The following is a 56,217-nucleotide window of genomic DNA, read 5'->3' as shown; positions in this document are numbered from 1 at the left end:
GGGGTAAGTGCCTTTCACGCATTGTATTGACGCATCCATCTTGCGACGATCATTCTTGTTTGGTTGCGGTGATGGAATAAGATAAGTGTTGCTTTGCATACGTTCCCATAATCCAGCGCCTCGGTCGTTGTAAGAAGAGAGTGAGAGTGTGAATTTCAAACAAATAAAAAGGCATATATCTTTTTTTTTTATTATTTTTTTTTTTTTATCAATAGAACTAGGAAAAGTGAAAATAGCTGAAGAGATAGTTAAATTTTGGGTAAGTATTGAAGAGGAGTTGAAGACTTAGAGATTCCAAAATATACTTGCGTCCCTAATAAATATGCGAGAGTGTGTGATAGATGGCAGGGATCAACCTTACTTCCTTTCTTCATTCAAAGTTTCTTATTCCATGGAGTCGACTTGGTGATCCGCCAGTCTTCTCCCATTGTATGGGCCTTTACGCACTGCCCCATTGACTTTGAATATGTTGGTACCATTGTCATTTGACAATTCTACCGCGCCATGCGGAAGTACTTGTCGAATTATTGAATGGTCCCAAGACCAACGCAGACTTGTGAATGCCTTTGTCCCTGGAAGAGGTCGCATGACAGTGGAAATTGAAAGACAAAGACCTTTCTGCGGCCGACTGGGAGGTTGTTACGGGACCGCATTCGAATTAAATTCATGCAGTGCTTGGTACGACCTCCTTATAAGGATTATTTTCGCTTATTTTCTAATTTAAGTTTGTTCCTCCCTCCATTCGTTTACAAGGCTTTGACCAACTTTTGTCTATTATTTCCTCGACGCGTTTCATCTTTGTCTTTCTTTAATATCTTGACAATTCATTATTTCCTTGTATGCGCGCCCCAGGAATGCTTTTAATATTCTTATGATTCCTAAGGATATGTCAGCGGGACGACTTGTGGTTGAATACCAACCACGATGTAGAGAGGACATATTCTCGTATGAGAGGAAGGCATTTTTAAATGCGGTTCCGCTATTGGCGCCACATAATACCGATCGACTTCCAATGCTTTATTGCTCACGTTCAGATTCCTGTTTTTTTGCGAACCAGGTTGTGTAACGTGACCATCTTCTAACGTAATTATATTCATTTTATACTGTGTGTGCAGGTGGTAAACACTGCCTCCACACTATACGGCGATGTTGTCTTTTTAGTCCTTTGGTATGTGTATTGCTTTCATTCACGTGGCTACTCCACTTGTGTTGGAGGATGTTGTTACTACTGGCCGCACCAAATCCACTAGTCGTGTATTGCTTATATATTCTAGAATTGACAAAGTGTGTGGAGTCCGCTTCATTCACTTTTGTTGGACCAGGGCAGTGCAAAGCAACCTAGTGAACTAGATGTTTTTCGCACATCTCACGATGGCAATATCGAGAGAGTACACTAACTGCGTGAGAAAAGCAAGACCTTCTGCCCGACTTGGAGGTTCTTACCGCATATGCATTGATCATGCCAGTGCTTGGTACGCTCCTTATAAATTTTCGCATTTTCATTTGCGTTGTTCCTCCATTCTTCAAGCTCGACCAATTGCATTTTCTGCGCTTCCCCTGCTTTCTTTAAATCGAAATTCAATTTCTTGACCGCCCAGAATGCTTTATATTCTAGATCCAAGGATAAGTGACACGCTTTGTCGAATACCAACACATAAGAGGACATACCTATAGGCATTTTAAATGCGGTCCGGTACGCCCATAATACGTCATCAAGCTTCATTGCCCAATCCTTCTGCGAAGGTTTAACTACCTTCTCAAGTATCAATTTAATTTCACGATTGGACATCTCAGCTTGGCCATTTTTTTACGGATGGTATGCAGTGGCCACTTTGTGGAGGATGTTGTACTTGCGCAACAGCTCTTTTATATTGTAGTTGACAAAGTGGGATCCTTCATCACTTATGTTGGCAAGGGCAGTGCCAAAACGAGTGAAAATGTTTTTCTTCAGGAATTGAAAGACTACTGCTGCATCACTTGTGACGCATGCAATTGCCTCTACCCACTTGGAGACATAGTCAACGGCTAACAGGATATAATGCTTACTGTTTGAAGGAGGTAATGGTCCCATGAAATCAATCCCTCATACGTCAAATAGTTCCAGCTCCAAGATAGCATTCATCGGCATTGCGTTCTTCCATGAAATGTTGCCAGTGCGTTGACACCGATCACATTTCATTGTGTAATCAACAACATCCTTAAATAATGAAGGCCAAAAGAATCCACTTTGTAGGACTTTGGCTGCAGTACGTTGTCCTCCAAAGTGCCCTCCATAGGTGAATCGTGGCACTGTGATAATATGCATTGTTGAGCAGCATCTGGTACGGATAATCGAATGATTTGGTCTACATCTCTTTTATATAGATTCAACTCATCCCAGTAATAGTGTCTGCATTCATTCTTGAGCTTCTTTCGTTGATGGTAGGTGTTCAGGAAATTGTTCATAGACCAAATAATTAACGATGTCCACATACCATGGTAGTTATTCTATGCGGAACAACTGCTCATCCGAAAACACGGCACTCACTTCAGATTCATTGGGGTCAACCTCGGGATTTTCCAATCTGGACAAGTGATCCGCAACTTGATTCTCTGTCCTCTTCCGATCAATTATCTTGATATCAAAATCTTGAAGGAGGAGAACCTATCTGATCAACCTTGGCTTTGCGTCCTTCTTTGTCATCAAATATTTGATTACCGAGTGATTAGTATGAATGAGTACCTTAGTTCCCAACAAATATGCCCGAAATTTTTCCAACGTAAAAATCACGGCCAGGAGCTCTTTTTCTGTGGTGGTATAATTAAGTTGAGCAAAGTTCAGAGTTTTACTCCCATATGCGATGGGGTGCAAAATTATTTTCTTCTTTTGCGCTAATGCAGCTCTCATCGCATACCCGCTTGCGTCACACGTGAGTTCGAATGGGAGTGTCCAATCCGGCGCAATTAAGACGAGTGCGGTAATCAACGCATCTTTTAAAATTTTAAATGCGTGGAGGCAATTTTTGTCAAACTCAAACTTTCTGTCTGCTTCCAGTAACGCACTCAACGGTCTTGCTATTCTAGAAAAGTCTTTAACGAATCGTCTATAGAATCCAGCATGCCCCAAGAAGCTTCGCACTGCCTTCACGTTGGTTGGAGGTTGAAGCTTTTCAATTGCGTCAATCTTTTCCTTGTCCACCTCCAACCCTTCTCGGGAGACCTTGTGTCCCAACACTAAACCCTCTATCACCATGAAGTGACATTTTTCCCAATTAAGCACCAGGTTCGTCTCTTCACATCTTTTCAGAATTTTCTCCAGATTGGCCAGGCAGACTTCATAAGTGTTCCCATAAACGGAGAAGTCATCCATAAATATTTCTATTGATTCTTCGAGATAATCTGAAAAGATCGCCATCATGCACCTCTGGAATGTGCTTGGTGCATTGCAGAGGCCAAGCGACATGCGGTGAAAAGTGAATGTACTAAATGGGTAGGTGAATGTGGTCTTGTCTTAGTCTTAAGGAGCTATCATGATCTGGTTGCTGTCTCTTATACACATCTAGATGTGTATATTCAATTTGCGGTAGTCCATACAGATGCGCCATCCAGTGATGGTCCTTTGCGGTATTAATTCATTGTTCTCATTGGGGACTACCATCATTCCGCCCTTCTTCGGCACACATTGCACGAGGCTAACCCACATGCTATCTGCAATGGGATAGATAATGCCCGCATCCAGCCATTTGATAATCTCCTTCTTGACGACCTCCTTCATCGCAGGGTTAAGTCTGCGTTGATTTTCAATGGTTGCTTTATGGTCGTCCTCAAGACGGATGTGGTGCATGCGATACGTGGGGCTAATTCCTCTGATGTCAGCGAACGTCCAGCCAATTGGTCGCACATACTTCTTGAGAATGCTCATCCACGCATTCTCTTGTTCTGCGTTGAGCGCAGAGGAAATTATCACTGGTAGCTTCTCATTCTGCCCAGAAATGCATACTTCAGATGTGTTTGTAGTGTTTTTAGTTCAAGGGTTGGTGGTTCCACGAGAGAAGGTTGCGTTATTTTTCTTTCTTCCTTCAACTCTTCTTCTTGCATTGCGATCGATTCTTCTTCTTTGTTTGTCTTTGCTACGATCGCATTGCAGGCAGCTATGGATGCATTGGCATCCTCTTCTTCATACTCTTAATGAGACTTCTTTTCTTCAATCAAATTCAATTCGTCTTCCGAATCTGGAAGGTCTTCCTCATCAGGAAATTTCATGGCACGAATTATGTTAAATCTGAGCTTCTATCCGTTTATGCTCAAAGTGATCTCTCTCTTGTGCACATCAATTTAAGCACGACCCGTTGATAGGAAAGGTCGCCCCAAAATGATGGGCACATCTTTTTCAGCTTCATAATCCAAGATGATGAAGTCAGCTGGCAAAATAAATTTATCAATCGTGATCAGCATGTCTTTCACCTTACCTTCTGGATGCACCAGAGATCTGTCAGCCAACTGGAGAGTCACAAATGTGGGCAAAAGTTCCCCCACATTTAATTGTCGAAAGATTGATAACGGCATCAAATTTATGCTGGTCCCCAGGTCACACAGGGCTTGCCCAATATAGAGTCCTCCTATGGAGTAAGAAATGGTGAAGCTCCTAGGATCGCTCATCTTCGGTGAGATAATAGATTTGGAACTCTGCATTAGTGCCACCATGGCAAATCTTCCAGCGCCTCTTTTCTTGGTTACCATATCCTTCAGAAACTTAGCATAGGCAGGCATTTCCTCAATCGCTTCACTGAAAGGGATATTCACATGTAATTGTTTAAGCATAGCCAGGAAGCGTTGGTACTGTACCTCTTCGTTTTTCTTCTTCTTTAGCCTCTGAGGGAAAGGTGGTAACTGGACTCTCACGATTCCCATTTCATTTGAATTTGAGGTTGACGCAACCTCAGGTTCTACTGCTTCATTCTCTTTTTCTCCTTCTTGCGTTTTCGCAATCTCAGGTTCAGCTACGATAGAGGTTGATTGGTTCTGCTCCTTCTTTTTTCCTTCCACAGTCTTTCCACTACGCAATGTCACAACCTGACATTGTTTCTTACCTGAACCCTCTGGGTTGCGTGGAAGCTCGGTTGAACTTGGCAACGCCCCTTGTGGTCTACTTTTGAGCTCATTTGCAATCTAGCCCATTTGCAATTCAAGATTGTGGATGGACGTAGCCTGACTTTGAAGCACTGTCTCATTTTTCTCTATATATTGTTTCAATAGGCTTTCTAGGGAAGAAGATTGTGGTGGTTGTTGTGAACTACTTGCTTGGTTTCTCTGTTGACCGTTGCTGCGTTGAAAGAACCCTGGTGGCCCTTCTTTTTGTGCCACAGATTGAAAATTTTGTTGTTGATTCTTCTAAGCAAAATTTGGGTGGTTTTTCCACCTGGGGTTGGAAGTGTTTGAAAAAGGGTTATTCTTTACAAAATATACAGACTGTGGGTTTTGTGGACAATCCTCCATTGCATGCCCATCACCGCAAGTTGCACACCTTGTGGTTTTTTGACTTATTGTGTTGATTTGCCCACCTTGTGGTGTTGGACTGCTGATCGTCATTCCTTGAATCAAATTCATCATTGCGGTCATTTGGTTTTGCAATGAAACAATAGCACCGTTTTTTGTGTCCGAATCTTTGAGTCTTAATCTCTGGTCGCTCTCTCTAGTCTTTATGATTCTTGGAGATGCGATCCAGGATATTCTTCACCTCATCATAAGTCTTGTCAAGCAAACCACCAGCTGCTTCCACATTGGCAGCGGTCTGTGAAGCAAGATTCAAACCGTGGTAGAAAATTTCCATTTGCAGGCAATCTGGTAGCCCATTATGCAGACAGTCTCGGACCAACCTCTTAAACCTCGCCCAGGCATTGTTGAGCGATTTGTCCATATCTTGTTCAAAATTAATGATGAGCTTTCTTCGTCTGGCATTCTCTATAGGTGGGAAATACTTCTTCATAAACTTCTCCACCACTTGCTCCCAAGAAGTGATCTCTCCTGGTTCGAGCGAATAAGCCCATTTCCTCGCCTGATCACATAGAGAAAATGGAAACAATGTTAGTCGAACCTCCTCAGTAGAGATGCTTAGGAACACAAAAGTATTGCAGATTTCAATAAAACTTTGGAGGTGGGCGTGCGGATCTTCGCCACGCCTTCCTCCGAATTGACCTGCAGTCTGGATCATCTGCAACATCACCGGTTTCATTTCAAATCTACTTCCGTCTAAGGCAGGCCTCATAATTCCCAGAGAGAAATCATAGAGGTTTGGCGATGCATAGTCCCTAATGAGCCTATTGTGATCGTTTGCCAACAGAATTGGATTTGCCATGACGTTGTTGTTGTTTGGTGCTTCATTCCTAGGCTGCTCCGCCATTTCTTCTTTATCGGATTGTGGTTGTTGTTGGCGTTCTTTCAGTCTCCTTCGAAATGTTCTCTCAATCTTTGGGTTGTAGTTCGCCAGAGATTGAGAGTTCTACAAAGAATTCACAAAAATTGCCGTTAACAACTATTTTGCCGAAGTCTCTGGCAACAGTGCCAAAAACTTGATGCTTATTTTTATGAATGGGTGAAAATTATGGATGATATGTGTTGATGGGTAGCATTGTGCACTCAAGTTTCCCCAGTGGAATCCAAGTGTAAATTCCTCTGAGTTTCCTGGTAAGTCCAGGGTCGAACACAGGGACTTGTGAAAATAGTTGCGTTGGAGACTTTTATGAAAACTTGTGGTAACCAGTTAAAAATAAGTGTTGGGTTGTTGTTGCATTAATGAAAATAATAACAAATGCGACAGAGTTCGGAAAGAGATGGTAAATAGGAAATACGATGAATATGCAGTGAACGGGTTGAGAAGGGATTCGGCTAACACTCCCTAGGATGCGTTCATGCTTTGCGATCATGCAACATGCATACAATAGTAAACCACCTCTCGACATGAATGCCACAGCTTCTAAGGCTAGAACACATGCGATAAATATGCGATAAGTCTACAAGGTTTACACATAAACCTCTACCTCTATTTATGCGATGAGAACATGACCTCCACACATATATGCGACCACATAATATCACTCCTATTCCTAGGATGCATGCGATGCAAGTTGGCAAACAGAGCTTATCTCTGAGTCCCTATCTCTTGTTTATGCAAGCCTAATCTTGCTCTTTCAAGTCCAGATTTTAACCTAGCTCTCTCGAGACATTAGGTTCTTTCATTAGATTCTCTCTCGAGTAACACTAAAGGGGTATTTTGCACAACATAAAATAAGACAATCCTAGGCAATGAACTTCCTAGATCATGTTAGCTTAGTTCCTTTCGATCCATTCAGCTAGTTTAGCTACTCATGCGTATTAAAAGAGTGAGTAGATGTAGAAATAGAACTTCAATGGAATAGATATAAGATGAAGTACAAAATAACAATGCAAGTAAAGTAAAGAGCCTGAAGCAATATCTTGCCACCAGGCGTTACACTGTTTCTACTCGTGCTCTAAAGATATTCTCACTTTCGTGAGAGTCAACCCGCTCTCTGCTCTTACGCCCCAAGGTTCTCTCTCAAGCTGCCTTGGACGATCTCCGGTGTCACCACTCTTCTCTAGCTCCACCGTAAAATAGTAAAGAAACTATGCACAAAGGTGTGAACTTGTAAAGAGTTGAAGTAATTGACTGCTTAACCCTTCTCTAAAGAATGAACTTGATATTTAAAGGGCATCAAAAGTGAAAGGCGACTTCTCTCTCCTGGTTGTACAGATGGGATAGGTTTAATTCCTGACTGATGCATCGGATATTTGTCACCGATAAAGCTGGATGCACTTGTGAGTTATCGGTTGTCAACTTAATTTAGATTCGACTGTCGTCAGCTTTCTGTCCCATCGATCTTAATTGTCCTTTCGTCCGGATGCACCCACCATTTCCACCGACCAAGTTACGGTGATTCTTCTTAGGTGGATGTTTGCGAGCACGATCAACGCAAAGTCTGTTGTGCTCGACCGATGGATTCCTATGATCGCATTCTTTGCATTGCGTTATGCATTATTCTGCACAAAGATATAAAGATCAAATGTTCTAATGCATTGGACGCATGTGACCGCGATATTATAGATTTTATGCTTAATGGACGCAATTTAATATATTCTATTAGCGCAATCCAAAATTGTTTAATAACTTAGCGTTATGATAACGTACATTTCTGCCCGTTATCAATAGGGTATTATTAAAACTGTCTCTAGAATATCCCTTCTATAGTAAGATGCTAATCTCTCATACCAAGCCTTTAGGGCTTGCTTTAAACCATACAAGGCTTTTCGAAGTCTGTACACATATTAAGGACAAGACGGGTCTGTAAACCCTTCGATTGTTGAACATAAACCTCTTCATTCAACATACCATTCAGAAAGGCGATTCTAAAATCCATCTGGTATAATTTAAATTTGAGCAAACAGGATACTCCAAGAAATAGATGAATAGCCTCCAAACGAGCCACAAGGGTAAAGGTATCATCAAAGTTAACACCTTCCACCTGAGTATATCCCTGGGCAACAAGTCGAGCCTATTGGGAGTAACAGATCCATGTCCATCGGTTTTATTCTTGAAGATTCATTTTGTTCCAATAACATTTACAGATTGTGGATGAGAAACTAATTCCCATACCTCATTTTGTTAAAACTGACTTAACTCTTCATGCATAGCATTCTCTAGAATTCATCTTTCAGAGCCTCGTTAATGTTCTTTGGCTCGATAGGGGAGGTGAAACAAACATTCTCAATTAGTTTGAGATAGTCCACTTTCTCCTTTTTGCAAGTACAAACACCTAAATTTAACTCACCAATTATGTTACTGAGAGGATGATTCTTTTGAGTCTGACTGGATATAGGAAACACCTCATTCTCAACATCAATTGATTCATGCACCATGGAATGGGAGAACTGATGTCACTGGCAGCAGGAGCAACATAAGAAGTATCATTATCTTTACAGAGATGCTCAGTATCTTGCAAGTCATCAACTATGACATTGATGATCATAACATTTTGAATGCACTTGTTAAATATACGATAGGCACGACTGTTAGATAAGTACCCTAGAAAGATACCTTCATCAACTTTGGTATCCCATTTCTTTCTAGAATCTCGATCTGAGAGAATATAGCAGGTACACCCAAACACATGAAAATACTTAACATTTGGCTTCGACCTTTCCAAATTTCATAGTTTATGCTTAGAGTATCAGGTCGAATAGTCGGCTGTAAATATGACAAGTTATATTTCGGGCTTCAGCTCAAAAGTGCAGAGGCACACATTTTGCATGCAATATAGTCCTTGCCATTTCCTAAAGGGTGTGATTTTTCCTTTCAACAACACTATTTTGTTGAGGGTTAATAAAAAAAGATAACTCATGTTGAATAACTTCTAAGTTAAAAAATGTTTCAAACTGAGAGTTTTCGAACTCTTTACAATAAACAGTCCCGATCCTCACAATTTGTACTTCTTGTTCTTTCTGAGTTGGAGACATAACGTCTAACAAACTTGAAAAGTGTCTGATTTTTCTTTGATAAAGCGCACCCACGTGAACTGGGAGAAGTCATCAACACATACAAATGCATATAGATTCCGTCTTAAGCTTTCCACCTACATTGGACCCAATAAATTCATGTGAAGTAATTCCAACCCTCAGTTGGTAGTACAAGCAAGAACTTTCTTATGGGCAATTCTTACTCGTATTCTGGCTTGACAATTACCAAGGAAGATATCCCGAGAATAGCTTTTTCAAACAAGAAAGATATCCCAGGAATAGCTTTTTCATACATAGCCCTCTTGATAGGGTAGAGATTAACATGTTTTAACCACTTATGCCATAGAGCAGCATAATTGTTTTGAGTTGTGTAATAGACATCAGAACAAACATTAGGACTCCAGAGATAAAAGTTTTCAGATGAGCGTATACTGTCATGATAGTCACGTTGTCTGCATTAGTCACAAGACATTTTTCTTTAGAGAAATTTACTGATTGACCTTCATAACATAGTTGACTTATGTGATTAAATTTTCAGTCAATCCTTCAACAAGAAAAACATTTTCTAGAGGGGAAGACCTGGATACGATAGTTGACCTTTACCAAGAACCTTTCCCATTACTCCGTCTCCAAATGTAACATTACCAGAACTACATGGTTGAATATTTTTAATAAAAGATTCCACACCTGTCATGTGTCGCTAATGGCCACTGTCGAAGTACCAGTCGTCTTTTGATGAGGCACGAAGAGAGGTGAAAGTAACATGGTATCTATCATCAGTTTTAGGATGATCCTTTTTTACCCTTCACTCCATTTTGGATTTCTGAGCATATCTCCCTCGGGTAGGGAACTTGGGATAATTCCACCATCTCATGTCACTCATTGTTCTTGTTAACTAGTAACAGTAAGGTTGAATATAACCTTCCTTCCCACAGTGGTGACAAATCCACTTTCTTTTTACCGAAAAATTCTGGGAGATTGATGTTCGTTCACTTCCTTTAAACAATGACTCAGACATCACAGTATCTTTGGCAGGAAAAAACCCTTTAAAGAGGGAGGATTCTGCTTTGTAGAGACCATTCCCAGACTTGTTGAATCTAATGCCTTGTTTATCTAAGACCTTCTTTCCTAATGATAGAATTTTGTTGAGATCATTTGTCCCATAATTGAACATCCAAATAGATTTAGACATAGTCTCAAGGTCAACCTTGATAACATGTAACTCTTTCTTTAGGTCCAATATGGTGCTTAACAGATGACAATTGTCTTCAACCAGATTATTGATTCTCTCATTTTGAACTAAAACTTTAGAGTTTTCAAGCCACATCTGATAAACTTCCTCATAGGACAATTTGTCATGAGAAGCAATAGCTTTGTTAGGCTAGGATCTTGAAGCAGAATCATCAAGACAAGATGTCTTACAGTCTCCAGGATAGATAAGAGAAAGACTTCCCACTAATGAGTCACTGCCAGAGTATGTTTCCTCATCTGAGAAGGTAGTCGTGAAGCCCTTTTTCTACCTTTTAAGAATGTTAGGACATTCAGTCTGAAAATACCCAAAAACCTCTACATTCACGACATCAGAAGTTCCTTTCACGAGGACCTTGACCACCATTGCCTCCTTTGTTGCTTTCAGGCTTTTTGACAAATTGATTTTCCTGTTTTAAAATATTGTTATTGTTGTTGTTATTAATTCTTATGTAACAATGACATATTATATTGTGTTATTGCAACAAAAGGAATTTGAAGTTGAGGAACAAAAGGAAAAAACTGATCATATTCAGCAAAATGATAAGGTAAATATCTAAGTCGAAATCTAAATGGTAGACTTTTATCAGGAAGTGTCTATTACTGACAGACGCTGATAGAATTCTATCAGTGCCTATTAGTGATAACATTCCTAATAGAAGCCAATGAGGCCAATGAGGTTATGCCACCTATAGTCATTTTGGTGAAATGTAAGTATCTACTACAAACAGCGTTAATTATGAGACTAATCATTTCGTGGTCTGGTCTTATACAAACTCCTTTGTATAGGATACTCTCGCCCATATGTCTTCACATGAATGATCAAGATCATATCATTTATAGTACTTTATAACAATTGTAACATCTACAAAGCGGACTGTGCTCATAGTGTCACCAGGATAAGGTATCTAACCTTATCCATCTACTACAGACCAGTTAGGTTATCACTTAAATATGATCCACATGTATGTCTCTACATACATGTTTAAGCTACAGAAGATAACCTTGGATGTTAGTTGTTGGTTTGTGGGTTTAATACTACTAAAAGTCAAATAAATTATCTAATATTCTATTAAATAAATAAAATGTTTGTACAATACAATTACAAACTACATGACCTTACGAGATTAAGAGTACCAACCCCAATAACATTGTATTATTGCAACAAAAAGAATTTAAAGTTGAGGAACATATGGAAAAAGCTGATCATGTTCAGCAAAAGGATAAAGGTAAATATCTAGACAGTATGAAAGAAAATAAAGCGATAGGTTGTTTTCTTAAGTATTTTAGAATTCTAGATCTATTGCAAAAAGTTGAGCTTGAAGAAGAAGAAGAATTTGATCTATCTAACAAAGAAGAAAAAAGAGAGAGGGAGAAGATCAAAAACTAAAAAACGAGAAAAAGGTAAATATCATTAATTAATGATATTTATAAAATACTATCAATGTCTAACACTATACTACTACTTTATTTATTACAGCCTATTGATGAAGGAAAAAAAGTTGTTGAACAAGAAGAGCATGTTGAAGAACAAGTTTTTGAGGATCAAATTGAAGAAGAAAATTTGAATTAAAAGAAAAAAAAAGACTTAAAAATAAAAGAAAACAACCAAGGGAAAAGAAGGTAAATAGTTGTCTGTTCTATCACTAGATATTTGATATCATGATAAATAGAGTGATAGTGGTCTATCATTATCTATCATTAATGATAGAGAGTGATAAATGACTATCACTATCTATTAATGGTAGATACTGATATTTGTTTATAAATCAATGTGTATATTAATATTATGTTGGGTTATTTTTAAATATAGAAAAATTAACCAAAATATAGCAAAATTTTAGTAGGGGTATTCAACAAATCCGGTAACCTGACCAACCTGAACTACCCAACCCAAACCGCAAGGGTTTGGTTGGGTTAAAAATGTTAAAAAATATTAATGGGTTGGGTCTCGAGTTACTCCATTTCAGGGTCGGTTCAACCCGACCCGACCCGAATATATATATATAAATAAAGTTAAAAAAATATTCAAATTAAAAAAAAAAGACGAAACCGGTGACCTAACCCGAAAATTTTGGGTTGGGTTGGGTTGGATTGACCCTCCAAAAAAAAAACTAATAGGGTTCATTATTAGCCAACCCAAATTTTTGGGTTGGTCCACAAAAATCTTCCAACCCGGCCCAATCCAGATTATGTACACTCCTAAATTTTAGAACCATCAATGATAGACTTTAAACACTGATAGACTTCTATCAGTGTCTATCAGTGACATTGATAGTTCTTAAATTTTGCTAAATCTTGTAAATATTTTCAACAGTTTTACCATTTGAAATAATTTTTCTATTATGTTCATATATTTCTTGTTATATAGATCTAAATAGTTGTTGTTACCAGTTAAATCACTAAATATTTATACATATTAGTTAATATAATGATGGATAGAGTGATAGTCGTCTATCACTATCTATTATTAATAGATAGTGATAGACCACTATCACTGTCTATCAACAGTAGATAGTGAGAGATTTTATGATAAATCAATATGTATGAATCTTATGTTCATATATTTCTTGAAGATATAAATAGTTAATGATATCATGATATGTAATTTTCCCATTCTAACATTTAACTTTATTTCTTGTTACAATTATTTTAGGTTGTTGAAGGTGAAGGAAGTATTAGATGATGACATGAAAATTGTGAATGAGAGGCCTAAGAGAGAAAGGAAACAAACAACAAAAGCAAAGGAAATGAACAAAGCACCTCCTAAAAAGAAGCAAAAGAAGTAAGCAAATTTATCGATGGATTGTGCTCCAAACTTTGACTTATCTTCCAACCAAACTCTCAAAATTAATCTCAACCTTCTCAATCTGATTCTCATCCTTCTCAGACTTAATGTTAGAACTTGATTTTAGAATTTTATTGAAAAATACTACAATACTACTGACAATGAACTATGTTATTTTGTGAATGTTATAATACCAGTGACAATGAACATCTATAAGAATTCAAGTTTATACTAATGATGTTATCTACTGTGATTTTATCAGTTTTATAAACTTTTGTGTCTATCAGGTACATGATGAATAAACACTATTAAATATACATTGAATGTAATTGTATTAGGTATATTATGAATTCTATCATTGATAGACAATTATAGAAATCAATCAGTGTCTATTAGTGATAGTTATTGATGGAAGAGATTCCATAGTTAACTAATAGACATTGATAGACTTCTATCAGTGTCTATCAACTCTCAACTCGATTACTATAGTGCTATAATGCTTCTAGTTCCAGTGCCTGATCCCAAATCCGAATCAACCATGCATAATCCTAATATTGCAACAACTTTTATATAAAAAATGAAATCGATATATAAATTTTAATAACCAAAACTGATACACTGCATTATATGGTAAAGAAGAAACATTGACTTTCAAATTTACCATTAGACAAGTTCAATATCCATATGACAAGAGTATCTTCATATTTCATAATAGCCAAAAGGAAGAAAAGAAATTAATCTCTACTAGTGATATACACTGATAGGAAGATATCAATGTATATCAACACAATAATATATTAGTATGTATAAATGATAGACACTGATCGAAATCTATCGGTGTGTATGTTTGAAACCCTTTCCGTTTAATTCCCAAAATGGACAGTGAAACAAAAGAAAATTTATAACGAAATTGATATGATTCAACTAGTCTCTACAAAGGTCGACAACTAATTAAAACAAAATCAATCAAGCGTCCTAATTATCAATTAAGGTCAGAAAGCCAATACCCTAATTAAACTATATGGTCTTAATTCTATTTATTTCTCAGTGATCATATAGAATTAAAAACCATATGTATTAAGAATGAAGATTCAATTGTGTGATTAACTGATCGGATAGCATTATTCAATTAACCAACATATTTTTTGAATCTATATTAAATATGCATTACCAAGATTCAAGATTAGCCTATAAATCTAAGCATTCACGTTCAATCTTTTGCCACTAGGGTGATTTCAACCATAGACAAACACAAAAGAAATGCGCAGGCTCAAAATCAACTAGTTAAGAGATACGATTATGATATGTTCGTCACTCAACACATAAATGCAAATTGAAGTTACAACAAGTTTCAAAGAAAGCACAAAATTGAAGATCGTAAAATTTAATCAAAGAAATCTCAAGAAAATTGCATCGAAGCTCTTCTCAAAGAAATTAGATGGATTTACCTCTTAATCCATAGATAAATCAAGAACGATCATCCAATCCGATTACAACCCAAAATAAAATATAAAACTAACCTATTAATATTGGAAATAAAAAAGGGAAACAAGAAAGTTAGGCCTCTCCTTGGCCTCCATGAATTTTAGCCTTCCTTTTTACCTAAAAATTGAAGAGAGTATTTATAGAAAAATCCGCAGTGTTGCAACTCTATGAATGGCATTGCAACACTGCCATATGGATGGGCTGAAGAAAAGTGCGCGCAGATGTCTGGGAATCACGTCGAAGAATCCACAGCGTTGTAACGCTAGGGACAGCGTTGCATCGCTACACTGCATTTATAGCTACTGCCATTCAGCGTTGCATGAGCGCTAGGCTTAGGCATATAACGAGCGTTGCGACACTCTCCACAGGGGCATTTTGGTGATTTCTACTCCTTTGGAATCTTGATGCTAAAATCAACTCCAAATTGCTTCAAATTGATCCCGTTTAGCTCCAAACGCTCAATTCTACCTCTTGGTTTCTCGGTACCTACAAAATAATAGAATTAACACATAAAATCCATTAACGAGCCTATATTGATCTAGGAATAATAGCTCTTTTTTAGAGCTATCAAACACCCCCAACTTAACTCTTGCTCGTCCTGAGCAAGGTCAAAGAATACAATCAAACCAATATCATTCAAAAACATGCTTTCTCAAGTTGCAAAAGTTATTACTCTAGTCTCAGTAGTCAATTAGAATAAAATTTGCAATCAACAATGAAATTCAATTACAATCAATCAATGAAGCACATTTTTAAGAATGATTCTAAATCTATTCATGCATGAGTGAGCCTAGAATCTTGTTAGTTAAGCTTTCACGACTTGAAAAAGTTTTAAAAGGCCCTCAATTCGTTTTCCATCTATTCTAGCTCAGTTAACAACCTTGGACGTACCAAACTTGCAAAAAAGAGGGCAACACTAAGACAAAGGTGTCTAAACTCACACACATAAAACATAGAAGGCATTTATTTTACCTAAAGGGCTAGCTTTCACACTCAACTGCCGAGAACCTATCCACCCTTCTCTCGCGAGGCCCTAACTAGACATAACGGAAGTAACTCTTTTCACCCCTATCCATGCACACACACACTATTTTTTTTTAAAAAAAAAAAATTGTAGGAAAACTAGCTATTGCCTCATTTTTTTTTTCTTATGTATTTTTTTCAAGCAACTAATTTTTCTTTTTCTTTCTTTCTTTTTTTTCTTATTACTCACACTAGACCCTATTTTAACCACTTTGTCTAGTTTTTCTCTAAAACAAGTAGAGTTACTCCTAAGCCAAAGGTGGATCTTCGGAGTGACAACAGAAATACAAACCAGATAACCCAATTCTAAGCATGCAAGACTTTAATTTTGCAAGAACAATAACTTAAAGATGCATGAGAGACAAGAATTTTTTTTAAAAACTTGGCTAAAAATCATGATCATGCTCTCCTAACATTATTTCAAGCAAATTTATCATAGGAAGAGTGCGTCATAAACTACTCATCATAACAACCAAGCAACAGAGCAGACAAGACAATTAAGCACACAACATTGTCCGAGCATAGCGCTTAAAGACCCCAAGCTAAAATGTAAACACTACCCAATAGGTACCTCACCCTAAACTTAAAATGATACATTATCCCTAATGTATCCTAAGTAAAGTTCAAAAGTAAAAAGGAATAAGGGAACAGAAAACCTCCCTTGAAAACAATATCGCGCACGGGCTAGTGGTTAGGCTACCACTCTCTTAAATCAATTTTCTTTCTTTTTAGGACCAAGGAAAGACCTACAAAAAAGAAAAAGAAAAGAAAATCAAAGAAAAGGAAGAAAAGAAAGCAAATAAAATTAATTACCTGGTTGCCTCCAGGAAGCACAAATTTTTAACGTTGGTCGCGCGACGTGACTTGTCCCCTGTCAAGGCACAAAGAAATTCTCGTATTTCTCTGGTCCTTTCTTAGATGAGTCAATATAGCCCAATAAGACTATAAGGTTTTTCACCTTTTGAAGAGATCCAGACAGGTCAAGTTGTATTTTTTTGACAAAAAAGGTAAAAAGAAAGAATTAATTGACCCAAATGACCCTAAAGAGTGGAAATAAAGAAAAGACTCAACAGATTCAATTGACTCCGACTCGTAAGGAAAAGATGAGCAATAATTGAAAATATAAGAAATGTCAGGTGAAAAAATAGATCGAGGCTTGAAAGCCTCTAACTCTTTTACTTGAGACACCTCGAAGTGAGGTACGAGCTCATACTTAACCTTACTAACTCGTTCTAGACATGGCGGAGAATGAACATCGTCATCAACACTGAAATGATAAAATTCCTCCACGAACTTCGCCTCAGTGGTATGAACGATGGGAAGTTTTGGATGGTTCTCCAACATAAGCACGAGATGTATAAGTTGAGGAATAGGACCGACCTCAACAAGCAGGGGGCTTGAGTCTCTAGGTGAGACTCAATAGAATCCTGCACATATTGAGAAGAACTATCAGCAAGTTCACACATTATAAAATCCAAAGTCTTACCTTGACTGGCATTCTGAGGAACTAGCTGCTCAACGAAATGGTTGATGTCAGTCATGTCACTACTCAGCTCGGTACTTCCAGAAGATGGATGCATCAAGGATCCTTTAAGTTTCCGAAGTGATTTAGTAATCTGAGTAATGAGGTCACTCCGATTTTGGAATTCAGTTATGGTTTCGAATCTGGAATGGAAGCTATCCTGCTGGAAACTGGAGGATTCTTGATGACTATAGAGAAGTTCCTACTCAAACTCACCAGATCTGTTAGAAAGTTCCCTAACCAAATCTTTTAAAGACATACCTAAATTGGTAGAAGAAGCGCAAATCGATGTCCAGTTTGGGCTAGACATCTCCTAAAGGAAATAGTAATCACGCTTAGGACCACACAAAAGCTGAAGACATGCTTCGGATGGATGACATTGAAATGAACATATTCGACATGTCTCAAGCTCATACAATTTCCTAGTAGCCAAAACATAAACAAGAGAGGTTATTTCAGATATTTGATATTTAAGCTCATTAAATTCACTTACCTCTTGTTCTTTTCATTGGGATGCTTGTTTCGCACGAAACGCATAATAAATATTCAAATCATCTTCCATGATAAAACAAGAAGCCACAAGAAAAGAAAAATATTTTTCAGTTTTTAGAGTTACAAGTCAAATTCAACCAAAAGAGATTGATTGGCTTGCCTCTCCGACAACAGCTCCATTTTGTTCAAAACCCATTATGGTGTTGTTTAATTCCCGAAAAGGGTCGTAAAACAAAAGAAAATTTATAATACATCGAACAACTCTCATCACCACAAAAACATAGCAATAGTGGTAAGTGCAGGGTTGAACCACAGGAAAACCAAGAATTAATTCTCTCCTAAGCTAAATTTCACTGTGAAAAAGCAGTAAAAACTGGGGTCTTGATTTTTGGATAATTTGAAAACTTGTAGGAAATTAAAATGCAAAGGGTAAATGTAACTTAGGAATGAAGTCCATCTAATTTCTAGAGCAAGAGGGAGAATTCTATAAAATTTCTATCAAGACCTCGCTAATTAAACAAACATCCAATTCGTGCGTGCACAACTACAAAATTGATATGATTCAACTAGTCTCTACAAAGGCCAACAACTAATTAAAACAAAATCAATTAAGCGTCCTAATTATCAATTAAGGTCGGAAAGCCAATACCCTAATTGAACTATATGCTTTTAATTCTATTGGTTTCTCAATGATCATATAGAATTAAAAATCATATGCATTAAGAATGAGGATTCAATTGTGTGATTAACTAACTGGATAACCATATTCAATTAACAAACATATTCTTCGAATCTAGATTAAACATGCATTACCAAAATTCAAAAACAGCCTATAAATCTATGCAATCACATTCAATCTTTTGCCACTAGGGTAATTTCAGGCACAGATAAACACAAAGGAAACATGCAAGCTCGAAATCAACTAGCTAAGACATACGATTATGATGGGTTCTTCACTCTAACACATAAATTCAAATCTAAATTATAGCAAGATTCAAAAAAAGCACGGAATTGAAGAACGTAAAATTCAATCAAAGAAATCTCAAGAAAATTGTATCAAACCTCTTACTCAAAGAAATTAGACGGATTTATCTCTTAATCCATAGACAAATCAAGAACGATCATCCAATCCATCAATTACAACCCGAAATAAAACATAAAAATAAACTATTGATACTGAAAATACAAAGGAGAAATAAAGAAATTAGGCCTCTCCTCGGCCTCCATAAATTCTAGGCTTCTTTTTAACCTAAAAACCGAAGAGAGTATTTATAGAAAAAGTTGCAGTGTCGCAACCGTATGAATGGCGTTGCAATGCTGCCTTATGTATGGCCTGAAGAACTCGCGCAGATGGCTAGGAATCGTGTCAAAGACTCCATAACATTGCAACTCTACCTTGCATCTGCAACTACTGCCATTCAACATTGTGTGACCATTAGGCTTAGGCATATAACGAGCATTGCGATGCTCTCCACAGAGGCAGTTTAGTCATTTCCACTCATTTATAGCCCGGATGCTCAAATCAAATCCAAATTGCTTCAAATTGACCCCATTTAGCTCCAAACGCTCGATTCTACCTTTTGGTTGCTCGGTTCCTACAAAATAAGATAATTAATACATAAAATCCATTAATGAACCTAAACTAAGCTAGGAATAATAGCTCTTTTCTAAAGCTATCAATATGCATAAGTGTGTATATCACATGTTCCAATCCAGAAAAGGAATATAAACAAAGAAATTCAATAATTTTATTCATATAAAGATATTATTCCATTCATTTACAAACTCAATAGTAGAACCAATCAAGGGGAAATATAACTTTCATAAATTCTAATATCAATCCATTCTACAATACAAGGGAAAAAATGCAACTATAACAATTATATCATTGATTACTTTGGCGAAGTTTTCGAGTCCTGGAGTTGTGACCTTTACAATGACAACGACTACATCTTAATGAACTACTTTTAGCTTCACCTACGGACGGGATCTTTTGTATTTTAGGTCTTCCTGTTGAACATTTTTAAATAGGAGGTAATGCTATAATGCCATCATCTAAAACCCTCCAATTTGAATGGACTCTAACAGGTCAAACACAACCCATATATGTCGATGACAATGTGCTTGAATAATAATAATCAGATACATAGGAATAAGTATCCATGTTAAGCAGATGAAGAACAATAAGCGCATGAGAGCATGAAATTTCATCAAAATCCCATACTCGGTAACTCCAAAATCCCAAATTAAGCTTTGCTAGGAATTGTTTATCACCACCACTTGCTGAGAATTCAACGTTGTTAATAGGATGAAGCTATAAATAAAAATGAAAAAAGAAATCAGCATTATTAACATACCAAATATAAACAGTGATAGAAATCTATCACTGATAGATAATGATAGAAATGTATCGCTGACCATCATTCTCCTATCAATTTTATATATTTAAAACCAAACAAAAATAAAAAAAGAATAAAGAACTCTTACCATGAAACTTTTTGATTTTTCATATTAATTGCGTAATATATTTTCAGTCAAATGAGTCAAAATTGTTTTCATTGATAAACTAGCTTTCCTTTGATCATGAAACCATTTTTCAATAAATCTCTAACTGCATCAAGTAAACTTGAAACAGATAAGTTTCTATTCTCTTTCAAAACAGAATTTACACACTCTGAAGGATTTATTGTCATCATTTCATACCTACTTCTTCGAGAATATGCACGAGACCACTTTTCAAATCCTACATTAATAAGGTAACTTTCGAATATTTGGAGAAGTTAACTCCATAGATCTCATATTAAACTCGAATCATCAATAGTGTAATATTTAGCATAACTAAAGTAAAACTAGTCAATCAAAGGATCCTTGAATGACTTCTTCAAATTTCCCAGAACATGCTGAATGCACACATAGTACTGAACACTGCTAAACACACTTAAGACACCCTTTGGAATGCTCAAATGTCGATCAGAGCCAATGACTAAATGTTCTCTATCCCCTAAATTAGTTTGTATGTTTTGGATAAACCATTTCCATGATGCATCATTTTCAGAATCTACGATAGCAAATGCAGGGGAAAAGATATTATTGTTATCATCTAGTGCTGAAGCTAATAGTAGAGTACCACCAAATATAGACTTCAACAACGTGCCATCAACAAGTATGGTAGGTCTACAGTATCTCCACCTCTTAATAGATCACCAGTAGCCATGAAACAGAGTTTAAAATGTCAATTTTTATCAATCTTTAAAGTAGTGTATGTTCTTGAAAAAATACATGAAAACAATTCTATTAGTGACAATGGTAATAAATCTATCGTTGTCATTTTCATCAATCTTTAAAGCAATGCACGTTCCTGAAAAAATACATGAAAATAATTATATTAGTGACGATGGGAACAAATCTATCATTGTATGTCATTGGTAGATAGATAGTGATAGATATCTATCATAGTCTATCAGTGATAGATAGTGGTACATAACTATCACTAATAAAAAGTGATAGATGTCTATCATAATCTATTAGTGAGTGATGCACAACTATCACTAATATATAGTGATATATATCTATCACAATCTATCTACAATAGACAGTGATATAAATTTTATAAGAAGAATACTTCATTTATAATAATACTTGGATTCATTTCTTTCAACCTTTCAAAAAATTGTGGAATCAAGCTATATGATTCAGCTGCATCACCATTTAATGATTTTAATATGTGTTCTTTTGCCCTCCAAGCTTTTTGATAACTAATATTAATACCAAGCTTAGTACGAGCCTTATGAACAATATCTCTAGGAAGGAAGTGATCAGTAGAGGTAAACCTAAAATCCTCATTCAAGCAGTCCTCAATTATAGATGAAGAAACTTGTCTATGACAACTTTGAGTTGTATTCATTGAACAATTATGGTCGGAGATGTACTTTCTAAGCATCCACAACTCACTCTTCTTGTACTGAGATGCCCGAACATACCATTGGCAGCCTTCTTGCAAACACTTCAATTTACTTCCAAATATATGTTCAAATCACCATTAAAACCAACATCTAGTATAACTTGATCATTTGAAGAACTAGAAGAAGAACCTAAACATAGCAATCTATCACCACCTCCACCACTAATACCACTACAAGATCCTTCTACAGAATGATGACTAACATGAGCAATTAAAGGATGCCTAGTCCCTAAATCTTTAGCCAAAGACAAATACCAACTAACATCTTTATCTTGTTTTATATGGAATACATATTGAATATTAATTTGACCAAAATCCAATAGTATTGATAAATCTATAGAAACATCCAACTGAATTTTACCCAATATCAAACTAACTAAACCATCGAAGCCTATCAATCATCAACAAAAACTCTAACAACACTATAATTCTCATAAGAATTATAATGAGTCCACTATAAAAAAAAAAAAAAAACGACTACAGGAACATTAACCATAGTAATTTACGATAAAAAAAGGAAGAGAAGATTGTATAAGAAAATATTAATATGTATATAGCTCGATAGCTTTATATCAGTGATGACAATGATAGAGCTCAATCACAGTATATCACTAGCAATAGAGCTCAGTCACTGTTATAGAGAGTGATAGAGCTCTATAACTGTCTATCATTGATAGAGAATGATAGGACTCCATCACTTTCTATCAGTGATAGACAATGATAGAGCTCAATCATAGTCTATCACTGGTCATAGAGTTCAATCACTATTATCGAGAGTGATAAAGCTCTATTACTTTGTATCACTAATAGACAGTGATAGAGCTCTATCACTGTCTGTCAGTGTAGAGCTCCATCACTTTATATAACTGATAGACAGAGCTCTATCATTGTCTATCAGTGGTAGAGATATGTTCATATCAATACATATACACACCAAAAACTATCTGTCTACACAAAAAATAAAAAAAACAAAGAATAATAAAAATTAAGAAAAGATTGGAAAGAACACAAATACAATAACAAAATTGATAGAATTCTAAGATTCAATTATAGGAACATTAACCATGGTATCAAGTTACTACAAAAAAAGAAAAAAAAGATTCTGTACGAAAACATTAATATGTATATAGTTCTATAACCTTATATAAGTGATAGACAATGATAGAGCTCAATCATAGTCTATCACTGGTGATAGGGCTCTACTGTGTACCACTGATTCACAGTGATAGATTTCTATCACTGTCTATTAATGATAAAGAAATGTTCACATCCATACATATTCGCACCAAAAACTATCTATCTGCACAACAACAAATCAAAAACAAAAAATAATAAAAAGTAAAAAAAAAGTAAAAGAACACAAATATAACAACCAAATTGATAGAATTCTAAGATCCTGAAAACCTTAGACAAGAAGAAGAAGAAGAAGAAAGCCTACATCATACCGATGATTTAAAAACATAGAAGAGAGTGAGAAGGGATGAAGAAGAAGAAGAAGAAGAAAAGGAAAAGGAGAAGAAGAAAAGAGAAGAGAAGAAGAAGAAAAACAATGTAATGTGACGACGGCAAGCAAATAGAAGATTCTCAGTCCTGAAATCCACCAAAATAGCAAGAATGTTTCACTTATTAGCGATTGTTTTTAACGATGGAAGAATCTTAATTGCAGGTGGGAATCCCTAATGAAATTACACATTCAAGAACATACCTTACTCAGATTACAAACATATCATCCACACTACATTGAGTCAAAATACAATGATTAGAGGCCAAGAAATGTGATGATACATTATGCTTGCACTGATTACGACATCAAATACGGCAGCGAGTTCACTACTCGATTCAAATTCAAGAGGATGAGGGAAAATGTTGTAGAATTTAATGCTTACGCACCGTCATTTGCGACCCACTCGTTTTTTATGAATAAAAGGTTGCTGAAACTAAGGGGCAAGAGAATGGAAAGAGATGACAATAGCAGATGACTGACTACCGATTTGGAGGCACTACCGTGTGCGAGCAAAGAATCCCTTATCGACGATAGATGAAGGATAGCATGGTCGAGGAGCCATGACGTCGTGGACAAGGAAGAAGCCATAGACGGACGCATGCAGAAAATCAAAGAAGAAAATTGAGGAAGAATCATAGACCTACATGAGTAGAAAATCGAAGAAAAAAATCGAGGAAGAAATCGTACCGTGGTCGAGGAAGAACATCGTCGATGAGGAAGAAACCAAGGGAGAAGACATCATCGATGAGGAAAAGAACGTCGAGGAAGAAGCTGTCATTGATGAGGAAAAACACTAAGGAAGAAGATGAGGAAGAATGACGAGGAAGAAGCCGAAGATGAAGACGCGCGGAGTTCAAATTGCAAGGATATTTTAGGAAATTTGAAAAAAAGGAAACTTGACTTCCATTTGACAATATTTTTGCTATAGATTGTAAATATTTTGGTTTTTTTTTTTCTCTATTTATAAGAATTACTCTTTTGAATAATTGTAGAATCATTTTCTTTTCTTTTTCTTTTTAAAGAAAAATCAAAATCCACCAATTCCTAATTTAAGCTTCATGTGTCAGTCATTCTATAGCTTCAAGTGATACTCTCTAATTGGTCTAATTTGATGATTTGACCGCCATGTCACCACCTCGAGTAATATGCTTTCAAATATGTTTTGACTATAACTTTTTCATCTGAACTCCGATTGGGTGATTTAAAAGGCATCAGAATCGTTGTTCTGAGTTTTATGCTATGAACTATTCAAAATAATATAATTGTTAGTAAAAAAAAATCATGTTTGTTATCATCAAAATATCAATAAATAAATTAATTAAAATTAACTAATTTGAGATTAAGGTCCAAAAAGCCAACAGACTCATTGAGTGCAAGTGGTTACACATATTGAATTAGTGTATCCATTCCTATATGAATGTGGTCCATGTATAAAAATGTGACTATTCTAATTTAAATGTTTGTTGATACTCTTCAATCTTTGGGATAAGACTCTTCGAGTTTAGGTGTCTATTGATTGTTCCATATTAAAGGCAAATTATCGAGTTTAGGTATTTGTTGAGAGATGTTAGAGCAATAAAAGTTTTCCTTTGCATTTTCACTTTACAAAATAGATTTATTATATGTGAAAGTTAACTTTGAAGTCGAATATGTACATTTTATGTCAACAGAACACCACTATTTGGGTATAACTAATTTTATATTTCGAATCTCTACATCTATTACTTATTTTACAATTTTTTTTGTTTTTAGAAAGAGATTTTATTGTATCGTATATATTTATAAAGTATAAAGTAGTAGAAGCTATTTCACTTCATCAACATAATTTATAATTGATAAATATAAATGAATTTTCAATAGAAAACCTTTAAAACATAAAAAATAAACCAATAAACTTAAAATTAATAAACACGTGCATCACACGTGAACCATTACTAGATGATTCAAAATGGTTACTTACATAACAGATTGAACCATTATAAGTTGATTATAATGTAATAAAAAAAAAAATTCTATAACAAACGAATAAAGACTGAAATTAAGTCAAATGAATAATAGTAAAGCAAATACTTCTTTACTGATAAATATGATTTATGAATGATAATTTTAGAATATCCATTGTATAACTTATATACTTTATCTTTGATCTATTAGTCACATAATATACCAAATATCAAGTATATCAAATGATTGATATACCAGATATAAAATACATCAGATACACTACTAATATATATGTTGAAACATCAATAGGGTAAATTTAGAATAATAAAAAACAAAAACCTGCTTTTCTATTTTTTTTTTTACTATATTTACAAATTCTGAAAAACAATTGTTCAATTTGTAAATTTAATTTTTTTTTACTAAAATTGATATTTAAAAGTATAGGGACAAAAATTGAACCAATATTAAAAGTATTACACCCATATAAAAGGAAACTTTGAAACTTTGTGGAAAAGGAAAAAAAGGGAAAAAATCTTCGACTGTTTTGAAAAATGAAATAATAGAAAAGAATGTGTGGATATGGATGGAGGGAAGCCACAATTATGGAGAAGGAAAAGTAAATGGAGAGAGAGGAAAAGAGAAAGCCAGAAATAACAAAATACCATTTTAATTTCTATAATGAAGATGATTCAATTTATTTATAAATATAATAATATGTCATTATCTATTAGTGATAAATAGAAATAGTCTGATAGACATTTACAGACATCTGTCACTGTCTATTATTGATATTGATAGATATTTATTATTATCTCACTGATAGACAGTGACATTTTGTTATATTTGAAAATATTTACTACAGTTTTGTCATTTAAAACAATTATCTATTGTTTAATTTTAGTTTTTTTTTTTAAAAAATAATTTAATTTTAGTTAATGTACTCATTATTGTCTAATTTCAATTTATATATTTTAGCGGTAGAAACTAAAATTAACCTATTGTTTGAGTTGAGTTATGAATTCTAATGTTATTATGTTAAAGTTAGGAAGTAAGTATGTATTTGAGGTGTAGAGTTGTTAAATGAAATTTTTCAATAAATATGGAAACTTCAATAATAAATACTAATGAAGTTGGAATTTTCAACACTAATTTATGAAGTTGGTGCTACCAAAAGCGTAGCTCAATTGACATAGTATTTGTACTATCGATTTCGAGGTCTGAGATTCGATTTCCTCACCCTCCATTTTAATTATAATATATTTCAAAAAAAGAAATTTACGAAGTTGGTGGGCTAAAATTAAATAAATGAAGCAGGATTAAAATAGGAGGACTTTTCAAAAGAAAAAAAGAGAGAGAGAGGTACTCAAAAGAAAAATGAAAAAGAAAAAGAAAAAAAGAAGAAAGGGAAATGGAGAGAGAAATTGAGAAATAAATATCTCGAAAAAGGGATATGATTGCAAATTCGGCAGAGAAGAAAGAGAATAATGGAGAGTCGCTAAGAAAATATTCCAACCCGGTAAGCTATCTATTATTCTTTAAAGTTTAAATATAGAAGAATCAATAAAATTATAGAAAGATTTGGACGACACTTCTTAATGCAAGTCTTTGATTGTCTGTTGGTTAAAAGTTTCTATGGATTTTGTTGATAGCGTATTTGCTTAAAGATTGTTTTGAAAGAGACGAAAAAAAAAAAATTAAATTAAATGATAGTTTTCTGGATTTTCTTACCTTTTTCATAAATGTTTTGTTTGAATTTGTTTCCTATGAAATTGTGTGGATTCTTGTGGGGAATTCTTTTTGAGGTTGTCTAAAGTAATAGATAGAAAAGGAAATAGGAATTCCAAGCTTTTGTTTGGATGAATAATAGGAAAGAAGGAAAGAAGGAAATGATGCAGCAAGTGTGAATTTTGTGAAAGTGATCAAGAAAATGGGTTTATTTCATGGGATAGCAAGAAGATAAAGGAATGATTATTGTAAAAAGAATCAAAAGGAAATGTGTTGTACAACTACCAAGTAAGTGAAACTGAGGGAGAAATTTTACTGTGGGTTGTAAGGGAGTCACATGGATGAGTACAAAAATAAAGGGAATTTGAATAATATCATTTTCATGGTTTTAATTACATTACATTATAGATGTTGGTGTGTCGAAAACTCACATGTGGCCCTTGAGTGCTCTGTCGACTTGCTCCTCATGTCCGACCTTTTCGTTCAAGTTGACCTATATGAGAGTACTCACATCAATGTGGTGTTGAACTTAATACACTTGAGGGTCTAACTTTTTCCCTTTTGGTACTCACGGTCCTCCATGCCGCTTCCTAGTTCCTTTGGACGTGGGCCTGTTTACTAACAAGTAACAACCGTTTATGAATGTTTATGTTAATTCATAATTTTCTTTTAATTGTTTTCTTATAACCTCTCACCACTCATTTTCTTTTTACCCAAATCTTTTCTTTTAAATTTTTCTACCAGGTCTATTTGAGTGTCCAATGAGACTATCAAAGCCCAGATCATATGCCACCAATCGCATATAAATTCTACATTATTCTGTATGTATGTAGAACTGATGCTTATTTTTATAGTTAAGAGTGGCTAGCTAGCATCATTTCAATTATTTTATATTTTCTTTAGATTTATGATGGTTTGTAATGTTAGACATAAACATTTTTTCCTTATTAAAAACATTGTGTCGAGATTCTAGACTTTTGGACCAAAATTTGGATAGTGTGGAGTGAGCCACACACCTGGTGTGGTGATGCATATGAAATATTTTGGAAGTGTTTATATATTTTTTCTGAACTGTTTCAACAAGTTTTTGTTAGCCACCAACTATTTTTGAAAAAATGTTTTAATTTTTATAAGTTTGCAATGGATTCTATAGTTTAGTTAGGATATATTGTCAGCTCTCCAACATTCTAAGTTTTTGGTGGTGTAATATGGGGCAAGGTATGTTGAGATATATAACCAAATGAACCATTAAGTTTATTATTTTCCCTCTGAGTACGTATCATTTCTTTTCCTTACTCTCTCATTTTCAATCATCTATCACATTGATTCATACAAAATTCCTACCTTTTTATTATATGATGACTTTCATCGAGAAAAGATGAAAGAACCAAATCCCAACTTATAAGCTTGCTCTTTTAGATCTTCAAAAAACCCTGACAATTCACAGAAGAGAAAGAACCAAGGAAGAGAGGAAGATAAGTGGTTGTCGTTGCTGCCGTTGTCAGAGCAAGCCACTGTGGGTGTGCTGCCGTCGCTGTAGTTGTGTTGCCTCTGCTGTGGGTAAAAATGTGTTTTGTTCCTCTCTTTTTGTTTCCTATAATCTTTTATTGATTACTCTTTTCAAATGTTTCTCTCAAACCAACTTAATTCATAAACTCATTTTTTAAAAAATTATTTTGAGTTGTTGCCAAACACTCCAATTTTTTTCGAAATTATTATTTTTACCCCAAAGATAGATACTTCAAAAGTTAAACCAAACACATACTTGGTTAGTCAACATTGTTTTTCTTTCTATCTTCAGACCTTACAAAATGCAGAGTTCATCATCATCTTCTTTGGATTGTCCTAAGATGAACTACGACGTGTTCATAAGCTTTAGAGGTAGAGATGTTCGTCACACTTTTGCAGGATATTTGTATGATGCTTTGAATCGTTTGGGGATAAAAGCTTTCCTGGACGACAAGAGGTTTCTAATTGGAGATGATCTTCATGGCTTATTCCAAATAATCGATGAATCGAGATCTGCCATTGTCGTTCTTTCTGAAGATTATGCTTCTGCTAAATGGTGTTTGAGAGAGTTGACTAAGATAATGGATTCCATGGGAACTACGATGGATCGTGTTCTTCCTGTGTTTTATCATATTGATCCATCGGTTGTTAAGGATCAATCTGGAACTTTTAAGAAAAGTTTTGATGAACATGAAGCCAATGCTCTAAAGGAAATTGATGATCAAGAGAAGGAGAAGCGCTTGAAGGAACTCCAAAGTTGGAAAAGTGCAATGAAGAAAATTGGCAATCACACTGGAGTTGTCATCACTAAGAATAGGTAAACTTCAAACATCTATTATTTATTTCTTAAACAACTTTTATCGCCATCTCTTTTAATTGTTTCAATTTGATCTCTTATCAATTTTAATCTGGTTCCTACATTCTTATGTATATGGAAGATATGTTGAATATTTGTATTTGGTTAGCTTATCAGGATATAAATTAGATAAATATAGAAAGAAAAAAATGGGTTAAATTAGCTAGGCCAATTGCATATATGGATATCTAACCCAAAAGTAATTGCAAATCTAACACAATGTTAAACTATTTGCAAATATGACAAAATATTGACTATGTTCGAGGTCTATTAGTCACAGGTGTCTATCATTATTTTGTTTGCATACTTATATGCTATTATGCTGATTTTTATTCTTATTCCTTACCATATGATTATAATTAAATTGAAACTTTGACTATGAATGCTTGTCTAGTTGCTAAAAGTCCTTCTGTTGACTGCGAAGTAGCAAGAACTTGATCGTGCATGTGTATTTGTTGGTTGTTCCAAGAGATTCATATTAGCATGATCCTAAAAAGAGAGTTATAAAATTATGAGATGACTAAATGTTAAAGAAATTTCAGTTATCATTTGTATTAAAATCATAATATTATATATGCATTGATCAAATTTTTGAAAATTAAATATTACAATTTAATACACAGTAATCACTTAACATGAAGTATAATTATATCTTGCAGTTCTGAGGTAGACATAGTAAATAAAATTGCAAATCAAATATTTGATGTATGGCGTCCTAAGTTGGAAGCATTGAATAAGAATCTAGTTGGAATGACATCTCGATTGCTCCATATGAACATGCATCTTGGTTTAGGATTAGATGACGTACGCTTTGTTGCGATAGTAGGAATGGGTGGTATTGGTAAAACAACTATTGCTCAAGTTGTTTTTGATTGTATTCTTTCAAAGTTTGATGATTGCTGCTTTCTAACATTACCTGGAGGTGATTCAAAGCAAAGTTTAGTGTCATTACAAAGGGAAATGCTTTCTCAAATTTTTCATAAAGAAGATTTTAGAATATGGCATGAGAATCATGGAGTAGAGATGATAAAAAATCGACTGAGTGGTAGAAAGGTTCTTATTGTTCTTGATGGTGTTGAAGAGAGAAGGCAGTTAGAAATGTTGGCTGGAAGCGCCGAGTGGTTTGGTCCTGGAAGCAGAATCATCATTACAACTAGAAATAAAGGAATATTGAACCATCATAATTATGATGAAATGAAAGAATACAACGTTGAGGAACTAGATCATGATAGTGCTCTTCAGCTCTTTTTGAAGCATGCCTTTGGTAGTAATCATCAAAACAATGACAGTTTCATGGATCTCAGTAACGAGATGATTGAGAAGGCTAAAAGACTTCCATTGGCTTTAAGAGTGATTGGATCCTTTTTGTATGGTAAAGAGATTACAATATGGAGAGAAACATTGAAGAGGCTCATCAAAGTGGATGAAAGAAGTTTTTTTCATGTATTGAAAATAAGTTATGATGGATTGGGAGTAGAAAGCCAACAAGTTTTTCTTGACATTACATGTTTCTTCAATGGAAAAAATGAAGATAGAGTAATTGAAATATTGGAGAGTTTTGGTTATAGCCCTAAGAGTGAAATACAATTATTGATGCAAAGATGTTTAATTGAAGTTTCACATAAGAAAATATTGGTGCATGATTTAATTCTTGAAATGGGTCGAGAAATAGTGCGTAAGGAGTCTCTCACTCAACCAGAAAAACAGAGTAGGATTTGGCTTCATGAAGATCTCTACTGCAAGTTTGCTGAAAAACATGTAAGAAAATCAGTTTACTTTGTAATTTTTATGCCTAACATTCTCCTATTCCTTCAAAAGTTACTATTATTAATGTTCTTTTTTTATTTTTGTGTGTTAGGACTTGATGCATATTCAAGGGATAGTTTTAAGTTTGGAAAAAGAAATGGAAGAATCCATAGAATTGGATGCCGAATCCTTTTCCGAGATGACCAAACTAAGAATATTGGAAATCAATAATGTGGAGCTCTCTGAAGACATTGAATATCTCTCTCAATTGTTGCGGATAATTAATTGGCCTGGTTATCCTTCAAAGAGTTTGCCTCCAATGTTTCAATCGCGATATTTGTTTGAACTACTCTTGCCTCATAGTCACATTTTACGACTTTGGGATGGAAAAAAGGTTAGCTTTTTTCAGAAAAGTTTTAGTTTTTAGTGCTTTTTAGTTTGTGTTTGATTTCAATTTGGTTCCTATAGTTTTATTTATTATATACACTTTTTTCTTAACAGAGATTTCCAAAGCTGAAAGTAATTGATGTTAGTAACTCAGAACACTTGAGGGTGACACCTGATTTTTCTGGGGTTCCAAATCTTGAGAGATTGGTTCTAAGTAACTGTGTCAAATTGTGTGAGATTCATCCCTCCATCAATTCTCTCAGCAAACTCATTTTACTGGATTTAGAGGGTTGTGGTGATCTTAAACATTTTCCACCAAATATAAGATGCAAAAATCTCCAAACTTTGAAACTTTCTGGTACAGGTCTTGAAACTTCTCCAGAGATAGGGGGAAATATGGAACATTTGACTCATCTTCATCTTGATGAATCTAATATAACCCAACTTCATCCTTCAATTGGGCATCTAACTGGCTTAGTTTTGCTGGACCTATCCTCCTGTTTGGGCCTTTCTAGTCTTCCTTGTGAAATTGGTAACTTGAAGTCTTTGAAAACCCTCCTTTTGAAATATTGTGAAAAACTTGACCAAATCCCGAAAAGCTTAGCAAATGCAGAATCCTTGGAGACACTTTGTATTAGTGAAACTTCTATAACCCATTTACCATCAAGCATTATTCATTGTTTGAAGAATTTAGAAACATTAGAATGTGAAGGACTATCATGTGGAATTTGGAAGTCAATGCTCCCCCAATTCAACATTCATCAAACAGTATCTACTGGTTTGGGGTGCCTTAAAACTCTTAATTTGATGGGTTGCAAACTTATGGATGAGGACATTCCTGAAGATCTCCATTTCTTTTCCTCATTAGAAACACTAGATCTGAGCTATAATAACTTCACAACACTCCCTGTTAGTCTTAGCCACCTCAATAAGTTAAAAACATTGAACCTGAATTTTTGCACTGAGCTTAAAGACTTACCAAAGCTTCCAGACAGTTTGCAATATGTAGGAGGAATAGACTGCAGATCAATGTCAGAACAATATTATAACAAAATTTTGCTTATCCCTTCAAGTTCTGGACACCAACTTTACCTTAATTTTATCATTCGTTCCAAGGATGCAAATGTAGAATGTGCCATGAACGAGTTCCAACATTCGATATTTACTCGAAGATCGTTTGAGGTATGCATAAAATCTATCTAATATACCACCGCCTTTTGGATAAATAAAAAACTTTAATTTCTAATTATTCTTCTTTTTGCAGCTAAATATTATAGAAGAGAAACCATCCACTATCATCCATAAAGATGTCGACATGTTGGAGTGGTTTGGCCAGATAAATGAAGGGAATTGGATAAACATCCAGTATGAGCAAGAATTCTCAATCAGTAAACCACTCAATATCATGTATGAAGATGTTGATCTAAGCAATGTTTGTGGAGTTTTCCTCTCAACAAACATTGAATTTCCACAAAATTTAGATCATCTTGCACTTGGAAGATTCTCAGTTAGCTTTGAAATTGATGGGAAATGTTCTGGTGGGACAATGGGTTATGAGATGTCCCAATTTAAAGCTACAAGATTCTTTTGGGTAGCATACATACCGATTTGGATGTTTATACATCATAGTTTGATGGTTCAAAGATGTTGCTCTATCAAGGCTACAATTAGTTATTTTTGTGATCATATCGATGCAAGCAAGGTCAAAATCAAAGCATGTGGTGTTTCATCTTTACTCTCCTGGCCAAATGTATCAGAGTATTTGGCAAAGTTGTTCGCTAAACGTTATTGCTCTAAACGCAATTTCTGCACCATGATTCGACAACATAATGATCATAATAGTGAATGTAGGTGTGATGAACTTGAGGTTGCAAAGGATGACTTTTCATCCTATACATTTGAATCTGATGATTCAACATTTTTGCTAAGGATGAACCTCAGAGCAATACTGGGGATAATGTTCGAGGTTAGTCTCCTTTGAATAATATTAAGGTTAAATTATATAAAATACAACCAAACTTTTTCATTTGTTTTAAAAAAATACTCCTATACTTTTAAAAATGACAATATTACTTTTGAGCTTTTATAAACGTTTCAAAAACACCCTAGGAATAGAAATTCTTTAGAATTTTAGATGGAAATTGAGATATAAAATGGTGTGGTAGATGACCTAAGATGAAATTTTGGATCACCATATCGTTTTAAGTTATCACCACACAATTCTAGCTAAGTCTCGATTTTTGTTTGAACTTTTAAAGCACTTATATTTTAAGGGCAGTTTTGAAATATTTACGAAATGTTGAGGGGTAATATTGCAACTTTTGAAACTATAGGGGTATTTTTGAAACAAAAGGAAAAGTACAAAAGTATTTGTTATAAAGCCTAACATTAAAATCGTATTATTTGTTTAATAAGAAGTACATGTAAAATTTAAGAGGGTGTTTGGCTCAATGTGTTGGGAGAGTAGTTGTGAATTCCACTCTTTATTTGGTCTAAGGAGTTCATGGGCCCCACAACTAAAAACATTTATTAACTCTTTACACCATGGGTCCTAGGAGGTACAACTCCTGTACTTCACAACTCAACTTATTGCCCCAAACGGCCCCAAAAATATTCTTTTAACTCATTATATTCCTATCACCCTGTCAATTTTTGTATATCTTGCAGGAAAAAAAGCGTTACTACATGAAATACTTCTTCCCACAAACAAAATTTTTTGGATGGTTCAAAAATCAGAACAAGAAAGACAAAGTAGCAGTGAAGATTCCTGTAAATATAGACAAAGACAAGAAGTGGATGGGGTTGGCAATGTTCGTCGTCTTCTCGATTTCCAAGAAAGCTTCTTGTTATTGCTTTGAGTATGAAATACAAACAAAGGAAAAGATTATATCCACCCAAAGGCACTCTATCCCTAAGGAGGTTGCAGAGTATTCAAATCAAATACTGTTTATTGTGTTTGAACCACGGTATAATTGGTATCCTTATGATGAACTAAAGTCTTCTTCATCCAACCATGTTTACATTAATTTCAATACTAATAGTGAAAGAATGCGAGTTGAGTTATGTGGAGCTCGTTTAGTTTATCAGCAAAATGTTGAAGGACTTATTCACACAATCGTGAATTGCATAGTGAAGAGTGGGGATGAGCTTTATGAATATTACAACCAACAAATTGTGGAATATCATTTGAAAATGATTAATACACATTGGTATACAATCTCATTGCCTCGAAATAACCCTGTGAAGAATCAAAAACCAACTACTGCTTCAACTTGTATTGCTTCAAGTCTTTCAGTTGAGCACCTTTTACATGGAAGTTTCCCACACCCATTCTTCCATAAGTCCATCCAGGTTTATTTCTCTCTCTATATCTTTGTCTTTTATGTCTGTTGAGTTATGAACTTTAGTATATTTTTTATGTTATGTTCTCTAGACTCTCGAACAGTCTCCTATTTAAATTACAAATTTCATCCCTATAATTTGGAGATAAAGTTCGAATTTAGTTTTTATGGTTTGATAAAATTTCAAAAATAGTCTTCATGATTTGATAACTCTATCAAACTATAGAGACTTGTTAGGGACAACGAATCTCCAAATATCTCCACATTGGTATGATATTGTCCACTTTGAGCATAAACCTTATAACTTTGTTTTTGGTTTCACCCAAAAAAATTCATATATATCCAATGTAACTTTGATTGCATTCCCAACAATGTTAAATTTTAACTTATCAAATTTGTAATTTAACCAAAAAAATTCAGTCCTTGATTTATTGTCAACACAATATTTGTTTTAGAATATTATAATAGATGTAACGTGAAGATCTGAAATTAGGATCTCCTAAAGGAAGTTGAGATCCCCAGCTACATACTACATATATAAAGGTGAACTTCCTTGTAAAGTTTGTATCATCAAAAGTTTCTACATGAATATGAAGTTTATTCATCCATTTTACTCACTTTCCATTGTCCTCTCTTTTTCTAACAAACATTGAGAGTTTGATTATTGCTTCTACAATATTTATTTTTCTTATCGATTTCATTTTCTCAAATAGTTTGTCTTTTTTCTTCATAAAACATAGATATTATGTATTTACTGTTGCAATGCGTTGAATCTTTTATCTGGTGCTCCAAATGACCAAGCATGGAGGTGTCATATATAAACCCTCTAACTTTATTGGTACATTTGTAATTTGTATTATTTGATATTTCTCTCTAATTATAAATTGTTCTCTCCCTCTGTTCGTGGATATAGCTAACACACTGTTAGTGAATCACGTAAATCTCTATATTGATTTCTTTTGGTTTTTTATTTTCTGTTTTTCGAATTTCTTTCTGTCATAACATTTATTTCGTTGATTTCATATTATTACAGGAAAGATTTGGAAGTAAGTTTGATCTTCTTCTACGTGGTGATAAGATCCCAAAATTTTTCACCAGTCAAAGCAGAGGAAACATGACTGAAATAAAGTTACCACAATATTTGGAAAATTTTCGTGACAGTGTAGGTCTTGCTGTGTGTGCTCTTGTGGTTGTGGACAAGAAAAGAAGAAAACTAAATGACATTATTCCAGAACAAGAGAGGTATACAAAAGTTGTGGATCTCATATGCAAATTCAAAGTTGACTCATATCAAATTTTGCAAGAGCACTGTCACTTTGTATCTCAACAAAAACTCTTGAGTGAATATGCTTCACAGTTCATTTGGCTCTCTTACATTCCCCTTAATGGATTTGATATCAATTGGCATTATTGCACCCAGTTTCAAATTACACTTGAAACTAGTTGTTATGAGCTATTTGGAGTGAAGAATTGTAGTCTTCATCTGATACATAAACATGAAAGGATGATGATTGATAAGATGATAATGGAGTCAGCTGTTCCATCCTCCACTAGCCACAAAGGAAAGGGGCCTCAAATTCAATGATGACATTGGACAAAAGATGAACTGTGAACTTTATCTTTCAAGTGTTTGGTTTTGTATCAATAACCTTTTTTGTTTCTTTACTTAGTTGTGGTTTTGTGAGATGCTATCATCTTTAAAACAATTAATATTTATAAATGAAATATATCTATATCTATATCTATATCTATATATATATATATTGTTTTCTTCTATATATATATGTCTGTAAATTTGCCTTAATTTTCTTTTATATTCAAACACAAGTATGCATTAAGTTCTAAGACTAAACCATGATCATAGTAACTGTAATGTCAATTAACTAGTTGATAACTATGTGAGTCCAGAAACACTACAACGTCACACATCCATGAGATGACCCTTGCTACATTGATAGCAACACAACGATTACAATGTAAGTGGAATTTTCTAACAATTAGCATGCATAAATGATTTGGTGTGTCCCTTTTAATCATTCAAACAACGTAAAGAATACAAGCAAAAGATAGAGATGTTGAGGGATAGAAATATGCACTAAACTTGGAATTCTCACATAATTACAAGTGGGTTCATCCAAAATTCCTTACACTAAAAACATAACCAGCAAAGAATACAGACCGCAAGGAAGTAATCAAGACTCGTCAATATGAGCTGACATACAATCTAAAACTAAGGAAATACTGAAAAGAACGGACAATCTCCTTCAATTGTAGAATGAAAAATGAGGTATAAGCCCCATCGAGAGCATTGCGGCGATGTAGTTCTATGGGTTGGGTGAGTTTCTGCAGTGCGCACACATCTGTTGGGACTTCAGACAACGTTGTGGTGCCACAAGGCAGTATTCGCGATGTTGTCCTATTTTTTTTTTCTTTTTTTTCCTTCTGGGTTTCACGCTTCTCCTAGTGCCACACGATGCTAGGACCTTTGGAGGTATTTTCCTCATTTTGAGTCCCTTGAAGCCTCAGATGCTTTGTTAAACTCCTAATAGTTCCAAATCATCCCCGAATGGTCCATAATACTCCAAAATGTATGTAGTACTCGAATTCCTACAAATATAGACATTTAAACTCACTAATCATTTTAAACGAACGAGAATCGAGACCCTAAGATAGCTCATTCAGGGAGCTATCAGACACCATCATATATAGTTAGACTTCATTTACAAGAAAAAAGGACTAGGAATAAAATTTTAACTTTTTATAATGAATAAATTATGGTTAAATTACAAATATGGTCTCTATGGTTTGGAGAAAGTTAGAATTTTGTCCATATGGTTTTAAAAGTTAGAATTTAGCCATTATGGTTTGATAAAACCTCATAAATGGTCCCTATAGTATAATAAAAATCCTCAAAAATAAATTTAGTTTTAACAAACTATAGAGACTAAACTCTAGTTACAAACTATAAGATGGAAATCCTTATTATCTCCCAACTAAATCAGTGACATAAAATAGAACAGAGAAACATAATTTTTTTTTTTTTGGTTTTTTTTTATGAGAAACATTTAATTGATTAATGAAATAGGGGAAACCCTAAAAGCCAAAAGGCAATTATAAGAAACATGTCTAGTTGGAGACTAGGTAAGATAAATTGAAATGATTAAAAGGGTGCTTATCTTTGCACCAATAAAAAGCAATAGATAGAACTGTAACTAGAAAACTATCAAAATATGAGAAAGAATGCTTGAACAGACAACAATTGTGCTCATACCAAAGGATCCAAAAAAATGCACGAGTAATTGCCATCCAAATCAATCGTTTAGTACCACCAAATGGATGTCCCAACAGAAGGAATGCCAAAATATCAAAGATATTGTTAGTTCCGATCAGAGACCAGCCAAAAGCATCCAAAACAATGTGCCGAAAACGAGAAGCAAAAGGGCAATGCACAAACAGGTGAGTAGGAGATTCCCCATCTCACCGACACATGATACACCAAGAAGGAGAAAGGGACATGTATGGACATATAAACGATCCACAGTACTGATAGCGCCAAGACTAAGCTCCCAAAGGAAGAGCTTAATCTTCTTAGGATAAAAATCTTTCCAACTAAGTAGAGGTCCTGGACAGTTTCAACCACTTCGACAAAATCATTTAATAGAAATTTGACAGAGAAAGACGGAGAAGAGTCCAAAGACCAGGACCATGAATCAGGAATAGGACGCAACTTGATTGATGATAAAATATGAGGCAAAGAAGCCCACTCATTAGTCTCCAGATCATTAAGATTATGACGAAGATCTAATTTCCAAGCTTCAAATTCAATGACTCAGACATTAGCCACCTTAAAATCAGGTTGAAAACGCAAGACGAAATAATCGAGGAAAAATATTACAGAGAATACCACAATCTAGCCAGGGATCTTTCTAGAAAGAGATAGAGGTACCATCACCAAGACAATTTCGAGTTCGAGAGGAAATCAATCCAAGAGTCTGTGAATTAAACTTCTAAGGAGAACGTGTGGATCCGCCTCGAACAGTAGAAGGCCAGAGATACAAAAGGGGGAGTAATGTTTAGCCACAATAAAACCTTGCAACAAAGCATTAGGCTCATGAAGAAAACACTAAATCCACTTTGCTAACAAAGCAGAATTATGCAACCGAAATTTCCAACACCCAAACCACCCATCAATCTAAGCCTCTGAATAGCCTCCCATTTGACATTATGCATACCACCATCTCCCTGAGATCCTTTCCCACAATAAATCAAGAATAAATTTTCCAGAATATTGATGACATCATGCGGGACATGAAAGAGAGGTAGGTAGTATGTAAGAATGTTGGATATATCCAGGCGGCCTCCCTTAGAGATGTAAGCATATTTCCAACTATGCAATTTGTGTTGAATCCATTTAACAATCGGTTGCCAAAAGTGAATAGAATGCGAGTCCCCCCTCTGAAAGCAAACCAAGATACGTAGAAGGCCAAATACCAAGCTTATAGCCAAAGGTATTCAACAACCATGTCAAATCAGCATCATTGATATGTATCCCCAAAATTTCACTCTTTGAAAAATTAATAGCCAGACCGGAAGCCCTTTCAAAAATTCAAACCACATCAAAGAGATGTTATAAAGCAACACAATCAGCAGTGGAAAAAAGCAATGTATCATAAGCAAATTGCAATTGATTCAAAATAAAAGATGATCTACCAATAAAGTGAGTAGTAAGGAGGCCCAACGAAGAGCTATAATTCATAACGCGACTCAAACAATTAGCAACAAGAACAAATAAGAATGGTGAAAGAGGATCCCCTGTCGAATTCCACGGGATGGGATGATCTTACCCCTAAGTCGTCCATTGATGATAATCGAAAAATTTGCACTAGAAATACAACCATATATCCAAGATGGCCAAATAGGACCAAAACCTTTAATCTATAAAATAGCATCCAAAAAATACCAGTCAACAATGTCAAAAGCCTTTGCAAGATCTAGTTTAAGAACTACCCTAACTTTATCATTCTGAAACCAGTCATCAACCAACTCATTCGCCAAAAAAGATGTTGTCTATTAGCCACAAAAGCCAATTGATTAATAATAATGGTGGACGGAAGGATATTCTTCAAATGGTTTGATAAAACTCTGGCTAAGATCTTATATGCGCATGGAATAAGACTAATAGGTCGATAATCAGATACCAATTTTGAATCAATTTTCTTCGGAATAAGGTAAATGAAGGTCCCATTAAGCGAAGCATTAATAATACTAGAGTTAAAAATATCATTTGTCATATACATAATGTCACCTTTAAGAATAGGCCATAACGATTTAAAGAACTTCACAGTATATCCATCAAGATCAGGAGATTTACTAGAACCCAAAGAGGAGATAGCCCTGTGTACCTCTTTCTCAGTGAGCTAGACCACAAAAAATAAAAAGTGTCATAAGAAAATAATGTTAATCCTTGAGCATACCTTAGTCACCACGCCATCTTCATCAGAATCGTCAGCGTCTTCTAAAACAGTTGCTAAATGTTTAACCATTTCTTTTCCCGTGTTAGTACCTTATATTGTCACATATTTGTAATAAAAGAAAATATTTATTAATATATTAAATGCTAAAAAGAGGCAAAACAAAATAAAAAAACTAACCTGTTAAATCTTCGGTTGCAATCCAATTTTGAGCGCACATTAAAGCCTCTATCGTCTTTGGATGAAGTTTGTTATGATGTGGGCTTACAATCCTACCACAGGTACTCAGATAACGGAATGGCTAATATGTCTTTTGCAATTTCTTGTAAAATGGGATACTTGACACCATTCAATTTCTACAAACTCAAAATGTCAAAATCAGATGATCGAGGTAAGGCAGGTTCATCCAAATATGCATCAAATTGTTGCTTCTTATTCATATCATTAGAATTTGATACAAACAAGTCATAATCATTAAAATCATCAAATTCTATATTCTGTGATGTTCCATCTAAATTTTTAGAGCGATATTCATTACCTTCACCTTCATGCTTCAGCTGATATTCTGTTTCCAAATTTGAACAATTTTTTTTAATCCTTTCCACCTCAAGAAAAAAACTATCTCATAAATTCTAGAGAAGTAAAACTCAATCAACTTCAATTTGTAACGTGGATCTAAAACTGTAGCTATGACCATTACCTCATGAATTTTCTTTTAATACCTATCAAACTTTGAAATCATATTTGAAGTTATGTCTCTTATCTCTTGAATGCCAGAATTCGTCCATTCAGAAATAACCAATTTCAATTTACAGTAGGATATTTGGATCCAAAAAATATTTCAGTCACATGATGAAATATTTTCAGTTTCTTACATATCTCTTTTGCTAATACCCAATCTTGATCCAAAGGCAAACACTTATACTTTAGTTCTCGTTGTTTTAATTGATAAAAAACAGCCTTGTACTTCAATATAGTGGCTAACATAAAATATGTAGAATTCCACCTAGTACAACAATCAAGACTCAACATCTGACCATCCTAAACATTCAACTGACGAGCAGTTTCCTCAAATTTCTCATTCTTTTTTTTGTGTATGCACCCAAAAAGACACACTACTACGTACTCTTTCGATCCCATCTCCTACCACTGCCAACCTATCTTTCACAATTAAGTTCAGAATATGAGCACAATACCGCATATGAAATAAACTCCCATCCAATATTAAGTTTCCACACAAACTATCAACAAGCATATTAATCATGGAGTCATTTGTATTACAATTATCTACAGTTATAGATGACAATTTTCAATCAATATTCCAGTCTAACAGACATTCCATTACATCTTAATGAAGCATCTCAAAAGTGTGTGGAGAAGGGACATATATAAACCTGATTATTTTGTTTTGCAAAACTCAACTATCACCAACAAAATGTGACAGCCATATAATCTTCTGTTTGGTGGTTGGAAGTCTACATGTCCGTTGTAAGGGCAATTTTTCCTTTGATCTCATTCAACAATGTCATGATTTTCAACTTTTCAGTCTCATAAATTTTCAAAATCTCCTTCTTTATCGTGTTTCTTGATACCATCTTAAATAATGTTTGGATGACATTACAAAATTCCCTAAAATCTTCATGCTCAACTATTGAGAGAGGATATCTATGTTTTATTATCATCCTAGCTAATACTTTTTTTGCAGCTTCTTGATCGAAATTATATAAACTCTATGTATTGTTCTTCTCTCTGTTGGGATTCAATAGGGATTGTCGTATGTCCTTTTGTCCTTTATATGAGCATATCTTAATATGGTCATGCAAATGTTTGGTTCTATTTTTACTTTCACCTTCTAATTTTTGTTTGCAATAATTACAAACTGCCTTGTCACTCCATCTATTTTTTGTTTCTTAAAATGGTTCCAAACAACCGATGTCAATCTTCTCTTTAAAGATCCTTTCTCAATATCCTCACCAAGAATAATACAATTATCAACATTCAAATTATCATCATTCGAGGAGCATGGAGTTAAATTTGGGGTTGAATCTGGGGTTGGACTTGGAATTGGACTTGGAGAATCTTTATTTGAAGAAGGTGATGAAGACATTGTTTTCAACCTACCAAAGATTTAATTAAAAAAAACTCTCTTTAGACTTGGACTTAATTTTCAAAGCATACAACCTACCAAAGATTTTAACCTAAAATTAAAAAATTCAAACATACACAAAGACTCAAAGTATTTTCAAATGTATTCAACCACAAAATCAAAAGCATTCAAACATACTTTTCAAACATATTCAAGCCTAAAATTCAAAGTATTCAAACATACACAAACACTAATTTTTATAAAATTTTTACTGGCTTGAACGGCAACAGATCTCAGACGGCAGCAGCTTGAACAGACAGATTAAGACAGCAGCACAAGTCTCTATTTTTCAAATGAAAAACAAAACAACACAATCAAAATATTTTTCAAACTAATATCATGTATTAGCATTACCTTTCCAGATCTCCTCTCTCGGAAGTTGAATGGCGAGCTTGGCAGCGACTCCAACTCGAACGGACGCCTGAAAGGTCTTCATGAACTCAAACTCGAACTGAACGAATTTGGAATAACTCGAACTCGGAAGAACGAACTCGAAATCGAATGGACGAACGCTTGAATGAACTTGAAGTCGAACTCGAACGGACGCCTGAACTTCACGGTCACGAACGGACGCTTGAACTTCACACTCACGAACGGACTGAATGAAGTCGAATGCAGACAGACGAACTCGAAATCAAACGGACCAATGCTCACGACAGATGGCAGGCGCTGAGACGCACGCTCATCCAACGCACCGAACGACAAGTTGGCAACACAATGTTTGTGTTTTCAAAATTTAGGGTTTTTTTTTCTTTTAATTTTTTAAATTTGAACTTGATTTTTGGCTTAGATTTAGAATTTATATATTGAATATTGGACTCACAACACTATCTATAAATTATAAACATACATATAAATAAATTATTTTATATATTATAAATATATATTTATAAAATATTAAAAATATAAATATATCAAATGGGGTTGGGGATTAATTGAGGTCCGGGATACCATCTCCGTCCCCACCCCGTCCTCGGATGGGGCTCCGAAAAATTTTCCCGGTTTGACCCCATCCCTAGTGAAGAGCAATCAAGGAATTCAATCTCAATATCATTGGCCATTACAAGACTATGACCATCTCGGGAGAGAATTTTAGTGACCGAGCTCTTACGTTTATGAGCAACAACAATACGATGGAAAAAATGAGTATTTTCGTCACCTTCATGAAGCCATTTAAGCTTACACCTCTGCCACTGCCACCAATAAATATGTTCCTATTCAGTTAAACATTCAATTTGTTCTCAAAGAGGGCGATGAAAAGAGATCTATTCATTAGTAAGCGGTCTATCATCTTCCAATTTATCAAGTTGACTGAGTTGGGATATAAGAGATGGGAGCTTCATTGCAATGCTATCTTGGTTTTGTCTCTAGGTAATCTAGAGATGGGGTTTCTGTTCCACCAATCCTCAACCAAGGGCCGAAACTTGTCATGGTAAGTATCAATACTCAAAAGCCTGTGCAGTATAGAAAGATAAAAAGGACTGCCATAGCTTGACCGAGTAAAATTCCCATTTGTCAGAGGTAGATCATGTGACTGATAATTAGAGATCCAACTATTAAAAGCCCACATACTAGAAGATATGTAATGGTCATGAGGTTTTTCCCAAGACCATCGGGTCACATTAAAATCACCACCAACAATCCACCTGTCACCACCCAAGCCAGCAAGATAATCAAGCTCCTGCCAATAATTTGAATGATAAATATTATCCGAGGGTCCGTCAGTGAGAGAAATGTGAACAGACATGAAATAATTGCCCGTGATTAGCTCATCAATCGCATAATCAGGAGCACACCGAAGAATTAAAATACCTCCTGATGAGTCAGTGATATCAAGAGCAGCCCAACCAATGAAAAAAGAACTCCAGATGGACTTAATCATAAAAAAATCCACATCAGAACAATCTTAGGGTTTCAAGCCCCAAACATTCCATGATATAATTTTCGTTGATCAATATCTGTGCCCTCCATAATGGCCAAGGTGGTCGATTTGTCATAATGTATTGAGGAATGGAGATTTTGGAGCTCGCTTTGTAGTTTATTTCGTTTCTCAGCGGTAGATTTTGATGGTTGTTCAAGTCCTCCGACGGTGGGGGAAGACTGGATAATGGTCGTTGGTGGGACTGATCAGGATTGTCTCCGAAAACACCAGGGTCCAATGGGTAAGAATTGAAGTCTTTATTTGGTGAAAGTGGGCTGGTTAAATAGGCTTCGCGCTTCAGTTTCTGAACCCATATTGGGTAAGTTTAAGCTTTGTGGATTAGTAAATAATTTATTTCCATCTGTAAGGGTGGTGGGTCGATCTTGGAAAGTCACGGCTGTGATGATGGGGAATTGGTGGGCCCATTGATTAAAATTGGGAAAGTTAAAGGGGGAGGATGATGTGGCAGCCAAATTGTTTGAAATGAGGGGTTGGTGGGCCAACTGATTTGGTATACTTAATTTAGAGGAGAGATACTTCTAGTTATTTTGCTCCACCAATTTTGGAGTGATAGAAGATGGCTGCGAAGATGGAAATTGAGAGGAACCGACAATTACATTTATGGAAATGGCTGGAGATTTACATTTATTTGAAAATTGCGGCAATAATGATTCCTTGATTTTCAAAGATTCAGTGGGCAGATTTTCAGGCCGATGGCTATGGCGTCTTCCAGCGTCGGTACCCGTGATCTGAATTGTCCATGGAATTCCAGCAAGGTCGACAAGCAGGGTAAGACAATTAGGGATGAAACTTACCTCATTTGATTGGACCTTCACCTTTGCCACCAAAAAATTTATTCCCCTGTTCGTCTAGTACGAGTTTTGTCGCTCCAAGAATAGGAGGTAAGTTGAAAATCTCAATCCATCCACAATAGGAGGGAGTCGAGAAACTTTGGAAGGATGAAAAAATTTCAGTCCCCTGGAATTTAACTCTAAAAATCCCAAACGTTTGGCTATCAGTGAGTTCACAGAGTTTAGATGAGATTTGCTGGTCATAGACATGGCAAGGCCTTATCCGGTAAGAAGGGATTGATAAAGCAATGAATCGAGAGGCTTGTTTGTATGGAAGCACAAATTTCTGTCCATCAATCATGGTAATGTGACCTCTGTATCACCACCATCGCAGCCCAGTCAAGTTGAGGAAAACAGAGATCATTGATGGCATAAATAGGGCAGAACTTCAACTCGTTCGAGGCTTGAAGTATGAAGGGTTTTTCCAAGGGCTGTCCATGAATCACAGCACGATAAGAGGTTGTTAAATAGAGTAAGCTTCCAATGATGCTTTTGTATAGGCTTTCATCGACTTGAGCTCCACTTCAGTCTTTTGACATTTTTGCATTAGTTGGAGCTGGAGTTCTTTTGACACTAGCACTTTCCAAGCCGAACTTCTTCATTAAACTCTTGGCATATTTACTTTGGTAGAAGGATTCCCTCATTTAGTTGCTTTATTTGAAATCTCATAAAATAGGGTAGTTCTCCTACCATGCTCATATCGTATTCTTTCTACATTTGTCTCACAAAGAACTCGACCATCTTCTGTGGCATCCCTCTGAAAACAATATCGTCAACATAAATTTGAATAACCACAAAATTCTCATGAGATTTTTTTACAAAGAGAGTCTTATCATCTCTTCCACAACTGTACACGATGTTGATAAGAAACTCGGTTAACCGTTCATACCAGGCTCTGTGTGCCTGTTTAAGGCCATAAAGAACCTTGTTGAGTCTATATACATGGTCAGGATGTGTAGGATCCACAAATCCTTTGGGTTAAGCAATGTATGTGGGGATTGGTATCCTAAATCTCTTGTAATCTCGTAGTTTGTAAACTTTGTATAAACATATTGTTGTTAATAAAATAAGTGTTATTTTATAAGCATATACTCAATCCAATAAACTAAGATCTAGGGTTATTTCATGTAACTTAAACAAGTATGTAGAGACATACAAATGGATCTTGTTTAAATAATAACCTAAACGGTCAGTAGTAGATGGATAAGGCTGTGTATCTTATCCTAATGACACTACGAATATGACCTGCTTTGTAGGTGTTACAAATTTTGTAAATTGCTATAAATGATCTAATCCTGATCATTCATGTGGAGACGTGTGAGCGGGGGTATCATATACAAAGAGTTTGTATAAAATCGAACCATGAAATGATTAGTCTCTTTATATAACGCCATTAATAATAGAAACTTATTTTTCACTAGGATGACCATAGGTGACATGACCTAAATCTTGAATGAGTTGTGAACTCCTGCTCATGAAGGCAGTTCTTTGATTTGTATGGGTGAGAGTGACCAGATTGCCAACTCAATAAGTCTACCATTTTAGGGATTCGTCTGGCTGGGGAGCTGGGAACATAGCTACACGAGACAGAATTCCCTCCTTCCCCGATGTAGGGGCAAGTAGATAAATTGCTCCTTTAAGGGCTGATTCCGGGTCTTGAACACAGTGGCCACACCCTCTCCTGGCCCGAGAGGGACTTGATCATAGTTGGACTATGACTTATTGTTCATTAGAGAGATTAGTGATACTTAAGAAGTTAGATGTAACTACAGGGGCAAAACGATAATTTTAGCCCAGCTATACTTACGAGCAATTTATGAAGGGTCATCACACTATTGATTGGTTATATCCAATGGACACAAAAATTTATCTGTAGTATGAAGACTGCAGCTGTCGGTTTTGATAGCTTGTAGAAATACAAGCTATTATAGCATTTTACTTAGAATTATGAGGGTTGATGGGCAGAATATAGTTGATATTGATAAGAATTCATGTGGCAAAATGAGTTTGCGTCGATCAACACTAAAAATTCCCGCTAACCCTATATCATGTGTTATCTTGCATCAAAATATCTATTTTTGTAGTTCTCGTAGGAATCGATTCCATGCGTTGTTCCTAGTGTTGGGGTTGATGCCATAAATCTCGTAGGATCTTATATTTTATAAACACTTGTATGAACAAATTTTTCGCGATTTATAATATATGATATTTTATTCACTTCAATCTATGAAATATGAGATATTTTAGTTGCATTAACCACAAACCAATAAACTAAGATCCATGGTTATTGTTGTAACTTAAACATGTATGTGGAGACATACAAGTGGATCGTGTTTTAAGTGATAACCTAAATGGTCTAGTATATGGATAAGGAGGGATATCTTATCCTGATGACACCACGAGTGTGACCCATTCTATAGGTGTTATAAATGTTGTAAAGTGCTACAAATGATATGATCCTGATCATTCATGTATTAGACATGCGAGCAGGGATATTCTATACAAAGGAGTTTGTATAAGACCGGAACACGAAATGTTTAGTCTCGTTATATAACGTCGTTCATAATTGAGACTTTCATTTCACAAGGATGACCATAGGTAACATGACCTTAATCCTGAGTGAGTTGTGAACGTCTATAAGTTGTGAACGCCTGATTGGACGCAACCATTTGCATTGATGTGCGATGCTAGTGGGTATGTTGTGGGCGCAGTTTTGAGTCAGCGCAAGGACAAGGTTTTGCATCCTATCTACTATGCGAGTAAAACGTTGAATGATGCGCAGGAGAATTATACAACCACAGAAAAGGAAATGCTCGCAATGGTATTTGCACTGGAGAAATTCCGACAGTACTTAATCGGAACAAACGTTGTGGTGTATACTGATCACTCTGTAATCAAATATCTGATGACAAAGAAGGATGCAAAACCGAGACTGATACGGTGGGTGTTGCTTCTGCAAGAGTTTGACCTAGAAATCAAGGACCGGAAGGGCCCCGACAACCAAGTCGCTAATCATCTGTCAAGATTGGAAAATTGCTAAGTTCAAGAGAAAGAAAGAGATATTGAAGAAAGATTCCCCGATGAGCTGCTGATGTCGATAGGCATTAATGTTCCCTGGTATGCGGACATTGAGAACTTCATCGTTTGCAGCCAAGTACCAGAGGACCATACTTACCAGTAGAAGAAGAAGTTGAGACATGACATCAAATTTTATTTTTGGGACGAACCATTCCTATATCGACTTGGACCTGATCACATTTTACATCGATGCATTCCTGAGCATGAAGTCAAGCATATTCTGGAGCTTTATTATGAGTCCCATTACGGAGGACACTTTGGGGGGGCAGCAGACCGCCGCAAAGATCCTACAGAGTGGCTATTTCTGGCCAACACTGTTTAAGGATGCCCATGCCCACGTTGTTCAGTACGATAGATGCTAGAGAATGGGGAATATGTCTAAAAGAAATGAAATGCCTTTGATGTCAATCTTGGAGGTCGAATTATTTGATGTATGGGGAATCAACTTTATGGGCCCATTTCCACCGTCAGAAAGTCATCACTACATCATTGTCGTGGTTGATTACATATCGAAGTGGGTTGAGGCCATCGCATGTGCCAAAAATGATGCGGCCACAGCGGCGAAGTTTCTCAAGAAGAATATCTTTGCTCGATATGGAACGCCACGGGCCTTAATCAGCGATGAGGGCTCACTTTTCATCAACTGCATAATCACCAACTTGTTGACTAAATTTAACGTCAGCCATAGAGTTGCAACTGCTTATCACCCACAGACTAATGGGTAGGCAGAGATTTCTAACCGAGAGATCAAAACTATCTTGGAGAAGGTAGTCAGTACCTCCAGGAAGGATTGGTCACCCAAGCTCGACGAAGCACTGTGGGCATACAGGACTTCCTACAAAACTCCAATTGGTATGTCCACATATGTCCTGGTCTTCGAAAAAGCTTATCATCTGCCTCTCGAGTTGGAACACAAGGCGATGTGGGCATGCAAAAAGCTGAACTTTGATCTAGCAAGTGCGAGGAAAGTCCGAAAATTGCAACTGAACCAGCTGATCGAATGGCAAAAGGACGCCTACAAAAATGCCAAGATCTATAAGGAGAGAACTAAGAAGTGGCATGAAGACCGCATAAACAACCGAACATTCGTCAAAGGTCAACAGGTACTATTGTTTAACGCACGGTTATGATTGTTTCTAGGGAAGTTGAAGTCCTGCTGGTCTGGGCCATTCTGAATCAAGACTATCTTTCCCCACGGCGCAGTGGAACTGACAACTGAAGACGGAAACAACGCATTNTGAAGTCCTGCTGGTCTGGGCCATTCTGAATCAAGACTATCTTTCCCCACGGCGCAGTGGAACTGACAACTGAAGACGGAAACAACGCATTTAAAGTCAATGGTCAACGGATTAAGCCTTACTACGGGGGTGACGTGGATCGACACATGGATACCATTGACTTGGGCAAGAAGGATTAATCGCTTGTGGGGGGATGCTATTGTGGTAATTCTGAAAACTTCTTCCAATCAGCATCCTTATCTCTATGTTTAATTGCTTTCTTTACTGCTTCCTAAATTGCGTTATTTACTGCTTATTAGAATTAGCCTTTAATGCTTTCTGTATTTTCCTTCAATTTAATTCATTAGTGTCTTTCCATGTCATGTTAATTCCTTTAATTCATATGCATTAGTAGCGATGTTCTTAGAATTTTTGTGAATGATTGGATGAAACGTTGAACACCGCAAAGTCTTTTCAACTTGCGTCGTTGATGAATTAAAAAGATAAAATAAAAATTGGTATGTAACGCGATGATGGGTGCATTCCTTGATAACAGGTACACTTTACGTCCATTACACCCAAATGCATCGCGTTGAGGGGTGTGTTGTGCTCGTATGTGTTCTTAGCCCATCCTTAGCAAAAATGCACTATGTTGAGGAAGTGTTGCACTGGTAGAAATACCGTGCGCTCGTCCTCCAGAAACGCATTGAGTTAAGGAGTGTGTTGTGAGAATACATGCGTTGTTGCCCGTCCTCAGCAAAAATGTATTTGCGTTAATGGAAGTGCGGTGCAATTTTTAATTGGGCACCCGCCTGAATCAAATTCAAATAACTGCAATTCATTATTTTTCTTGGTTTATCTAAATTCTTTGATTCTTTGTTCGTACATGCAAAAAAAAAATTTGTATTGCATTAATTGTAATTCCTTGTATACTTAGTTAATTTTCAATACAATTAAGTAACAATTCTATCCATATGCCTTAGTCTCTTCTTTATCATCCTTTATCAATTTTTCGATATTCTTGATCTTTTGTTTTGTGTTATTCATTGCGTTGCCATGATGTATAATATGCATACACTTAGTAACATTTCCACACTTTGTATTTTCTGACTAACACTTAGTTAATTCGTAGCTATAGCAAACTTTACCTTTTATCCTTCAAAATTCTGCTCAAACCTTCTTTTTGAAATTTTGTCTAAGTGTTTGTCTATTCTGTCCAAACAACGCAATGAGGACCTTGCGCATCTCTAAATTTGAGGGTGGGGAAGGTCTGAGTAGATGAGATCAAGTGATGCGATCATTAAGAAAAATGCGTTCATCATTTCGAAAAAAAATAATAATTTCATATAAACTCCAATGTTAGCGCAAAGGAAACCTAAAAAACAATCTCAACCTGATAAGAGTTAAGTTGTGAAAGGAGCCTGCTCGTAGTTGGATGTTCGCATGACACCCGTGGGAGCAAGCCGAAACGAAGGTGAGTTTCCAAGAACAACGCAATATGAAAAGAGAAAAATGAGAACGAAAAATAAAAGAAACAAGAGACAACTCCTCTGAAATTCATGAGTTAAAGTTGAGATTGGCACTCAACCGTAGTTGGATGTTCGCATGACACCTGTGGGAACAAGCCAAAACGAAGGGTGTCACCATGATCAACAGTCTCTAATAAATGACGCAAAGTTTGACCACCACATCCAGACGCATCAATTTGTTTTGACAAGAAAAGGTAAACATTCTTTTTAAAAAAACTAGAAAAGCATTTTTAAGCAGAAATTTGTAGTATAGAAGAATAAAGTAGGGCTTTGTTATGAATTTTCAAGGATAGAAAGAAATTACGATGTTAAGTAATGTGCCTAGGTGGAGCATTCAGAGCAACCAATCGACGCAAAATTTAGGATGGGAATTGAGCAATATTGCCTTAGTAGAAGATATGCTTGAGGACAAGTATATATCTAAATTTGGGGGTGTAATAACTTGTAGAAATACAATTTATTTATACTGTTTTTATTTAAATATTGCGGCCAAAAGAAAGGAAAGTTGCATCAATTGTATAGAAATTAGCTAAGAATTGCAAGAATTATAAATTATCGTCAATACACCCATTGACACCATTGCGATGGTAGAAAAGAATATTTCAAGTCTGTTTTGCAGGAAATCAAGTTATCGTATGCGTTCATGGGTCAAGATAAAAAGAACAATGCATCTACGTCGCATTGCGCCCATCATTCAGGAATGAATAGACGATCAACACAATGATGGCGCATGCGACAATCGATCAAGAGCTAAGCGATCAACGCAATCTCAACCGCATGCGGTAATAAAAAATAACACCGCATGCGGGCAAACAATCGAAGATGTAAAGAGCAATGCAATTGCGGAGGATTCTGACGCATGTACAGCTAATCGTTGTGCATTTCTGAAGGGATTGATTGCGTAACAGAAGAAATATTCACTCCACCATTTCTTGAACTGCCTTAACAATACAGTGGGGTCCACAAGTCAGAGAGTCAAAGCTGAGCCTATAAATAGCTCCGGCCATTCCACTGAGAAGATATACTTGGTACGGGCATATTTTGATATTTGTATATTGAGAGAGAGACTGGTCTGAAGAGCCTGATCGGAGAAGATCCGGGAAGATTTAAGAGACAAGGCTGAAAGGTGAGTCTCAGGGCAAATCCTTTCAATCCCCGCTGTTGAAGATCTGTACCAAGGTCACTTCTACCGGACGAGCAAGCCTAAGAGGGAAGCTCTTCTCTTCATCCATTCCGCCGACAAGCAAATCCACCATCCAGATCTGTGTCAAGACGACACTCTTCTGTATTTGTTTCTTATTGGATCGATATGAAAACCCTAGGGGGGGTGAATAGGGTTTAATTAAACCTTTTTTTTTTCTAAATTAACCCCATTAAACTAATTAATACACTTTTTAAAAATAATAAGAAAAATTCAATTTATACAACAAATAAGATGACAAAAAGTGTGATAATTCAATTCTATCAAATTTTAGCAAATAAATAAGAACAAACTAAAACATACAATACATTGCTTAAATTAATTGCAAAAATAAAAAGGAAAGAGTTAGAGAAGAAGACACCGTAATTTTTATAGTGGTTCGGTCAAACTCGACCTACTCCACTCCCCAAGCACCTATTGGGAATTTGAATAAAATCTTTCCGACTCTTTCCATGGATTAAAGCCCAACCGTTACACCACCGCTTCTTTTATGGGTTCAAGAGCAAACTCGATCCTTTCCACAGTTTAGGATCAAATCGTTACAAATGTTGGAATTTTTGAAGAACACAATACAACTCTCACTATAGTGGATTTACAAGTTTAAGCACTCAACAAATTTATCCTCACAATACAATAATACTATCTCAAGAATAAGATGAAAAAAAAAATTGGGAGCTTAGAGAGAGCAACAATGGAAACTTTTGAGTTTTGGAAGATTATAAAATGTAAAATTTGTTAGTACAAATTTGGAGAGGAAGATGATTTATATAGAGATGGAAATTTTTTTTAGAAACCTCAATTAATTTGGACCATTGGATTTTGGAAAAGAATGGTGGAGATTTTAATCTACACTAGTCATTAGATACAAACAAAATATAATATTAAATTCCTTTTCTTTTGAAATTTATTTTCTTTTTAAAATTAATCCAAAAAAAAAAAAAAAAAATACCATGTGTAAAAAAAATTAGCCGTTAGACACAAACATAAAATAATATTAAATTTATTTTTCTTTTAATTCATTTTCTTTTTAAATTGATTATTTTTAAAGTCAATTCAAAAATAAAAAAACATACTATGTGTAAAAAACTAACCGTTAGACACAAACATAAAATAATATTAAATTTATTTTCCTTTTAAATTTCTTTTAAATTTTATTTTTTTTAAATCAATCCAAAAATCAAAAGTCCATCCACCATTCAACCAATATGCTGCCACTGTGCAAATGGTCTGGTTGTGCCACGTTATCCACCACGGTATTTTCTCTATAGATTTGTTTCGATCATATTGTCTTCGTTTTAGCTCCGATTTGAGTGATTCAAGAGGTGTTGGAATCGTTTTTCCGAGCTCTAAGTTATAGACATATTAAAATACTAAAATTTTCAGTAATTAAAAATTGAGTTTGTTATCATCAAAACATTGATTAATTAATTAATTAAAATAAATTAATTTGAGATTAAGGGCCAAAAAGTCAACAATCTCCTCCTTTTTTATGATGACAAACCATTCAAGAAAAATAGCTTGAAATACATGTAAACTATATGTAGCGCATAATAAAATTCAACATATCACCATAAAGATCATTCTTGAAATTCACTCAAAAAAATAATTTCTCCCCCTAATTAATACAATCAAAATCATAACAAATTTATAGCATATTTTTCTTAAAACTTCTCCCCCTTTGGAATCATCAAAAAGAATAATTAAGAAAAATTTAGAACTACATAAATGTTTCCCTTAAAACATGAACATAAATTAAACACACCTCCCCCTAAGAATATTAACACATGCTTTCCATATCTCCCCCTATCAAAATGCCTTCAAAAGATTTAACAAGTAAAATTATAAAATCAAGAGGCATCACAACGAATAATACCGAGCTCAAGCCTATTTTTGCAAAAGTTTTCTTCATTCAAAGGCTTGGTAAAAATATCCGCTAATTGATTATTAGAGCCTACAAATTCAAGAGTAATATTATCATTTTGCACATGCTCTCTAATAAAGTGATGGCTAATATCAATATGCTTAGTACTAGAATGATGTATAGGATTTTTAGTCAAATTAATAGCACTAGTATTATCACAAAATATAGGCACATTATCAAACTTTAATCCAAAATCACAACGAGTTTGTTTCATCCAAAGAATTTGAGCACAACAACTAGCAACTGCAATATATTTCCCCCCCCCACAGAGAGAGATTCTCTTACAAATAATTGTGCACTCTACTTCTTCTGGAGAAATTATTCCTTGACATTGTGAAACTTTGCCTTGAGAAAAATTTTCTTCTGGAGAATAGTATGACGATATTTCAATTTAAAACACTTAGGCATGATACGCCTTCACAAACACCCCTAATGACATTACACAAATTAGATTAACATGCTTAGACACAACCTTAGGCATATTAAAGCTTAGCATATTATGAATGCTTTAACAAGATAGTTTTAAGAACTTGAAGAGTAGAAACATCATCAATATAGCCAAACCTCTTTTATCACCAAAAGCTTGCCTAACTTCAATTATCTTGTCTAATCTTTGAGCATCTATTGTCAACTTTTTAATAGATTCTTTACCTTATCAAGTTTTGCAAAGCACTAAATTCCTTTTCTTTGAGTAATTTAATCAAATTATATTTATCACAACTTATGCATGCTCGAGAAATTTAAATTGTCAAGCAAGGCATTTTCTCATCACAATCAAAAGCATCGCTTGTCACAAGAGATATTCATTTCATCATATGCAATAGCATCATGCTCATTCTCTTTTAAGCAAGCAATTTCTTCAGTAAGACTTATTTTAACTAGATAAAACATTGTATTTCTTTTTAAAACACAACATACTTGGACTAAGTTTTTTTAAATCATTTGCATATTTTCAAAAAGCTTCAAACAATTCATTATAAGAAAGGTTCTAGAGTCACCTCATATTTGTTCATCCTCTTGTCACTATGAGCCATAAGCAAAAATTGGCCACTTCTTCATTATCACTCCCACTTTCGCTTTCATCGCTATCATCCAAGTAGCTTTCATTGCTTTCTTTTATTTCTTGGATAGTTGAGAAAAGGATAATCGTTCTAATGTGACCTCTTCTCATTCAATAGCATATTAACCTTCGTCCTTTTTGCTCTTTTCACCTTTTGACCCTTTTTGGTTGGAGAGATGCTTCTTGAATTGCTTCTTTCTGTTGATGAGAGTTCTTATACTTACGTGAAAGATAGGTAACATCATCTTCCATCTTGGGATCAACTTCTAAAGAGATGGTCTTTAAAGCTATACTCTTTTCTTTCTTTTTCTCTCAATCCTCCATGTTTTTCTTGATACTTATCTCATGCGTCAACAAACGGAGCCATGATTTATCAATGAGAGAGAATTGAGATCATTTTGCCTCTTGAATGCGGTGACTTTAGGCTCCCATTGTCTTAGGCAAAGACCAGCAATAGCTTCTTTTTCTTCTCAAGATTTGAGTACTTTTTCCCCAAGTCTTTCTAAAGGCATTGACAATGTTAGTAAATCTAATAAACATATCGGAAATAGCTTCATTTTCATCAATTTTAAAACATTTCATATTGATGAACTAACATGTCAATCTTTGTTTTTTTACTTGACTAGTTCCCTTCATGGTAATTTCTAATTTATCCAACATATCTCCTTATGCGGTTTTGCAAATAGACACTCTATTAACTCAACTCATTTCAAAGCAACAAAATAAGCAATTAATAGCTTTGCCATTTTAAAGAGCATGCTTCTTGTTCTATTGACAGTTCTTC

At 35.2% G+C, this 56,217-nt stretch overlaps 1 protein-coding gene and 1 long non-coding RNA gene across 13 annotated transcripts; one reads left to right on the top strand and one right to left on the bottom strand.

Annotated features, from left to right (window-relative positions):
• The first annotated feature begins 26,836 nt into the window (after nucleotides 1–26,836).
• Nucleotides 26,837–36,763, top strand: LOC120080050 (TMV resistance protein N-like). 11 transcript variants are annotated; one of them, XM_039034594.1, is made up of 9 exons: nucleotides 26,840–26,990; nucleotides 27,944–28,020; nucleotides 28,619–29,525; nucleotides 30,224–31,322; nucleotides 31,423–31,704; nucleotides 31,812–32,879; nucleotides 32,962–33,663; nucleotides 34,365–35,048; nucleotides 36,072–36,763. In XM_039034594.1, the coding sequence occupies exons 3-9, from the start codon at nucleotides 29,011–29,013 to the stop codon at nucleotides 36,621–36,623; spliced, it is 4,902 nt and encodes a 1,633-aa protein (XP_038890522.1). In that variant the 5' UTR covers nucleotides 26,840–26,990; nucleotides 27,944–28,020; nucleotides 28,619–29,010; the 3' UTR covers nucleotides 36,624–36,763. The 11 variants fall into 11 exon arrangements, with proteins under 11 accessions (XP_038890525.1, XP_038890522.1, XP_038890527.1 ...); XM_039034599.1 differs by having other exon boundaries at nucleotides 27,944–28,024; XM_039034596.1 differs by lacking the exon at nucleotides 26,840–26,990 and adding an exon at nucleotides 26,997–27,824.
• Nucleotides 36,764–37,111: 348 nt separating this feature from the next.
• LOC120079637 lies at nucleotides 37,112–46,470 on the bottom strand. Of its 2 annotated transcripts, none has more exons than XR_005482290.1 (5): nucleotides 44,468–46,470; nucleotides 43,010–44,336; nucleotides 40,690–40,865; nucleotides 40,513–40,601; nucleotides 37,112–37,645 (listed from the first exon to the last, which is right to left on the bottom strand). It is a non-coding gene; the product is annotated as an uncharacterized LOC120079637 (long non-coding RNA). The 2 variants fall into 2 exon arrangements; XR_005482289.1 differs by having other exon boundaries at nucleotides 38,310–40,601; nucleotides 44,468–46,469.
• Between the last annotated feature and the right edge of the window lie 9,747 nt (nucleotides 46,471–56,217).

This window comes from Benincasa hispida, chromosome 6, assembly GCF_009727055.1.
Source record: "Benincasa hispida cultivar B227 chromosome 6, ASM972705v1, whole genome shotgun sequence".
Classification (NCBI taxonomy): domain Eukaryota; kingdom Viridiplantae; phylum Streptophyta; class Magnoliopsida; order Cucurbitales; family Cucurbitaceae; genus Benincasa; species Benincasa hispida.
This window is presented reverse-complemented; position numbering and strand designations above follow the sequence as displayed.

Excerpts from the sequence above, each read along its gene's own strand:
- LOC120080050 (XM_039034597.1), top strand. The coding sequence starts at position 29,011 with ATGCAGAGTTCATCATCATCTTCTTTGGATTGTCCTAAGATGAACTAC. Across the intron at positions 29,526-30,223 it reads GTTGTCATCACTAAGAATAG|TTCTGAGGTAGACATAGTAA; the intron begins GTAAACTTCAAA and ends TATATCTTGCAG. Across the intron at positions 31,323-31,422 it reads GCAAGTTTGCTGAAAAACAT|GACTTGATGCATATTCAAGG; the intron begins GTAAGAAAATCA and ends TTTGTGTGTTAG.